At 35.8% G+C, this 61673-nt stretch overlaps 4 protein-coding genes across 4 annotated transcripts; 1 reads left to right on the top strand and 3 right to left on the bottom strand.

Moving 5' to 3' along the window:
- Window positions 1–28955: 28955 nt before the first annotated feature.
- On the bottom strand, window positions 28956–29420 carry LOC128554962 (uncharacterized). The gene has a single exon (XM_053536303.1). It carries the CDS (start codon window positions 29418–29420, stop codon window positions 28956–28958), a length of 465 nt encoding a protein of 154 aa, XP_053392278.1.
- A 2499-nt stretch (window positions 29421–31919) lies between these two features.
- LOC128554961 (transcription initiation factor TFIID subunit 1-like) lies at window positions 31920–33488 on the bottom strand. The gene is made up of 2 exons (XM_053536302.1): window positions 32809–33488; window positions 31920–32604 (listed from the first exon to the last, which is right to left on the bottom strand). The coding sequence occupies exons 1-2, from the start codon at window positions 33486–33488 to the stop codon at window positions 31920–31922; spliced, it is 1365 nt and encodes a 454-aa protein (XP_053392277.1).
- A 1784-nt stretch (window positions 33489–35272) lies between these two features.
- Window positions 35273–35944, bottom strand: LOC128554959 (serine/arginine repetitive matrix protein 1-like). Its single transcript, XM_053536300.1, has one exon. The coding sequence runs from the start codon at window positions 35942–35944 to the stop codon at window positions 35273–35275; it is 672 nt and encodes a 223-aa protein (XP_053392275.1).
- A 7336-nt stretch (window positions 35945–43280) lies between these two features.
- On the top strand, window positions 43281–53853 carry LOC128554960 (RING finger protein 145-like). The gene is made up of 2 exons (XM_053536301.1): window positions 43281–43620; window positions 51769–53853. Exons 1-2 carry the CDS (start codon window positions 43365–43367, stop codon window positions 53460–53462), a joined length of 1950 nt encoding a protein of 649 aa, XP_053392276.1. The 5' UTR covers window positions 43281–43364; the 3' UTR covers window positions 53463–53853.
- The last annotated feature ends 7820 nt before the right edge of the window (window positions 53854–61673 follow it).

Raw genomic sequence — 61673 nt, 5'->3', positions numbered from 1 at the left:
GATCTTGGACATTATGTAAAAGGTAAAGAAAAATCTAAGTTTAAAAAAAAAAAAAAAAAAAAAAATAACTCTGTCAACACTGAAATCAGAGTTGTGGGGATTGTTTCTCTTTGGGCAGATTTTGATAGTAGAAAAATATATGAAGTTCTAAGTCAAAAGCTTGATAGCAACAAAGATACTTGACTTTATAATATAAAAACTTAAAAAGGGGCATAAATCTTTCAAAATTCAAATCATAACTATGAGAATTGTCTCTCCTGGTGCAGACTGTAATAGATAATAATTATATAATTGTAAGTTCTAAGTCAATAGTTCTGATAGTAACAGAGATATTTATCAAAATAAATCTTTAACCAACGGCGAAGTGTGTGCTCGGGTGAAGTAGAAAATTATAAAAATAGCCAAGGACGACCTGTGCAAGCTGGAGGAAATCACACCTTCACGCATGTTTGGCTTTTATTGCATCTTGTATAAGATCGGAGGTATTGAAACCTGGTGACCGACTGCCGTGAATTTACTGATGTAGAAACAAATTTATGACACATAATTTAAGTACCAAGATATTCAGCATTTGACATCTATATCTATTAATAAATTGACCAACTGCATGATTTATCAAACACGAAATGCAAATTTCTGATATATAAAGTTACACTTGTTATTTGCGCTGCGCATTTGGTAAATCGCGCAGGTTAAATTTATCCTGCGCAACGATTGGTAAATCGTTGCGCATATAACCAACGTACAAATATTTGTTATATGCGCTGCGCGTTTGGTAAATAGCGCAGATTGGTTATTTGCGCTCAACAGAGATACCAAACATAACCTCCAATTGTGATCATTCGCTCGAAACCGACTTTGTGAATGTAAAAATTAAGCAATTAATATATAGATAAAATAAAAAAAAGAAATATAACAAGAAGTGTATTTAGTTTTGAAAAATAAAATTTGAAACGAAAAGAAAAATAACAAACATACTTGAAAAATCAAATCAAACCCCTGTTAGGATATGAATATACGCAGTTACAATGTACAACGTTTGCATGTATTGTGTAATACCGCGATGTGACTACCTAATTCCAAATGGTCCCTATCAAAGCATTTTGCTAAGTTATAAACACATACAAGGTAAGCTGTTTATAAAAGCTAGCCGTCAACCCGTTTATTATGCTAATGTTCAACATAACTGAGACTGAAAGATTTGAGACGTGCATAATAATACACCGCATTCAACCGTTACTTTCAAAAACCGGATCAGTAACGCATGATCTCGGAAAGTGCTTAGATTTTGAAAACAAATAGCAAGGAGTATTCCGCTATGTCAAGAGCACGTCTTGTTTTGTATCCCATCTTTGACAATAATTTCTCAATAACTGAAAAATACAATTGTCTTGCCCAGAATCATCAAAACCGCCCCATTTGATCCGAGTTCGTGCGTTACTGACCCGGTTTTTTAAAGTTACGTTTGGTTGCGGTGTAATACTGGTATAGCGTCGACAAGTTAGGCAGTTCGGCGGCAACCAGGAAGCAACTTCAATTTCGAAAGAGACTCTTTAGTTGATATATTTCAACAGCTGGTTCTCAGATTGTCAAACAGACAGCAAGGCGGTATATCCGTAATAGGTAACATGATTTTATCAAAAAACTGAAACTGCCTCATGGTGAATACTTTGAGGGTATAGTTTACACGTTATTTCCGACTATATAACTTAATATATAGTATTACAAACTGAATGTTTATTAAGATTTGAACGACATCTTAGGTGCAGCAGAACTGTTTGGTATGTATAAAATGATTGACAATTAATACCGACATATGTTATCGTAGATTAATATGCATTATAACATTACTTGATATATACAGTCGTACTTTTTCAATTTACTATGTTCACATGCACTGTTTTGAAAAAGAGGAAAGTCTGTTTTGGAAAATGTGGTCAAATCTATTCATTTACATTGACAACGAAACAAGATGTTCTAGCTTAGGGCGACCAAATGCAGGCCTTGGAAACTGATTTGCCACCTGGGTCCAATTCACTTAAAATTGTGTGTTCACTCTAAGTAACAAGTAAAGCAGTGATGTTAACTACAAAGTGCACCTGTTTATAAAGAAATAAAACATAAAAAATAAGAGTTTTTTAAAAAAAAAAAAAAAATATTTGAAAAGTATCAAAAATAAGATACATTTTTCTATCATGCAGTTAGATTAAACAGGTTTCACAGGAAAAAATAGAAAAAGTGGAAACTCCACAGGTCGCTCAACACAACACAAACCAAAAAAATTGCAGGTTCGATTTGATTGAGCCTGTTCATGGACGGTAGTGGAAATGCATGCTACCGTCCACGCCCTCTAGCCCCGGGTTGAGCAGAACTCAACATTTACACATACTAAAAGTACAAAAAACAATTTCGAGACATCCGCAGATGTGTTCATACGGCGGTGCACATGGAACCTTCAATGATACACTAGCGTGTAATTCCATGAAAAGCGGCATATGCCCCGTATGGTCCCTAGATGGGACAATGGGCAGAACTAAAGAAACTGGAATTTAGAAGGGGGATCTGATATTATGGAGCCTGCATATCACAGGAACTGTCAAAAGACAAAATTAAAAAGCAGACACCATATCCAAGGGGTGATTATACAATACCCAAGGCTATGAAAACGGGAGTATTGGAACCACCCAGGCCGAAACGGTCATGCTGAGAAACTAAACAGTACCAATAACACGACATAAAAGTCGTGCTGAACGATCTTAGAAGATCGAATATAACAGCCCTGACTGAATGTACGGGGAGACTTTTTACGGCCGCCACACGGCACAAACAACGCTGCTGTGATAATAAAACAGAAAAAGTGGAAACTCCACAGGTCGTTCATGTTGCAGGCTCTGTTTGACTGAGCCTGTTCATGGACGGTAGAGGAAATGCATGCTACCGTCCACGCCCTCTAGCCACGGGTTGAGCAGAACTCAACATTTACACATGCTAAAAGTACAAAAAGCAATTTAGAGACATCCGCAGATGTATTCATACGGCGGTGCACATGGAACCTTCAATATATGTGATCATATGTCACTATTATACCTTTATCACGGACACGGACATGGAAATGGAAATGTAAACGTTCTCTGTATCTTGGTCAAATTTGGAGGGGGGGGGGGGGGGGGGGGGCGGGTTCTCAAACATGTTTTAGGAATCATGGGAACTTGTTGTACTTAGTATATATTGAGAATATGTATTATTATAATTATAGCGCATTTTCTTTTAAATTGTGTAGAGGTAAAGTTTAACCCTGCAAAGTTGCATGCTGTATATGCTTACAAAAACACTGATCTTTGACGTAACTGAAATTGTTTGGGAAAGGGTGGGGTATTCTAAAACAATTACATGTAAAAGATACACAAGGAACTAAAAGAGAAGGGAATATGAATAGAAATTAAAACAATAACTGACGGTCGGTGTAGGAGTGTCATAGGGAGGTTTAAGAGTCTGGGTGTGTTTAGGAGAATACTAAAATATTAGAAGAACATAAAACTTATTTATTTGTTGTCTCATGTTTTGGTGGTCAGGGTGTAAGGGTCAGTGGGATTGAGAAAAATGGATACTTAGAAACAATATCAGTTATAACACGGCCTGTAAACACTGGATCTACATACTTTTGTTGGCTAGTAAGGTTAGTGGAGAAAAGAGCTAATGATACTTCCGAGGAGGCTCTAAGTAGTAAAAAAAGACTACTTTCTGTAACAATCTGGAACCATATTTCAATTAAACATGCAATATAGTTCTAATCATAAATGACTGTAACTTACATTTATGAAGATCGATTTTCAGAGATTTACTGTTTTACGTTAGCACTTTCGAGAGTAGTGATATAGAGCCTGTTCAAAGTTAAGTTTTGCAATATATTCCGCTCCGGTTTGTACAACAGTATTTCACAGAAATAGTACCTATTTATTAGAGACGTTTACTTTATTACAAAATAAATATTGTGGTTTACTGTTTGTTCTTACTTGTCCATTTACACTTTTGAGGTACGATGAAGCCATTACCACTTGTACAGGCGTAAAGAGGTGGAGCATATGAGATATTTATCCTTTAACAAGATCTATCCGTAAGAAATAATGCTTTTTTATAGGGACTGGCATTGAGAAGGTAGACATAAACATTTAACCAACACTAATACAAAATATGAGGTTTAATCATTATAGGAGAAGTCAATAGAGAAATTTAGGTGGCCAACTTTGACCCGAGAGCAAAGAGCAACACCGACACCGAAGTCGGTGTGAGTACAATATAGCCATCATTATTCGCTTAAATTGAGCTCAATTACTGCAAATAACAACGAACGAGATGTTACGACAAAACTGTGTTTATAGGTAGCTTTCCAAGATAGAAAGGCTTGGATGTATATGGGGTAGCTGCAGCTAATTTCAACTTGTTTGTTACTGAAAATAGAAACAAAAGTTTTCGGTCAATAACTAAAGTTTGGAATGACATATTGTCACCTAACTTGGGAAATAACATGGTTATAAAAAAACCAGCTTGCGATTGCATTACAGCTGTTTGGGTCAGAGTCGCTGTATCTAAATTAATAGATAATGTTCTGCCATAAACTATACTTATTTGAGTGAAGAGACCTATAGCTATGGGCTATTTGAGTTAAGGTCAGAATTGTTTTACCTATACAAAGAAACGGCTACCGTCCAATGAATTTAGTTCAGAATGTATTTTCTGCCACTGCAATGAAATTTGTTTTAATTGCGTTGCTTGCTGATAGACTGGCAAAATATTCTCATAAATTTACAGAAGTAAAAAAAAAGGTATTTTATCAAATGGCAGACAATAAATAAAATTACAGCTGTGTGACGTTTTATTAAACTGAACATGGTATTTTTTTATCAGCTGTATGCGTAGATATAAAGTGTTTGTCTGTGTTCTCATTAGAGACAAGATTTATTCGCAGCAGAGGATAACACTGCCAAGAATTATAAAGATATGTTTTGCCTTGATAATTAGGCGAAAACCTTTAAATTAATGTCTTGAAAATAAAACGAATCCCTGTGGTTACATGTTTCAATTTTTGTGGATTGAGAAATTCCCCAGACTTTGACCATATTACATAGTACGATTACATTGTCCATGTGCGTTATAAAGGTCTAATATCAATATTGGACTATAGATCAAACGTCTGACGCGGGAAAAGATATTATAGACAAATGAGTAAAAGTTCATATGCCTGTTTTAATGCAGTAGAGAACAGAGCACCGACTGGAGCTGTGGCTGGTGACATGGGGTGGGAACCACATTTAGTTAAATGATATAGAGCAATATATACCTTGCGGTATAGACTAAATAAAGTGGATATCTGTCGTATCAATAGGACTTTTCTTTGGACTAGAGATAATGCAAAGCCTAGTTATGAAATGAGTCTTTAAAAACCATTTTTATAGAGTAGAATTTGGAATGGACTGTATCAAAAGGAAAACTCTGTAATTAGGTTTCTAGGCCTAACTAAACTAAAGGAACCAGCGTGGGAGCCATCTGGTCTAGTCGCGTAATGGCTGCCAGGTATCTGAACACTAATTTTTCACTTGGCATGGCAACAGAGGTCTAAACTGAAGCTAGTTTCTGTTTAAATTTCATTGTGGATGTATTGTTGACATTTTGGTAGGAAAAATGGGAGAGCAGGTTGTATTTGGTGAAGTCAAGCTCAATTTTAGTATGAGTAGTACTTCCAGGTCACAGCAGTGTGATTTTGATGTCAGTTTACAGTAAGCAAATGTGACCAGAGAAATCTCTCTTAGAAGATACATGACACCCAACTCTTCTCTTCATTTTATATCAGTTTTATCACAACTCTTTAAAATGAGGTAAGGATTTGTTCTCTGAAATGGGTCTAGCTATGTTTGGTAGCTCTTTAAAAAAAGTCAGTTTTATATAGAATATATAGGGAAAACTATTTAGCTTATTGTAACCTTCTAGTACTATGTATGAAAAAAGAATTAACTAGAAAAATACCGTAACCAGAGCATAGGCTGTAAGAGGTAATAGTAGAAACATGCTTAGAACTTACTGTCTTTTTAAACCTGGGTATGAGTATTGTACTGAAGAATACAGTTATGTGGTTTTACCTTGACCTCTTAGATCGGATTTTGTCAAGTTTATATGTTGGGTAGCCCCACTTATGTTAGAAACTAGGAGGTACATGAATTTGTCAGTTGAAAACCGTGTTTGCCCTTTTAGTATTGGGTTTGTAGACATGTTTTATCTCAGTGTTGTTATATTTTCTGGTCCTTCGGGATCATTGATTTCAAGTCATTTAGATTTGAAAATTGAATACTGCTTAACGGTGCTAGTGGGCGTGGGCAGTATTGCATTTTCCATTACTGCTCATGAACAGACTCAATCAAACCGAGTCTGCATTTTTCACTGTTTGCCTTGTTCTCGATGCTTCCGCGGGATCTACTTTTCAGATTTGATTTTCTTATACATGTATTACCCTATGTATTATATTAGCTACTGTGTTCGCTAAGTACCGAAATATTGTTATATTGTTATGCAACAATATGTTAAGAAGGTGCTGTTGAAGTGTTCCAAAGCCAGCTATATATTGCAGTTAAGAAAAATCACATTTGTATAAATATTTCATCACACCACTTATTAGTTGTTTTCAAATGTAGGAATGTAGGAAAATCGAATGCCTTATCCTTCGATATTCTTATCCTTGTTCTTGTTGATATAAAACAAGGTCTAATGATATGTAAATTAATTAGGGGATCCAGGATTTAGATATTGCATTTTCTTTTTATACTCAAAACTAGGTTTTATTCATGGCATTCACTAAACATTCTAGCATGTGAAAAATGAGGTTGGCTTAAATTAAGGGATGATTAAGATTGAGTAGTAGTTGAGTTAGATATTCAATTTAAGTAATCTCAATACTTAAATCAGTGCTTTGCTTCTTTGACTTTATCTGCCTTTAGTAAACAAATAATATTAAATCCTTTTAAGTAATAGAATTTTGACCTCACTATGTATAACGTGTAATGCATTGCGTGTAATATTTATTACATGCTAAATCACTCTTGATGTTAATATATTTTCTGCTCCTTTGGGATTATGGAGTCCATTCAATAGTGTGCGGGTTTAACGTCTTTTTTCATCAATTTTTCAGTCATATAAACGACGGTGTCTACTTGTAGCAGTGAGCATAATGCTCAACTTTATAGTGCTGCCTCACTGGAATATCACGCCGTAGACACGTTACATGATACCCCACCTAGTCACATTATACCAATGGTACTAGTACCATTTTTTACGTCTTTGGTATGACGCGGCCGGGGATCGAACCCACGACCTCCCGCACTCGAAGCGGCCATTCAATAGATGTGTAATAGAATTCCGAGAGGTCGGGAGAGGTGTTGCACATTTTATTACCTCTCATGAGCAGACTCAATCAAACCGAGTCTGTTATTATTCTTTTTTGGTTGCATTATATGCTTCCAATGGATCTTTTTACAGATTTAATTGTTATGCAACTTCCCAGTACCTTCAAATTCTAAAAGATGTTGTCGTTATTATTTCAACTTCTTGTTTTTCTTTCTTTCTTTAAAGTAGCTTTAAACACTTTTTAACAAGAGTGAACAGTATTATATAATGTCTCTTATAACTCTACTAAAGAGTGGCAAAATACATGTATACAGAATATTATCATGTTTTAATATTGATTTGTGTACTTTGATGAGACATATGTTACCTTTGAATACAACAACTCGGAACAACCTTGAACATATTGATGACCAGATATAATTTATTTAGTTTTAAGTTTTGCAAATACACACACACGAAATCATGATAAACAATCAGATTTTACAACATGTCCATTTCATGACAAATAAAAAGCCGTCTTCTTTTCCAGACATAACCCAACACAGGCTAACTGTTTTTGGATTAATTTAAATCTTTGATGTAGATATTTTTTGCATGGTTACCTATGTATACAGTATCCCAGTGTGTTATATATAAGTATTTGTCATTATTTGTTTTTTTTTTCAACTTTACAGTCTTTCTGTCTATTAAAATATTGTTGTTGAAATTATCATTGCAGCACAACACTATAAAGCATTGATGCTGTAGAAAAGGGAGTTCTTTTTATTTCAGGACCACACGCAAAGATTATTTGAACATATTGAGAAACAAGCACTTCGAATCGTGAAAATTGTGATAACTATATGGATAATGCGTCACCCAGAAAGAAATATCTGTGTGAAATATTGGTTCCATTGTTTTTCATAATTCACCAATGGCTGCTTGTCAGTCCATACTCTAACTACTGGATTATTGAAATATTCCTGTTTATCGTTCGGTATGTTCGGTATGGAGGTGAGTGTAACTTGATATTGTACATCAAGGAGAAACTATATTCATTAGGCTACAATTAGCGGGGAATATAGGAAGGTTTAACAACAAAGGAGCGTATTAAAAACCATGGATTAGAGCATGAACAAGTTTAACCAACCAAATAGACATGTATATGTGATACTAATATTTCTCAACTATTAAGTTGTTACAGGGATTTCAGAATAAAACTGCGGGTAACGAAAACGGATTTCTGAAATAAGTATTCCTTTTGGGAATTAGCTATATGAATAAGTATTAAAACGTATTTTTGGTTTCGCTTTCAACTTCCGCTATTTTGTCTTTTTATATATTTTTTTCCATATTTCAACACAAGGTTAACTTTTAAAAAAGCTATAATGCTGATCGCTAGATTCTTTTTATAGATGAAAGCGACAGCCGATAAGGAATCATTTTCCCAGTCGGTCAAAGCCTTGCTTTTAAAGTTTTCAAAGTGAATACATTTAGCTGGGATTCCATGAGAACATTTTTTTTTTCGTTTAAAAAAAAAAAACAAGCCCAACAGCCCAACATTCAAAACACGTAACCACCTATTTCATCAATTCTCATGGAAATGTTTTCACTTGTAAGTAAATTTTGTACACATATATATAAAAGATAATGAATGGAATAATAAAAACAAATGTAACAAACATACCAAACCAGTACATGATATAGTCAATCTTAGGAATCCAACAGTTTCTTCGACAGCTTTAAAACAGTTATTACAGCTAAACGTGTATCTGAAACGTGTTTATACAATTATTGATGAATATATTGAAGCAATTTTGATAAATAACTTTAACAAAATCAACTGTTTTTCATGCGCTCAGTCAGCATTAACGGCACTCCACAGGAAATACCTAGAATTTACAGAACACGCAACAAATCTTTTACCCTGCCCATTCCTCTTAAGTTATTACCAAATTCCAAATATTCGTCCTTAGTGGCTTTGAGCAAATTTATGAAATTGTCGTATTCTAAGTCACAGATACGTTGTTAAAGGATCCATTCATACAAAGCCAAGTAGATCCTTTTGAAGCATACAACACAAGCGATTAAAACATTACATATTTGTTTTCAGGCAGTCTTTTAAAGAAAGGTAATGAAACGTGCATCTTTTTACCGTCCTGTGCTCAAAGGATAAGAAATATTTATGCACTGAAGCGAAGTACAAGGTAACGTCTAACGCACATGGGACTAAAACTGTTGTTATGAAAGTCGAAAACATGTTAATGAAGTAGCGTTACTAATAACATCAATGCGTGCATGTTGACTTATTGACTATTTTACAACTCAACGAATCATCTGATCGCGACAGTGTTTTTAGTTATTGTGTATAACGAATAACATATAAACGTCTATTAAAAGCTGATAATAAACTACCGATAGTATCTTTACTGTACTTTTTGAAATCAATCAAAATTTGATGTTGTTATAGGTTATAATTGACAAGAATACTTGTTTCTTTTACAGTTGATTTCCTTCTGTTTGGAACATGGGCGTTCAACATAGGTATCCTTCTACAAGTTTTCACAATTCTTATATTAGATTTGGCCATACCATGCCTAACAAGAATAAATTATTGGACCTCCCAGGACGAGGTGCATGGTATATGACATGAAAAGAATGTTCTAGTTCGGACTGATGTGACAGAACAGTGGAGAGTACCTTCTCTGTGTTCCAGCCTGTGTTCGTACACAGAGAAAAAGAGCATGTAACCTTCTGGATTTATATTGCATTGCTTGTCACACTGGTTCCTAACATGTTAAGAGTATCAAGTATATTTCCCTTAGTCATGTCAGAACTCTCATACTGGATAGAAAGTATATTGTTAATTATTGTGTTTGTATTTGAAGTTGTTTCCAATATGGATGTAGATATTAAAGTTGATAAAGAGCAATTTATGCTACTGACTGACAAACACACACTGGCAAATGAAGCAGACGAGATTAGAATAGAGAACTTGAATTCAAGATCTACGACAACGTATAGAAAAACGAAATCAGCGAGGTAACTTTGTTGAATGTTTCCCAGGCAAATGGTTCATGCGAGATACACTGCTTGCCTTTGGAGCTCTGTATTTTCTCTCGGCTCTTCTGATCGAAATAATCATTCTTGAAACACTAATGACCTCGATGTCCATACTCGATACATTTTGTGAGCTCTCAACTTTGTGGTGCACGAAACATTTCATTGGCATATCCAGGGGTTGTTGTTGCTTTCTTTTGTACTATTCGCGCACGGTATTTGTAACGATAACATATTTATTTTATTATTGAGAAAAGGGAAATCGGGTAGTGAAACCATTATCCGTGACAAAAAGGTACTACTTTTGAATCGTATTGACTATAAAGAAACCCTGAATTACCAGTAAAGTCATAATCGACTTTTCCGGTAACGGTTTCGTCATCGTTTTTTTATTTATAACATGTTTTGCTTATGATAGATAGTAGATAAAAGTTGCTCGGTATTACTTCAGTACAAATGAAATTATCATAACTGTTAGATCAGTGGACTGGACTTACTCATTATTGCCATGTGCTTACTTCAAAAATACTCAGTAAAAGGGGATTTTATGTGTGACATATATATATCAGCTTTTATTGCTTGTGAATGATTAACTAAAGATTAAATTTTAACACAACATATCTAGATCATGATTTGATTGTGAAGTAAGCAATTTGTTCAAAATGTTAAGATAACAATTGATTATTCTATCTTATTTTTGTACAATGAGTGCTTTATTCACTGGAGGTAATTTTTGATATTTGAGTTATTTAAGCATGAGTATAAGTTTAATAAAATTATATGAATATAAGAAAATGGATGTTTTATTAGTCATATACTAGGTCAAAATTCATTAGAAATGGAAAGTTGTAAAATTATCATTACATCATTTACCTATCTTGATTGCGCAACAGAAACAGTTTGAAAGAAAATGAACTGTCTTAAAACTTGCCAATTTGCTCAGATGTTTGAAATATCGGAGTATATATCGAATACAAATGTACAATTAGGAAATATGTTGCAATCAAAAGAAATAGTCCGCTTTTAAATACGTCCATACTTAAGGGAAGTACATGTACATGTACTTACAATTTCATAAAAATGATAAAACATATATTATTAATAGGGATCTAACTACATGTAGTGTTTTTATTTCTGTATGCAAATCTCCAATAGAATTTACGAAAACTGAAAACAGAAGTCTTACAATGTTGTTTAAACGTGAAAACATATTTAAGGAATGAGCGTATACTGGAATGCAATGAATAAAGTGTCTGTAAAATGAAAGATTTACCACGTGTTTGACATCATCAGTCAGGTGATTATAATAGCTTCTCCTTCATTTGTGTTCTATCTTTATTAAGGCAATTTAAGTATAAAGAATCTTTTAGTTGATTTAGTGAAATATAATCTTTTAATTGATTTAAGGAAATAATCAATTTATACGCGTTAATAATGAGGTCCCGCACTATTTCGTAGCGCCCTAATTTTGTAGTTAATGTAACAAAACGGCGTAGAAAAATAATCACATTCATTTAAACATGTTAAAATAAAACAAATAATGTTAAAATGAAACAAATGAAAGGACGCAATGACATCAACTGTACTGGCAAATCAAATAGTGGCACAAAACAGCATCCCTATCGCCATTTTGTTGTTTGCAGATTGAAAATGTCCGCCCTATAACGGGGTGCAATGCATTGCGATAGCATTTGGACAGAATTCGAAATCCCATCAAGCATATGATATAATATATATAAGCAAGTCCATCATGCACCAGTCCCACGGCTTGGCCTTAACAACGCTCCATTTGGTGTGCCAGCATTTTTTGTACAGCCACATCCTCACTTTAACTCGTCCGCAGTTTCTGTTTAATCATTCTATACTACTTTTGGCAGCGTACTAAATTCAACTTGTTGGTATATTGTTTTATAGTCTGTGGCGAATTGTAATCCTGTGATTTTTTCCCTGTATTTTGAAAAGTTATGTTTTTATGAATGCTTATGTGATACGTTTTAAGAATTCCATTGGTAACATTTTTTTCGGCCATCAGTCTGGTAGCCATCTTGAATTTCAAAATGGCTGCTATATTTCAGTTAGTATGCTCTTATATATTCAATCTAGCCTTCAAATAAACCTGCTTTTCTAATTAAGAAATGGAAATTTATATTTCTGAATAGTAAAGGATTGTATTTATAAGGTTTCTTTAAAGTTTTTATCAAGTATTGATTTTATATACATAAAAAACTTAATTTTCAAATTAAATTCTAGGTAGAAAATCGTCTTTTCTAAACATCTAATTTTTAAATGGTAAAATGTGGTAATTCTTTAATAGTATATTCATCCAAATACATGTTTAATACATTCATCTTAAACATAGTATCAATTATTTAAAGACATTGTATTTATAAATATTGACTGACAGGATTTAGAAAAAAAGTCCCTGCTGCAATGAATATGTATTATAGTGTAAGAAAACACAAATATGGATAATGGTGATGAAATTAGAGTTGATATCTGATTTTCTTTTCATTGTAACTAGAACACGCTTTACATGTAAGAGTACAGCTTTTCCAAAATCTAATACAGGAAGCCTGCTACAAATAAAATATGATAGTGTCATAAACTTGGATACTGTTGTAGAAGGCAACATAAATTAGCATTAGCAGTTTCGAACTACTTTAAGTATAATAGTAAGATATGACTTTAATAAACTTTCTGCAGCTTTACACAAACAAGCATTGTTAATAGCCAAATTCAGCATATGAACTTGTTGGTGTAACATGTGTGCATCTAAATTTGGATATTGAAGGTATCAGTCAAACTGAATAAATACATGCAGTTTAACTATAAAATTATATATTTTTCACACACAGAAACATTTTATATGTGTTCTTTCCGGATCTGATGAGTTCAGTCTTATTTCATCCAATATCTTCAGACAACTGAGTATTAAATTAACAGTTGAAAAAAGGGAACTTAAGTAAAACAATCACCCAATGAATGAGTCCTTAACAAGGTCTTTACATGTATTATAACATTTTTTTGAAGAACGATTGCATTTTTGAGCGCTACAATTTAATTAAGTACATGTAAACATTTGTTCAACAAAGCAAGCTTAATGGATTGCCAACCGTAGATATGGCAATAACATTGTTAGACCTTAGTAAGCTTGTAGGGGAATTAATCTTCAAATCTACTTCCTTTCTATATTGGTTTAACTATTACTTGAAATGTCGGCTATCTGATGAGACTAGAGTTGAATATATAAAAGAAAATGCCGCAGAACAAACCTGAAGTACCTTTACTTCCTTGACCACTTGTGATATTAAGAAATGGTAAGCAAGCACAACTGAAAGGTGTCTTTAGAATGGTATGAAATTCCTGCGATTAGGAAAAGTTATACTACACATGCTGATATGTATAAATATTGTCATTTCTAGTTAAAAATGACTCTGACTGAGCATCACCGATTCTTTATTTCTAAAGAATTAACTTCAAATACTTACGTGGCATGGTTGTAATTTTCACACATTTAAATGCATAACAACCGAACATTGCTTTAATTATTCATTGTTTAGAGAAAGGAGGCATGCCTACCTGATATTAAAAATTCTTATTAAGTTGTGTTTGAATTGATTGAGAACACCAAGAAGATGAAAACGAAAGTTATTGTGAAGGACGGACAGACAACGAATATTGTATGTTTCGCGTGTCCTCAACTCCTGGAGAATAAAATTGCCGCTGGCGGTAGTTTCTTTCAAATTCAACAATAAGGAGACGACCATTAGGAAATCAGAGGAGTTTGGACTGGCAATGTTTGCTCAGATTCTTTTCTCCTTTATTTATATACATTTTTACGTCGAAAATTTAGTACAGTCATCCATTTTTTGTGATCATATATTTAGTCCTTCTTTAAACAGGTATAAATGAATAAAACAACATATTGCGCAAAATAAGGACAAAGTACTCTATAAATGGCACAAACGTAAAAGTTCGACATGTTAATACATATGAGAACAGTTTTAGTAGCCAACATAATTATTGCACGAGAAGTATTACATGTGACAACTTCAGCCCTGATTTCCTAATGGCCATCGCTATTTGATATAGATATGAATAACTTACCTAGAAATATGGTTGTGACAAACATTTCACACCGGGCGACAGATTTGCGGAGTGGTTGAGCATATATATTCGATCATTGTAGATTATTTTACAGGTTTTAAATATTTCAATATTAAATATGGCGATAAGCAAGATCATTTTTGGATATTCAAACTCAGGTGTAAGGGTCTCCGTGGTCGAGTGGTTGAAATCACCTGCTCCTCATCGATGTGGGTTTGAGCCTCATTCGGGACGTTGAATTCTTCATGTGTGAAAGCCTACCAGCTGGCTTACAGAAGGTCGGTGGTTCTACCCAGGTTCCCACCCTCAATGAAATGATGCAAGGAGAGGCATTCCTCCACCATCAACCTATGATTGTGTCGTTGAGACGTTAAACCCAACAAAACCAAAACCAAAACAAACTCGGATGTGCCATGATTATGTGACTTTGTATAGTAGTATATTATCTAACATATGTTTGAGAAAACCCCTTACTTTTGACCGAAGTACATCATACGTGTTCGCAGTTGCATACATATACATTTACACCCAAAAGGTCAAATAGCACTTACTTAAATCTAGTAGATTTCTCGGAAAATGCAAAATGTAAAAATTGATAATAGAAGCAGATTGATGATAAACTATACAAAACGGTTTTGTTGTTTCCTATATTATATTTCGCGTCTCGCTTTAAGTTTGAGCGTATGAAAATAGGAATGCTATATGTTTTGTTATCATTTTTGTGTCTCCTCTTGAAATTATACCAAATTTATATAGCAGACTTTTCAAGACAATCACATTGAAACGCAGTAATGGATTGATAGTATCATTGGAAAGAAAAAAAGAGTTTTCTTTTCAACTACGGCTGTACTGAATCTGTAAACGATAAATTCTTTGTACCTATATTTATGAACAGTGTAATAAGTTCTTTATTACAACATTGGCATAATACTAACGAGAAAAGTACTGTATTGAATCTACATAACCACGTTAAAGATCTATTTGTATATGAGAGTTACATTGATATACTGCCAAGTAATCTAAGAATATTTTTTAATTAAAATTAGAGTATCATCAGATTCGTTACATGTTCCAAGTGGCAGACATGCTGTAAATAGAACTGTTAGAGGTACATACTGTACCTTAATGATGTTGAAGACGAATTTTATTTCAATTTGTCCCCGTTATACTTGTATAAGAAAAGATACATAAAACGATAGTTTTACATTAGACATAGTATGCATAAGTTTATTGAAATGTTAAAGACAGATAATAGAAATATGTTGATTAACCTATGCCTGTATATAAAAAAAACGCATTGTCACGCAAAATTTCTTTTATCACAATTAATACAGAATAATTCATCCTCTGTATTTGTTTAATATGAATATCCTACTTAACTTTTATCACTGTAATTTTATTCATTGCTGTTTTATTGTGATCAATGTATATTTGACGATGTAGACATATAGAAGTTTAAATAAATCATCTGTTCTGTTCTATTCTGTTCTATATTACCTTCCCGATGAAGACTATAAATTAATTACAGGTAAAACGATTGGTAAAACAGATGACACAGGTACTGTACTGTCAAAATCGACCGTATGGTTCGTTTTTATTGAATAAAATACAACCTGAATAAATGGTTGTGCAGAAAATGTATCCTACGACCGGTTGACCTTAACAGCACTAATTTCGCTTGGTCTTGCAAACAAGGCCGAGATTGCAAGACAGGATCGAGAAGGAAAACATATCTTTTTCAAAGAGTTGTTTCAGTTGCGAATAGTTGCCATTATAATTAGTTTGCTGTCTAATTATTTATATTCGCGAGAAACTAATTTTCGAAATTTAATCCCAGGGATCAAGTACAATTTCTCTTCATTATACATTCAAGCTGAAATACATGAATTCATGTCTCCACGAAATAGCAGTTTTGATCCAAACAATGAAAATTCGTTCCCATGTAATTAAATGATCAATTAAATTTTCAGGCGCATCCGTCTACATAAGCAATAACCTGAATAACCTCCCTGTAATACAAAAGTTACCAATTCTGCGTAATTTTAGGGTGTCGCTACCGTTTTCAGTTTATCAGGTGCCATTTATCTTGAAAGTGTCAAAACTTATGGAACATACCCTACGATATGATGTTTTTCATAGAAAAAAATTAGAACAAAGTATAAAATTGGTGAAAATTTGAGTTTTTGCTACAAAAAGTATACATGAAATGATGAAATAACATTTTAGACAAGTTGTGTATATTATATTTATGATACCTCTTGAAGAAATACTATCAGCCGTCAAGGTAATACAATTTCTGGACGTTCGGTGCTTATTTTGGCTGCGTTTTGTCTTTCGTTCAATGTCACTACCATGCTTGTTTATTTTCTTGGTTGAACAACTTATTTCAATATACTTGTTCAATTTTATTTATACTGTTGAATTCTAAAGCAATTTTCTATGAAGACATGCATGTTTGGTAGTGCATGGAGGTAGGAAATAAGTTAAACGGTAAAAGAATGATTAATATAATTATTGATAAAATATACATGCAGTCAATTATCAGAATGCATATCTAATTTCAAACATCTGGGTGAAATGAATTGAGTATGGCGTCTAATGTATCCTACATGTCCTTAGTGAGTTAAAATATTAGCTCTATCTCAAAACAAAGCTGATCTCTCAAAACAAAGCTGATCTCATCATCATAATTGTCAGAAATATGGCGTATCCGAATAAAAAGATTATCCTATTTCAGTTATTTCGATTGTTTCAGAAGAAGAAAGAAAAATGCCTCTCGGTCAGAATGAAGCAACTCAAGGGGCTTCTGACTGGTTGAAAATGTATTTAAATGTTAGATGTGCCCATAACACAAACATCACAACGTGGGCCTAAAGAAAATTTATTTAGTTTCCCCTGAATTAAAGGACACGAAAAATTACCTAATCAATTAGAATGACAATAAAGTCTAATCTGAGCTGTCACAATTTTACCCAGAATCTTTCTTTCAGCTCAAATAACTCTTTTTCAGAAACATACTTTTTTCTTTAAGTTTGTAAACTTTCATGAAGTTATCTACATATATATTTAAACTAATTAGTGGCTTCTTAAAATTAACAAAAAGTGTATACGAATTTTTATACTGGGTGGTTGTTGCCACGCTTCGAAGCATGTCTTTATTGCGAATATCCTAATAATACTAACTATTACATTACTGACCTGTTAAAACGACCTATAACTCTAAATATAGACATTTCTCAATATCGGGTATTTCCCACATACTGGGTGCGTTGCACTGTTTCAAATATTCCTTACTTCCGAAATAATCGAGCTTTTCGATGCGAAATCAGTAGCATAGGACAAGTGTCCTAAGAGTACATAACAAAATCAGAATTTATGAAAATGTTAGCACTCTTTTCAGTATACGCTATAATCGTCCAGTTACTTGATGTTCTCGAACAGAAAATACTTCATGCAGTTAAAAGTGGCGTGTCCCCGATGTGTATTCTAACTGCGTGTCGGGATACTGACGAGACTCCTCGTGACCGCCACAACCGCAATTATTACATACTCGTTTCTATTCCCCGTTAAGTTATACTTGTACCGGAAACGTCAATATTTTCCCATACACTGACGCCCGAATTTCATATCGGGTGCGTGACGTAATTCAGTGTGTGTTGTTGCACTATTTTTTCTATTTTGTTCATTATTGTCAATCCTATTCAGGCTATTGAACAAATTTATGATACTTACATTATCTTTATACGTGTAGATGCGTATGTAATAAAAAGGTTATTATCTTTGCATCGGAAAATATGCACTCGTTCTTCAGTGGAAGAATATTGCGCTCCTAAAGTCGCGCAATATTTCCGCTGAAGAACTCGTGCATATTTCCCGATACAAAGCTAATAACCTATAATTACTGTTTCGGAACATTTATACATAAATCCATGGTGTCTTTTTTGCATCTGGAAATTGTTCGCTAATACTCCGAACAGTCTTTAAGTTATTGGAATGTGCCTTTAGTATCTTTCACACGAAATGTACAAAAGGATTTAAAATTACCAAGACAACACATTCTTTACTAGTTCCGACCTTTATGTCTTCGTCAGAAATAACAACGTACAATACGAACGACGTCACGTCCGTTTGGACGCGAACGTCAACGTGACAAAAAGCGCAAATATAGAATATATTTGTATTAATGTACATATAGATACGGATCATAATGATACGGCGGGTATTTATCGAAAACATATTTCTTCAATAATAAGCAGAAAAAAAATACAACCCAACATATCTACATGACAAATTTTGAAGTATACATGTGAAACATAAGCGAGAATTAACGATAGATCTTCATCGATGTGGGTTCGAGCCTCACTCGGGGCGTTGAATTCTTCATGTGAGGAAGCCATCCAGCTGGCTTACGGAAGGTCGGTGGTTCTACCCAGGTGCCCGCTCGTGATGAAATAATGAACGGAGGGGCACCTGGGATCTTCATCCACCATTAAAGCTGGAAAGTCGCCATATGACCTATCATGTGTCGGTGCGACGTTAAATCCAAAAAAAAAAAAAAAAAAAAAAAAAAAAAAAATAACGATAGATCTACTTATAATTATATAAATAGTAAAATAACATTAATTTAAAAGCTAACCACACATATATAATTACAGAAACAATCAAAAAAATTAAAAACTTTCATTAAAATACGATTAAAGACAAAATGCAGTCAAACGGCGGAAAAGGGGACCTTGAAGCAGTAATAAGGGGAGGTAATAAAACGGCAATAAAATATCAAAATGCTGGAAAATAGAGCCGATATATTCTTAACTTCTACAAAAGTTATTAATATTATTTTAAAGTTAGAAAATATATTAAAAACAATACTATACAGTGAAAATATTTTTAAAGCTGTAGGGATATTATAAAAAAGTTAGTATATAAGACCCTATTACTGTTAGTCGGTAACTGTATTCACACAGTAAACAATACGCTGGTGTTCATGCCAGATGGGTGCACGGTATTTAACCGGTGAATCCAGGACGTTTCACGTAATAACCTATCTAAATCATTATCAACAATGTCAATTGGTGAAATCATCTAAATTGTGATGAGTACTGTTGAAATGCGCAGCCACACTACTAGCATATGCTGGATCGCTGAAATTGTTAATGTCAAATTTATGACTGTTCATACGTTTAGAAACCTGTTGTCGTGTTTGACCCACATATTGCATGTTGCACTTTTTACAAGTTATGACATAAATAGAGAATATTAGGTTACTGTCTTTCTTAACTTAAGTTTATCCACCGAGTTGGAGAAAGTTTTAGCCACCCGAGGCTTGCCGAGGGGGATAAATCTTTCGGAGACGAGGTGGATAAACTAAAGTTAAGAAAGACAGTAACCTAATATTCTATTTATCCTGCAGTCAATAAAATCTGTGTATAACATATATTTACTTTCAAAATGTTTTTTTTCTCTACAAAAATAATCCAGAATCTCACTCACTTGTGAACTTGTGAATTCCTACGCCCTTCAACCCCCTTGTCTGCTTGATCCAGTTACACACGATTCCTTACAATAAAACATTTTATCCTACCACTATGCATTTATCAGGCCGATATCTGCCTGCCGTGTACACTTGAGGTTTATTCAGTCAATGCAGGTTTATACCGTCAATGCAACTGACGGACTACTTTTTCAAGTATGTGTGCTATAGGCAATGTAAACTGGGCCAAGAGTTCGAAGCTCGAACATTTCATCATTTTATGAGGACAGCCACGGGAAAAAAATAAAAAATTGGTCCACTCTGTCCTTGTAAACCTCCATACGGAATGGTACGGTGACGGTTTTTAAAGTATGTGTGAATCGACCTTGACTTTGTTTATCTGGCGTTCACTCATTTTTAGGTAGAAATTTACACAAATAATCAGATTTAAGCAGTCGTTTATTGTAATTATTGGATCTAAACTATTCATGGTGGAAGGAATTTCATTATCTCACATCGTCTTGTACGGAAATGGAGTAAATTTAAGACCGCGGGCATTTGAATTCATCTCAAGCGTGGTTTTCGGCTGTATTTTATCCGAGTCAAAACCATTCTGCTGGTTTTGTACGCGAATACCCTGTTAGCACCGATGATTTATAATACACAGAACTTCAGAAGGTAAAGTATGAGGCATGAAATAATGTTTTATTGTAAGGAATCGTGTGTAACTGGATCAAGCAGACAAGGGGGTTGAAGGGCGTAGGAATTCATAAGTGAGTAAAATTCCGGATTATTTTTGTAGAGAAAAACATTTTGAAAGTAAATATATGTTATACACAGATTTTATTGACCGCAGGATAAATAGAATATTAGGTTACTGTCTTTCTTAACTTAAGTTTATCCACCTCGTCTCCGAAAGATTTATCCCCCTTGGCAAGCCTCGGGTGGATAAACCTTTCTCCAACTCGGTGGATAAACTTAAGTTAAGAAAGACAGTAACCTAATATTCTCTATATTTCATGCCTCATACTTTGCCTTCTGAAGTTCTGTGTATTATAAATCATCGGTGCTAACAGGGCATTCGCGTACAAAACAAGCAGAATGGTTTTGACTTGGATAAAATACAGCCGAAAACCACGCTTGAGATGAATTCAAATGCCCGCAGTCTTAAATTTACTCCATTTTCGTACAAGACAATGTGAGATAATGAAATTCCTTCCATCATGAATAGTTTATATCCAATAATTACAATAAACGACTGCTTAAAACTGATTATTTGTAAGTTTCTAGTTAAAAATGAGTGAACGCCAAATAAACAAAGTCAAGGACGATTCACACAGACTTTAAAAACCGTCACCGTTCCTTTCCGTATGGAGGTTTACTAGGTTAGAGTGAACCAATTTTTAAATTTTTTCCCGTGGCTGTCCTCATAAAATGATGAAATGTTTGAGCCTCGAAGTCTTAGCCCAGTTTACATTGCCTATAGCACATATACTTGAAAAAGTAGTTGCACTGACGGGTAATTTCTGGATTTGAAAAATTCACGTAGAGTGTCCAGAGATTTAGCAAATTGATTATCGTCAGATATAATACGACGATATCGCTTAGCCTGACTGTAGGGAATACCGTCTTTACAAGTCTTTGGATGATTAGAGGTGTAGAGAAGGTAATGATGGATGTTAGTATTTTTAACATGTACATTGGTGCATATGTTATTACTGGTATTTTTCGTAAGATCAACATCCAGGAATGACACATGTTTCGTTGAAATTTCATACGTGAATTTAATAGAGCTATGTAATTCATTAAGGGCTTTAACAAAGCTATTCAATTCGTCGAGTGAATGATCCCAGATCATGAAAACATCATCCAGAAACCGAAGCCACAATGTAGGTTTCAGCTGCTGGCTTTGTAAAAAGTCTTGCTCTAACTTACCCATGAACAATGATGCATATGAAGGGGCGAAAGGACTGCCCATGGCGTCCCCATTGTTTGAATGTTATTATCACCATTGAACTGAAAATGGTTATTCTTAAGTGTAAGTTCAATAAGTTTACATACACTTTCTACGGACAAACTAGTATCAGACAGACTCTTGTCCCTGTTTAAGAAAAATCTGCAGGCTTCAATACCCTCATCATGTGGAATGTTCGTATATAGAGAGGGTACATCCAAAGTCACCAAATAACTGTTGGATGATAAACTGCAGTTCTTAAGTTTTGAAAGGAAATCCGTAGTATCTTTGACATACGAAGTTAATGATTGCATATGTGGTTGCAATACATAGTCTAGATATTTAGATATGTTATCAGTAGGGGAATTGCATGCAGATACTATGGGCCTACCTGGATATCCTAATGGCAAAGAATTATCTTTACATTTATGTAGTTTGGGTAATATGTAAACATGGGGTATACGTATCTTTTCTGGAAAAGTGTCAAATTCCTCTTTCAAAAATTCTTCACATTCGGAAATTTCATCCATACATTCACATACATTACGTTTCACTGTTTCAGCAATATTGCTATCAAGTTTTTCGTAATACTTGTCATTGTTAAGATGTCTATGTACTTCCTGTTGATACTCATCAGTGTTCATTATCACAATATTTGCCGATTTGTCTGCCATTTTTATTACAATATCTCTGTCATTCGCTAGAGAATGTAAACTAGAGAGTTCTTCTTTTGTGATATTTGAATATCTCGACTGTTTTGATGACTGGAGTATTTCCTGGTGAATTGCCTCGATATAGAAAGCAAGATATTTATTGTAACATCATTGAATTAGGCCACAGTCAGATATACCTTATTGGCCCGGGGGAGGACGGGGACTTACCCACGGAGATGTAAATTAGTAAGAAGAGATTACATACGTATGTTCTCTGTGGTGACACTGTAAAGTCTGCTCTTCTAGCTGGAGAATCCCGCCCTCTATCGACTTCCGGAAGTAGGTATCACACGACTAATAATACCAACCTTAAGAAACACGGCCGCTAAATGTATCATCCGTCACAACACTCCCCCCAACTTTATAATGAAAGCCTCAGTCCAGTGTGGGAGAAATGTTGTGAATAATAAACCAGTGTTGATTAGAAACCATCACAGATTAATTAGCCTGTGGAGAACTAGAAGTCCTTTAACTGTACATGATTGGTAGTCATCGAACTGGACTGGAACTCTGTATATTGGACTAGAAGCCCAATAACTGTCATCTGGAACACCTTCTGTAGTTTGGATTAGAAATCCAATAGTTTGGCTTCTGGCACTCATGGACATCTGGTGTTGACGGACTATAAGTCCATCCTGTGCGGACGATGGTGCACCTTAGCCGACTAGAAGTCAGGTTAATGTGGACTTTACGTTACATTACTGGGACTGCCCTCTGTAGAGATACATTGCGTTGGCAAATGTGATCTCTAACACTCGCTCCACAGTCATCTGTCTCTGTGTGGCTACACTTTGGCTGCTGCGAAGATCCGACTTGGAGATGATACCTCAGAACCCATACTTGGAAAATATGGCGCGTTAGACTCCAGAAGAAAGCGGTTTTCGTCGATACTTTGAAGTGCTGCAATCTGTTCAGGATTGAACGACTCGGCCAAGTTGGTAAATCCGAAATAAGTTCGTGGGAATATCTCCAACCATCTCTGTATCACATACTGGTTTCCCGTGAAGCAGTGTAGATGAATTAGGTGATTTTGTCGTACCTTCTTTTGTAAGAAATGGAGAAGCAATAGGAAGGCTCCTGTACCACAATTCCCTTTCATCCCACGGCAATGAATAATCAACATGTGACGGTCTTCAAGCAATGGCAGTACTTTTTCCAGTAATTCCACCTGGTAGGACCAGTATTTCATTGGCTCGGAATGAACGAGACCAGCCTGGCCGAGCGCTTTTACACGAGGATTCTGTAAAAGCCTCGATAACTGCATCGTGTCCACAATCCACATCAATGCTACGAACGCTGTTCTTTGCATGTTTTGGATGAAACCCAATAGCAACTGTCATATCCTCTGGCAAGTCTAGAAGACATTGTTCAGACGGATAGCTTCTAGGATCGCAGTAGACGGCAACTGTTCCAACTAGTTTGACCTTTTTATCTGCGTCTACTGGAACACAATTGATAACGTCATCCAGGTTTCCGGCTGGATTGAGGTTAAGCTTACGTAGCGTTCTGTCCAGGTGAAAATGGCTGTCAAAGGCTGCTGGGAGGCTTAATTGTGCTTCAACCTGGTGCTGGATTTTTGCGTTCTCTGGCACTGGATAGTAATCTTGCCAATACTGTCTCTCATCTGCGTCCAGACTTGCAGCAATCAGCAGGACAGCTTTCCAGTGGATGAGACATCCTGGCGAATTTGCTGGCTCCAATACGAAATGATCAGGAACTGGCATGGCTTCTTCTTGTCTAGGCGTTACCTCGGTGTTATCAGCTGTACTGAGCATTGATTCAAAGCATTTCTCCTACCCCGCAGAACTTGTTCATCATCAGGTCTGAGCCTTTCGTCGAAAATCCCGGGCACATGGTACTTGAAAGCGTGTACCTTCATATAGCTGTTTGGTTCTGTACAGCCAGGTACCCAGCAAGGTCTGGAACGGCTTTTACCCGAGGATTTTCTTCTTTCCTCTACAGTTTCTCTGACCTGATGTAGAATATCATCAGTCTTCTGTTTCTTCAGAACTGTTGTAGATATAACCAAAGATTCTAGAGGGACTGCAGTCGCTGATCTCTTCTTCATGCCCACATTCGATTGCTGGTAGTCAACGGTCATACCTCTGCCAAATGTCACGTGGCGCTCAACATCCCTGTAGCCGGTTCGATCTGATGATCTTGGTGCCTTCTCATTCCCGTTCTTCCCTGAGCTAGAAGCCCCACTGGAGGTACTGGAATGTGGCCTCGATTTTGCTACGGAGTAAGCATCCCGTTCTTGGTGATGATGAGACGAACTAGAAGCCCGGTCATCCTGGTGAGACTTAGAACGGTCTGAATGCTTCTTTCTGTCTTCAGCCATACTTGATGTCCTAGAAGTATCTTCAGAGTGCCTTCGGGGTTCGTGTCTATGCTCTCTCGGATGTCCAGATGAGGAGCTAGAAGCCCTCTTCTGGTCTTCCTTGTCCGTAGATCTCTTGGAAGCTTTAGGAGACTTCGGCTTGGCGACTTCCTGAGGAGGTGCTTTCACCGGTGAAATCCTAGATTTCCCAGCCAGTCTGGGAGACTTCTTAGGACTGACTTTGGCAGTAGCTGATGGTGAATCTGCCTGCTGATCCACTTCCATGGGTTGTGTTGGATCCGCTGCAGTTTCTGTATTAGACTGGACTCTTGGTGACGCAAGAAGTTCGTCTTCGTTTAACTCCAAATCCAATACATCATCATCAACACTTTCGTCTCCTACTTCTTTTTCCAACGCTTTATCAGATTTTGAAGTTGGAAAGTATCGGATGTCCCTTTTCCCTTTTGTTGGGTCATATACTTGTTCAACAGGTTTAGGTAGATCCGGGAGCTTCCAAACATTGTTGCTGATCCAATCCCTGTTTGCTACTTGGAAGGTCAACATACTGTGTGCTGCCTCTTTTAGCCACTTTGTGAGCCTTCTTTTGTTTCTGGGTGACATCTTTGTTTTCTTTCACAAGGTTTACCATTTTCAACAGGGTGCTCAGCAGATGTTCAGCCTTTTCCCTCCCTGCCAATCTTGGGCAAAGTGAAAGGTTCTTGACAAAGTCATCGGCTGAAAAATAGACATGACCCCTTTCCAGGTGTTCTTCAACTGTGGTCAGAAAGTCCTTGACGTTACTTGATGGTACAGCCATATCTGAAAAATTCAAGCAAAATGACATACATGATTTACGCTCACCCTTATTATTATCTTTTGTCCTTACATGCCTTGCACTTACATTTAACAATGTCAAGAGCGTCTGTCGCGGTGATGTTGATACAAGAGCCGTGAAACCATTCATCACAGTAGTCACACTGTATCATAAATCTTCCGTTCCATGGTTTCCTGCAGATACAATACATATCGTTATCATCATCACTGTCATCTTGCTGTGAAAGATCTGTGTAATCAGGTGATTCCTTGTATTTCGTAATCCACACGGGTATCTTTCGATCCTTGCAAGGCATCATTCTGTCGTGGTTTGTTACGAAAACTGCATTCCGCAATTTCACCCGATACAAATATGATGTGATCTTTTTCACGATGATGGCTGGACCCTTCCAAGGCGAGCAGAGTTTGCGAGCTTTGCCTTTCTTGATGGCTGTATCTAGAAGATACACAATGTCACCTTCTGAATAAGGTCTTAATAAGATCTTTAAATCGTAGTCCCGCTTCATGCGCTTCAACGATGTCTTCAAAGTTTCTCTCGCAGCTTCGTGTGCTTTCTGGATGTTTTGCAACAAACTGGAGACATATTCAGCATATTCTTCAGACTTTTCCGCTTTGGCATTTGGAAACATTAGCTGAACTGGTGTATTCACCTCTCTTCTCAACATTAACATGTTTGATGTAAACCCCGAACTTCTGTTTACCGAAGCCCTTATAGCTGCCGCTATCTGTTGGATGTTTTGGTCCCATTTATCTTGCGATTTACCAATGAAACATTTAACAGCATCCATCACCGTACGGTTGAACCTTTCGACTTGTCCATTCGAAGACGGTCTGTACGGCTTTGTCCTGGCTTTATGAATGTGTAATGCTTTACACAATGTCTCAAACAATTTACCATCGAAATTGCGCCCTTGATCTGTATGGATCTGAAGTGGAAAGCCGAATCGACTGAAGAACTCATCGATGGCTGCCTTGGCTGTAACTTCAGCTCTCTGCGAAGGTAGCGGTACACATTCAATCCACTTGGTAAACTGGTCTACCATCATCAAACAATGTTCGTTTCCTTGTGTAGTCTTTGGTAGTGGTCCCATAAAGTCTATGTGCACACGTTCCATAGGTGCTCCCGCTTGGAATTCTGTTAAAGGAACTTTACCATAGCGTTTCGTTTTCTTGTTCCGATTGCAAACATTACAGGATAACACATATGCTTCGACATTCGAATTTTTCCTTTAACTTGGCTTTAGTTCTAGCTACCCCTTGATGCCCTGAAGAAGGTATATCATGATGCCAAATCAATGCCTGCTCTTTCAGACTTTCTGGCACTACTAACTGAAGATCTTCTGCATCTGGATTCTTCTTAAAAAGTACACCATCAATCAACAGGAATACTTCTTTATTAAGCCAATAGTATTTTGCTTCTGGACTGGATAGGAATAGAATTCCTTCATCCGGTTCTTTCTGTCTTTTCAACCAGTCGATAATGATACGCAGATTTTTGTCTTTTGCCTTTTCTGTTTGCAACTCTTTGAAAGTGAACCCCCAACAAGAAAGTTGAATTGTACTTGAATCTATCGCTGCCTTTACTGGGCATGCGCAAAGGTACCGCTTCTCACCGTCCCCTATTGTAACGATATCAAAATGTGATTCACTTCCGCCAAGACCCATGAGGTCTACTGTAAGAATACTGTCTAGAAAACTAGTTTCTTCACTGTTCTTAGTACTTTCTAAAAGACGTGTACTTTCCGTGTCAGATGTACCATCTGGAAGACCTGTACATCGTTCAGGATCCCAGGGCTGTTTAAACTCTGGTTTACTGTTGAACACTGCATTGTTATACTTCGAACGAACAGTATCTTTTACAGTTGCTACCTCTTCTGGCGTTGACTTGTTCATCTCTGCAGTTGCCCCTAAATGAACATTACTGTTCTTCCTTACAGTTGTCTGACCTTCCTGCATTGACAGTTTGACCGCATCATCTACTTGTTCTGTGAATCGGCCCCTCTGGTTGTGAGCTAGTTTGCAGTAATGACAGCCACCACATGGCAAATCTGCAGGCTTTATGCCAGCTATATATGATGAACACGGTACCAAGGTGTCCGGAATCCTTGAAAGTGCATCCGCATTTCCGTGTTTAACCCCAGGCCGATGTTTAACAACCATGTTGTATTGAGACAGTTCCTCAATCCATCGTGCCAGCTGACCCTGCGGTTCTTGGAACCTTAATAACCAAGTCAAGCTTGAATGATCTGTTCTCACTGTGAAGACTTTGCCTAGAAGGTAATGTCTATACTGTCTAGTAAACCTAACAATGCTCAAAAGTTCTTTTCTGGTGGTGCAGTAGTTTTTCTGTTCTGGAGTCAATGTGAAACTGCTATAAGCAATTACTTTTTCCACTCCATCTTGCACTTGAAGAAGTTCTGCACCTATAGCCTTGTCTGAGGCATCACAGTCAAGGATAAATGGATCCTTGTTGTTTGGTAAAGCCAGAACTGGTGGTTCAGTTAAAGCTTTCTTCAACGCCTCAGATGACGCTCTCTCCTTATCGCCCCACTTAAACTGATTTTTTCCTGTTAAGTTGTAGAGTGGTTGTGCTTGTTCCGCAAAGTTCTTTACAAAGGAACGATGATAGTTGACCAATCCTAAATACCTTTCTACGTCTTTCGATGATGTAGGTACTGGCCAATTAGCTACCGTTTCTGTGTCTTTTCTAGTCATAGCCAAATTATTTTTGCTACCGATTCTCCCCAGCAATTCGACTTCAGTCTGGAAGAAAATACATTTTCGTGGCTTCAACTTGAGACCATACATGCGGAACCGCTCAAGGGCGTCTGCTATATTCTTCAAGTGTTCCTCAAAACTTGTCCCCATCACCAGTATATCGTCCAAGAAGGCCAATACTGTTTTCCAGGTCAAACCTCTTAGTATCAAATTTACTACTCAGGAAAACGTTGCTGGTGCATTGGTGAGACCGAAACCCATTCTAACATGTTCAAAGGGTCCAAATTTGGTTAGAAATGCTGTTTTCTTTCGATCTTCTTCTTTAACTTTTACTTGCCAATATGCTGAATTAGCATCTACTTTAGAAAACCAGAAACTACCTGACAATGTATCTAGGCAATCTTCCACCTATGGTAAGGGGAATGTATCTTTAATCTTTATCGTGACGTCATTAAGGGATCTATAATCATTACACCATCTAACGGATCTGTCACGTTTCCGGATCAGAACAGGTGAGGATGCCCATTCTGAAATTGATTCTTGAATGACACCGGCATCTAACATCTTCTTCAAATGTGCTTCCTCCTCTCCAACAAAACAAGCGGGTATTCGTCTCATACGATGCTTTATTGGGAGGACATCTCCAGTGTCAATCTTATGTTCAATTGCGGTGAAGTTCCTTAAATCAAAATCTTCTTTTGCAAATACATCTGCGTAATCACATAGAAGTTTTGCTAATTTCTCACATTGCCCTTCATCTAATTGTTCTTTAGAAGCTTTAAATACTTCTTGTAAATGATCTGGGATCTGTGTTATTGCATCTTCTTTCTGTTTTGGTACTGGGTTCTTTACTGCTGCATTTATCTTGGACATAGGTTCTCTTTCGACTGTTTTAACAAAATAACTAGAAGTCACTTCTGTTCCCTCATGTACACCATACTTTCAAGTATCTGAGTGGCTAGAAGTCATCTCAGATTCTACATCTTCTGTTTCCAATATACCCTGTATCTCGAAGGAATTGGCAATTTCTTTACCTTTCTTGAATGTCTTGTAAGAGTTTGTGGCATTGACTATACAAACTATTGGTTCCGTTTTTGAAGATCTAACTGTTCTTGGCATCATTACACCCAACCGATCCAGCAACTCATTTGGCTCTATGAAGTAGTCGCTGAGCTGACCATCCATCTTGCATGACATCCGAACAGCTGAATTTGGTGGAACCACTGTTCTTTTAGCCACTGTTACTCTGGCAACAACTGGTTTACCTTCTTTGAACTTGGTATTCATTGGTTTGGTTTGGTTTGTTTTGGGTTTAACGCCGTTTTTCAACAGTATTTCAGTCATGTAACGGCGGGCAGTTAACCTAACCAGTGTTCCTGGATTCTGTACCAGTACAAACCTGTTCTCCGCAAGTAACTGCCAACTTCCCCACATGAATCAGAGGTGGAGGACTAATGATATCAGACACAATGTCGTTCATCAAATAGTCACGGAGAACATACGCCCCGCCCGAGGATCGAACTCGCGACCCCGAGATCCGTAGACCAACGCTCTTACCTATTGAGCTAAGCGGGCGGGCCTGGTATTCATTGGAATTCTTTCCCCATTTAGCACCAATGTGTCAGAGTGCATATCTAACATCACGCCTAAATGATGTAGGAAGTCGTGTCCCAGCAGCATTTCATCACTTATTGGTGCTACATAAACTCTTTCGTGAAATGATTGAGAACCTATTTGCATTCTTAAAGGTGTGGTTGTAAAACCTTTTAAGACGGCGTCCTTATCTGCCATTTGCATAACGACATCTTTAACCTTGCCTGGCTTTTTCGGTAGCTTCTAATACACTTGCAATGATAAAATGGTTATTTCTGCACCCGAATCTATTCTTGCCTTGACCTTGGTGTTGCCAACTGTTATATACACATAGGAAGACCCTGCGCGAACTTGGTGTACACTAACCACTTCATCTTCATTGGTTTCTTGTGTATGTCGTCCCTCTTCTACTGTTGTATGTGTACTAGTAGTATCACATACTTTACCGGTTTCCTGAATGCCGTGTAGACTAGAAGTCTTGCATTTTTGTGTTTTACATGCCATGCCTTTTTGTTTCCATTACGTGTGTTAGAGATTCACCTGGAGGGGATAACTTTTATTTACACTGTCCTGTGTCTTTGGAACATGGTGGGGGTAAGAGTGAGGTTGGGTGCCCACCATAAACCGGTTTAAGCTCCCCAGTGGTGTTTTTGCCACTGACCGTTCCAAGGCGGCGCCCCACTGTGTTCCTTTGTTTGTTCGTTTTGTCCTAATGTGTTGGCTTTGTGTGTATGCTCGTGTATGTGTATGTGTGTGTGTGTGTTTGTGGTGTACGCGTCTGCGTGCTTTTGGTTTCGTTTTGGGGAGGCTGCGGTTTTGGTACGTGGCATTCCCTGTTTGATTTTTGTCTTTGTTTTTTTTACAGTTGTTTGCATTCTTGCTAACAGAAAATTGGTTCTCTGGAATATTATCAGACTTGCTCAAGATATTGACCGTTTCGTCTGGGTGAGGACTAGAAGTCGCTGCAACATTTTCTGTATCTAGGCCACTTACTTCTTCGGGCTCGGATGGGAGGCCTGCACACCCGGCCCTTCCTTGTTTAAATCTCTGTTCATGCCTCTACCTCTACCTCTGCCTTTGCCTTGTGCTACCCATGCTTTGTATCTAAGGCAATCTTTCTTGGCATGGCCTATCTTTCTGCAGAAAAAACATTCGATGGAACTGTATCGTTTAGCTGGTTTTTCTGTACCAACATTCATCTTCTGCATTTTACCGGTCAATTTCTCTATTGCTTTTTCTATCATCTTCTCAACCCTTGCTTCAGATGGAGAATCGACAGCATTCACAGAAATATCTTCTTTACTTTTTCGCGGCTTATGTTTTCCGTCGACTGCCTGTGAGATATACTGGAAATGTCTTACTGAATTTAATGCGGTTTCCACGCTTCTTGGTCGTTCGAAACACGCATGTTTTCCAGCTTCTTTATCAATACACCCTTGACAGAATTTGGAAATGGCCTCTTGCATTCGGTGTTGCTCAGGAAGACCTCTAAATGCAGGTGTAGCTAGGGTTAGAACTCTGTCTGACCAATCTTCAAGTGACTCATCGGGACGCTGTGAAGCTTGTTGAAATTTGGCCTTGGATGTTTCCGCCAGTTCTCTTGCACCAAAACGACCTTCAAGTTTCTTCATAATCTGACTGAAGAAAAGTGATCTCCCATTCTAGTTGTTAACGTAAAGAAATCCAAAGCTTTTCCTTCAAGACTCCAATTCAGATAATCTCTGCTTTCATTTTCAGACCAGTTCAGGACCGACATGTAGCTCTTGAACTTCTTTTAAATTACAACCAACAGGACTTCCCATCATACCTTAAATTCTTAGGAAGTTTCTTTGTGTCGCCCCGCTTTTCTTGATACTTTGGCACATATTTATGGTAATCATAATCATCTTCCTCTGAACTACTGTAGTAATACTGTCGATTACCATATTTACTGCGTTGGGGTCGAAAGTGTTGTTGTCTATCTGTAGACGAAGATCTAGAAGACCTATGTCTTGAAAAAGTTTTTCTACTGTCATAATATGCAGATTCCTTAGCTCTGGAACTGTATTTATCACTATGTCTTGTCTCTTTACATTTTATGCAAGTACATCGTGACCTTGACCTTTTGTTGGAGTTTGCTTTACTATGATGGTTTCCTGAACTGTGTCTATCCCCAGATCTGCTACTCCTACTACTTGACCTTGATGACCTTTCAGATGACATTGATGATTCAGATGATCTTGAACTTTCAGATGACGATGACCTATCATAGGACCTTGACCTTTTGTTGTTCGAGTGTCTAGATGTCTGATGTCTTGAAGATCTTTCTTTATATTTAGTATCTTCTGACCTTGGTGTTCTTTTGCCAGATTTAGTGTCTTTTAACCTTTTTTCTTTACTACCGGATTTAGTGTCATCTGACCTTGCTGTTTTGTCCACCTTTTCACTGTGTGGATGTTGATGTTGTAATTTAGTATCATCTGACCTTGAATTGTATTTATCTTGCTTGTGATGTTTACTGGGAGATGCAGAACGTTGAGGCGAAGATTGATAGGGATATGATTTTTTATCTCTTGACCCTACATCACGTGACCTTGGTCTATGACCATTTGACCTTTGATTTGGAGACTGAGACCTATTTCTTGAAGAACCATGATGTGACTCATGTCGCGATTTAGATCAATCTGACCTATGTCTAGACGGAGATCTAGAAGATCTGTGTCTAGTAGATCTATGCCTTGAATCAGATCTTTGATGTTTGGGCGACCTTGGCCTGTGACGTGTGGAATGTTTATCAGTAACATTACAGTCGCTGGATTTGGTCGGTTCTTCGTGTACATGTCTGTCGCCTAAATTTTTGTCGCTTGATCCTGAATGGCTTTCGTGACTATATGATGACTTATCTGCTACTGGTTCTGGGTGCGAAATATTTTTGGTCAGAGATATTTTTGGTGTAACAATTTCTTTCTTGATAGGAGACCTTGACCTTGACCATGTACTAGAAGTACTAGGCCCTGTATGTAGTGATGCTGCTTGATTTGGGCGTTCATTAGACTGCGGTGTTTTTGGCAAGGCTGCTATCATTGAAGCAATGTCTGTTCTATTCATGCCTTGATTTAAAGCTAACAACTGTTCAAGACATTCTTCAATTTGTTGATTTAATATTTTGTGTGGGGAATGGGGAGATAATGGTCCCAAGGCGCCTGCCATGAGTGACGTCCCTTTCGGAGTCGTAAAACTATCTGTCGCAGTCGGTCGCACTAGCGGACTGCTTGTAACAGGTACAGCTGTTGTTGTTTTTACAGATAAAGTATCTGGATTAGGCGCAGGTTTTGGTGAACCACTAACTGCTACATTCCCCCGTTTCATTAATTTTATCTGGTGAAGTAAATGGAATTGTGAAATCAATATTTTCCAGTATGTCTGTTGTTAATTCACCAGGGAACACCATAGCCAAAGCTTCTTTTGTGACAAATCCATATGTCTGTCTAAATGATATTATTTTTTCCGCCTTCTTAGGTCCTATTGAAGGGATGTTCTGCAATTCCTCTTTGCCTGCCGTATTAATGTTGATGGACATTTTGTATGTAAAACATAAATGTCAGTTGTCGGACAAAGCGTAATCACAATTTTCAATATTATGGGTATAGAATACACCAAAATATTTTATACTTTTTGTTATAAATTTATTTAAGTATAGAATACTCAGACACAATTTATTTTTCTTGTTTATTTATTTACATTTATTTCCAGTATAGAATACTGAAGAAATAATTCAATTTTTATGGTCAAGTAGGTAGAACTGTTTTGTTTTGTGTATAGAATACAACGAAAACAATTTATCTCCAATGTTTATCTATTTAAATATATTTCCAGTATAGAATACTGAAGAAATAATTTAATATTAGAGATCTATATGGTAGAACTTATTTGTTTCGTGTATAGAATACGCCGAAAACAAAATACCTCAAATTTCAAGCTACAGACAGCCACTTGTGTATTAAACACACTTTTTACTCAAATATTTAAACCGGTCACCCAGACTCAAACAATAAATATTCAAATTTCTTATAGCAGTGTATTGGATACACTAAAATATTTTTCCATTGGTAGACACCACCATTTATATGGAAAAAAGAAACCAACTTTATTTCTGTCTGTATTTCTGTTGAAAATAGGTAGGTCTAGAAGACTGCTACTCTATAGTTTTATTCTGTAATCTGTTTGAACCTGTAAGAAGAGCAAAGTGAGTCTAGAAGACTTCACCGGAAGTGGACAGGTTTCGTGAAAAATTTTCAACTAATTTCCGGCAGAAGTTGAAAAATTACTTGGCTTGAAACCTGGAGACTTTACAATTAAATCTATTTTTCTTCTCCCAAGGCTACAAAAGCCTTTTTCCTGACCGAAACCTTATTGTTGATTATATGATAAATAAATCAAACTAGAAGTCTGGAATTTATTTACCAGCCTTCTCAACCCTTCAGACTGCGAAAATCTTCAAGTCACTGCCAAACCTTATGTAGTGTAATCAATTTCGCCCTTATGCCGTGCCGGCCTATGACAAAAATGTCAACTCGAAATTGATGCTGTCTACCTTTACGGCAAATGACTGTATCTGCCCGCTAAATTGTCATTTGAATCCTCGTCGCCATTATTGTAACATCATTGAATTAGGCCACAGTCAGATATACCTTATTGGCCAGGGGGAGGACGGGGACTTACCCACGGAGATGTAAATTAGTAAGAAGAGATTACATACGTCTGTTCTCTGTGGTGACACTGTAAAGTCTGCTCTTCTAGTTGGAGAATCCCGCCCTCTACCGACTTCCGGAAGTAGGTATCACACCACTAATAATACCAACCTTTAGGAACACGGCCGCTAAATGTATCATCCGTCAAAACATATTCATCACGACCTTGCTTCGAAATGAACGTTGACTGTTTTTTGTTGAAGAAAGTTTTTTCTTTATCATTTTGGTCGTTATTGTTATTATTATTGAAAAAATATTCTTTCAGTCTCAAACGTCGACAGAATCTAAATGTTTCCTCTGCTAATGTAACTTTGTCGTGGCTTTTAAGCTTTGGTACAAAAGAAAGTCCCTTACCTAACAGGATATAGTCAGCATCGGATAATTTTCTTTTTGATAGATTAATTACCGTCGCCTTGCCTCTTTGAATGGCCGTTTTCCTCTTCTTGATTCTCCTCCATGCGTTCTTATTTTTGGCCCTGACGAAACGTCGGTTTGCCTTTCGACAACTATTTTGAGCAGTTTCGTTAGGTTTTGTAGCGTTTGATTCAGCTGATTCTGGGCTATTGTCGCCCCGTTCCGTGTGGCCTCTGCATAAGTTGCTTTTGTGCCCGGGGCTCTTACGTTTTTTGAATTTCTATCTGTCGTAGGTTCTGGAGTTGCCGCTTCCGTAGTTTTTGGTGAAGATTTCTTCTCAGCTGAAGACGATTCTTCAGTATTTCTATCTGAGGGCGGCTTCGGATCATTTTTTCTTGAGTTACGTGGTGCTGGTTTTGGTTTCTTGTTATTACTCTTTCTACGACGTGCCCTGCCTGATTTGTTTGATTCTGATGATTCAGATTCATTACTTTGAAGTGGTTGTGAAAGCACCTCACTTTCCTTTAATAGGATTGACAGCTTCTTTTCATGTCTCTCTTTAACAGTTTTTTTCTCTCTTTCTGTTTTGTCTGATATTTCAGTTTCAACATCGAACAATTGATCGTCTGAAAGTTGATTTCTCGCAATTTTCCTTTGTTCTTCGATTGTATTTGATAGGTCCAAGGCGTGACGCTGTTGGTCCTCCACGATTCTCTTCATGATATCTAGCGAAACCTTCCTAAGAAGGTTATCAACAGAAGTTTAGAGATCTTTAGAACCTGAGCTTGTGTTGATCTTCATTTTCAGTCGGAGACCCTTTGGAATTACTTCATTGTTTATGCACTTCTGCAGAAATTGTTCATGAAGACGACATTTCATCTGTTTTAATGCGACTTTTTGTAGGTTGTTGCGTGGATCCGTCATATTGGATGCAAAATCTTGGTTATATTTAGTTAATAGATCAAAAGGATTTAAAATTACCAAGACAACACATTCCTTACTAGTTTCGACCTTTATGTCTTCGTCAGAAATAACAACGTACAATACAAACGACGTCACGTCCGTTTGGACGCGAACGTCAACGTGACAAAAAGCGCAAATATAGAATATATTTGTATTGATACGGATCATAATGATACGGCGGGTATTTATCGAAAACATATTTCTTCAATATGAAGCAGAGAAAAAATAAAACCCAACATATCTACATGACAAATTTTGAAGTATACATGTGAAGCATAAGCGAGAATTAACGATAGATCTACTTATAATTATATAAATAGTAAAATAACATTAATCTAAAAGCTAACCACACATATATAATTACAGAAACAATAAAAAAAATTAAAAACTTTCATTAAAATACGATTAAAGACAAAATGCAGTCAAACGGCGGAAAAGGGGACCTTGAAGCAGTAATAAGGGGAGGTAATAAAACGGCAATAAAATATCAAAATGCTGGAAAATAGAGCCGATATATTCTTAACTTCTACAAAAGTTATTAATATTATTTTAAAGTTAGAAAATATATTAAAAACAATACTATACAGTGAAAATATTTAAGCTGTAGGGATATTATGAAAAAGTTAGTATATAAGACCCTATTAATGTTAGTCGGTAACTGTATTCACACAGTAAACAATACGCTGGTGTTCATGCCAGATGGGTGCACGGTATTTAACCGGTGTTCACGTAAGAACCTATCTAAATCATTTTCAACAATGTCAATTGGTAAAAAACTGAAATCATCTAAATTGTGATGAGTACTGTTGAAATGGGCAGCCACACTACTAGCATATGCTGGATCGCTGAAATTGTTAATGTCAAATTTATGACTGTTCATACGTTTAGAAACCTGTTGTCGTGTTTGACCCACATATTGCATGTTGCACTTTTTACAAGTTATGACATAAATGACATTTGATGATGTGCAGTCTGTATTAAATCTAAGTTTATACATAGAAGAATTAGAAGAACTAACGAATTAATCAGTTTCTACTATCTTGCTACAATGTGTACATCTAGGTCGGTAGCATTTGCTGGAACGGGCGCTGATGGGGGTAGGGGGCATTGCAGAATATCTAGACTTTACAAGGAAGTCTTTAAGATTTTTACCACGTTTGTATGCTAACACGGGTCTAGAGGAATGCAACTGTTGGACTGAGACATTTGGCGATAGTTTAAATAAATCCCAGTATTTATGTATCATACTACCAATGTTAGGGAGGCAGGGATTATATTCAGTAACAAAAGGCACAATATCAACCTGATCAGAATTGTTATTGTATTTCAGAGCTTCGTCTTGTGTAACATTATGCATCTTGTTAAATGCAGCATCTATTACACTGCCTGGGTAATTTCAGGATTTGAAAATGTACACGAAATGTACCAAATACAAAAAACTAGAATTTTGTCAAAAATGTCAAGTCCGCTGTTTTCAAAGTATTTACGCTAACATGCATGTAAAATGTTAAATCCTACAACAAAGTTAATCCGTTACAACTTTCAGTTGAGTAAATACGGCAATTAAGTGTAAATGTGGCAATTTAGATATAGTGGCTATAAACATCGACCCAGTTCACATGTGGAGTACCATTCGATGCGTGAATTTGTTGCTCACAAGTAGAGGGTCGCCATGGGATTTGTTTTCACATATTGACCATGCATTCGGATATAACAATGTAGGGATAACGCATGTTTTTTCGTGTTATAACATCTGCAGAATCCCGAGGTATTGTTTGGTACCCGAGCACGTTAGGGCGAGGGTACCAACGATTCCCGAGGGATTCCTAAGATGTTATAACACGAAAAGAACATGCGCTAACGCTATTTTAGCATAAAACGCGTAAAAACAGGTAAATGAATATATTGTCCTTCAACGTCATTTAATTTTCATGAAATGCGCGGTAAAGTATACGTTGTTTTTTCAATTTGACGTCATTTCCTTTTTAATTATCCGTTTTGGGGCCGCAATACGTTTACGCTTTGTCACGGAATGTGCATATACAAAAAGGTGTTATAACAGCTCGTGAGTGCGAGAATCTCTCTGTTAACACACGTTTTCTCTCCTGTTAAAACACTCCCAAAAAGTGACAATAACAGCAGTTTTATGCTAGAATGTATGTTAACCTTTGTGACAAATATGATGTTTGTCATGTTTAAAAAGAACACTTTTTCATCCTTGGGCCTAGTAATATGTTATCCGCGGAGCGTGTTCCGTCGCCTCAATTAGGAAAAAATAATTTTAATGTCAGAGGTTATTTCTAAGGTCACGGAGTTTAATTGGTCAGCTTGTAATTAATTACAACAGCATTCTAGGTCAGCTGCCCAGTCAAGTGTGACTTACCAATTCAAAGTGTTCCTTCTCAAGAGATGGAACAATAAAATGTACAAGCCTTTACATTAAAGAAAAACACAAAAGGGATAGAGAATACAGCAGGTGAAAAAGTAATAACAAAGTACATGTATAATAAAAAAATATATGTTGTGGAAAATGTTATCATGCAATAAAATATAACATTAAATCATAATGCTTCATTGATATTTATTGTAAAACATGATTTGAAACATTAAATCGCAATTTTCAAGTTTTTCAAGTATTAAATTTTCGGAAACAAATTCCCAGTTAAGGTCTGAGGCATTATTTATCATTTTAAGCAGGGATTTGAAAATTTGAAGGCGCGAATTTGCTAGAAAACAACTACAACAACAACAAAAAAAACGACATCAACACAAAAAAACAAACAATACGAAAATCAAAACCAAAATTTTGTTTGTGTTTCTGAAAAAATACGAGCTGCAAATCCGATGAGCATCTTTTTAATTTGGTGACGCCTAAAGTTAGTGAAAGCTTTATCGTATTAAGGTATTGGACCACTAATATAATGGTAATGTTTAAAAAATGGCATTTGCTTGGTATATTCTTAAAGTTGACCATGTTTTGCACTGTGTTGCAAATTTTAAACAACTTTTACCGTGCCGTTTTTTTGAAAATTTTGTATAATTTATGGAATTTCCTCAAGCTCAAGTAGAGACAAATTTCAATGTGATGGCCACTATCTAAAACGTTTGCAGAGAATTCATTACAGCATAATTTTGATAAAAGAAACATCAAACTATTGTTAAACAATTATAAAACACAAAATAAAACTGTAAATATCATTTTTTTCTAGGGTGCCTCAAGTAAACATATTTAATGAGACAGAATTCATTTTTCAACATTGAAAAATAAAGGTCGAATCCTGTGGGTCTGTTTTGAATTTTGCTCATTTCATTCAAAAATAACCTTGGGGCAAAAGTAAAACCTATATATAGATACCTGCATTTCTTCCACAATATTTAATGTAAAGAATGAAGGCAAAACAGAGAACTTTTACCGCATGTAACTCAGTATTTTTAAAGATCTCTTCCCCTCCTGATTCAGAGGTAAATTCACTTTGAACAGCAAGAAATCTCTTATAAAATGAACATTTTCCACTTTTGTACAATACATCCATAATAAGTCTTGAAAGAAGTAAAAACTTAGTAGAAAATATGGAAAATACGGAGAAAAAATGTTTGGTCCCAGTGGGGCTTGAACCTACGCCGCCCCCCCCCCCCCGCCCCTTCCCCTGAAAATTGCAGTCAAAGCAACATTGAGCAAGATGAGTGTAAAAGTACTTGTAAAAGTTATGCAATCGATTGATAATACGTAATGACTGTTTTCTCGTTTATTTATTTGAAACACATTGTACTCTGAAGTCATGGCACCTACACTATTTTAGCTATATAAAGTTTATATGTGTGTTGGACTGAACTTCTAAGATTTCTGTGAGGGAATATGGCTTGTATCTATTTGAAATAAAACCTTCGAACAGGAGCTAAATGTAATATAAAGACATCAAGATTTGTCCGTATCATGTCAGGAAGTCTTTAAAGATAAATCAGCTTACATGTATCTATAGTCCTTTCAATGCCAGAAAGTAGTGTTCTGGATAATGTAATATACAGGAGTACGTCTGGAGAATATGTTAGTTTTACTGCTTCTCAAGGGCCGTACGTCCAGAAAGTTCAGTAAGCACGAGGTTTGCTGTAGAGTCAAAAAAGTTAAAACCCATCCAACTGCACATGGCATATACTGTGTTTTCCAAATGAGGAAGTTACAGAAGTATCTACACACTTTCTATCAGATATATTTCAAATCAGGAAGTTACAGCACGATCACTCATGATCAATCATATACAATCCAAATGAGGAAGTTACAGCACAATCTAAACCTGATCAGCAACATCAAAGGAGAGTCATTACTGTAACAGTACAGAAGACTTTGACATGCTTATATGGAAATACCTTTGGTCCACACCGTTTCTTACAAGTTCTTTGTACTGAATATACATGTATTAAATTAAATATAGCAACAAAATGTAAATAAACTGAACTTCACATTACTCATTATGGTTATAACACAACTTGTCTATAATTTCGGCTTTTATATAAGGTAAAGTAAGATAAGCTAAATAATAAGAAATACTAATGTTTCTCTGTCTGATACGAATACAATCTGGAAGGTAGATCCCTCGGAAGCACCGAGAAAAAGGCAAACAGTGAAAATTGCAAACTCGGTTTGATTGAGTCTGTTCATGAGCAGTAATGGAAAATGCAACACTGCCCACGTCCCCTAGCACCGGCTTAAGCAGTATTCAGTCTTCAAATCTAAGTGAGTTGAAATCAATGATCCCGAAGCCATTGTTCAATATGTTTTTAATATTAAAAAGTCAATTATTTTGCTCATAAATTAATCTCTGTTAAAGAAAAGAAAAGAGAAACAGAATGATATGATAACAAGATACCTAGCTCCTAGCGAAGAAATGAGAACTTAATACTATTAGAAACGAAGATACGAGGGATGTTCGAAATGAATTGCTTATTTCTATCTGGAGACTTCAAATTTCAAGTTAGCCCAGAAGGGCTCATTTCATGCCCTCGAAGTACTCCCCGTGGCTAGAAATGCAAAGTTTCAGCCGATGTATCCACTTCTTGAAGGCGTCGCGGTACGCTGATTTGGGCACAGTAATAAGGTACTGATGAATGGCAGATCCAAGTGCCTGTCGGGACTGGTATTTCCGCCCAGCAAGGAATGATTTCAATTTCGGAAACAAGAAGAAATCACATGGGGCAAGGTCTGGGGAATACGGGGGATGAGGCAAAACAGTTACTTTTTCTTTCTTCAAAAACGCTGTAACTATTGCGGAGGTATGAGCAGGGGCATTGTCTTGTAGAAGACGGACATGTTTAAAACCAGTGGCAGGGCGTCGTTTCTGATAATACTTTTTCAGTTTCTTCAGTACTACGTCTTTGTAGTACTTTCCGGTGATGCTTTTACCCTTTTTCACCGGCACTTTTATTGCGACTCCTTCACCAGAGAAGAAGATTGCATACAAAACCTTCTTTGCACTCAAAGAACGTTTGGCAATTATTGGGCGATTGCTGTGTTTAGTGGCCCAGATCTTATTGCTAACCTTTCTGACGGGCTCAAAATAATGGACCCAGGTTTCATCACCTGTGACGACATTGGCAAACTGCTTTTTGGCATCTCCTTCAATGATTTCCTTTATTTTGGAAACGATTTCTTTACGAGATGCAGATTTTGGCCTACCTGATTTCGGTGCATTTTTGATGGACTCTACACCAGACTCAATAATCTTTTTCCACCGCCGAACTGTGTCATAAGACACACAAGAAGGTCCATAAGCAGTAGAAAGTTCAGTCATCAGCTGCTTCAAAGAACAACCAAGTTTTGAGCGAGCTTTGATGTAAGCCCGTATTTCATCTTTCTTGTCGACGCTTCTAACAACCATTTTTACTACAGTGGTCAATGATTGCGTGTCTTCAAATGGCAAATTTTATGTCTTACACTTAGTCTAACATGTACATTTATACACCGTTGTGTAGGTATTGAATAACCCTATACAGGTAGGTATTGGTTTTTGTCGTGCCCCACGTGGATATCGAGCTAGAGGACAATAAGCAATTCATATCGAACACTCCTCGTACGAACGAAAAATAACAAAAAAATATGTTCCAGGTAGGAGAACGTGAAGATGAGAGCACAACAGGAAATGAAATGATTTTGTTTTATTCTAAATCATGGTCAGACTTTGCCTAAGGTTAGGGCTTGTCGTTTGTTAAAACTAACGAAATCAGGTTTCGTCAAGCAGACTTTTTTGCAGAATCTACTCCTAATATGTCATAAGGTCAAAGTTTGTCATAAGTAGGCTTTAAGTTTCTGGCGTGGATCATGCGCTGAGCAACTATTTTCTTCTGTGAGTTTATAGTTTATAAAATAATAAAGAGGCAGATAACCAATGTAGGAAACTGCGCAGTATAAACGCAGCAGTTCCAAATTTTGAACAATTTATAGAAATATTGTTTTGTCAGGTGCCTCTTTAAGAATTTGTGACTGGTCAGCCCGATGTCAATATAATGTAACATGTCACGTGTCTACGGCGGGATATTCCTATTATGCAGAACTTGAGTTCAACACTACAAGTAGATACCGTCGATTGTATGTCTACAAAATTGAAAATGGCGATAAACACACACACGCGCACACCTACACGCTCGAACACAAACACGCTAACTGTATAACAACCAATATCGGTAGTTTATCTAAAAATAGTGTATATGTGTTATCTTTAAAACTTTGGGTCGTTTATGTAGAAATAGTGTGTATGCGCTATTTATAAAGCTGGGTAGTTCGTAACTTTAAACAACTACCTATTATACAATATATTGGGTTTTCATCAATCTATTTCCAATCCTGACCTCGGTATTTTTCGGACAAATTATTATCTCCTGAAGTGCAAAAACAAATTATCGATTAAAATTTAAATTTAGTGATTGTATCTAATAAACGGACTAATATTGTACGCTTATTACACAAGAATGCATTTGAAATACAGATGACAGCATGTTGCACGCAAATCGAATGACGATATGTTAACTCATAGAATAACAAAATATGTATCGATGACATGTAGAGAAATACCAATATTGGATTGCACAACATGTCATTTTACGTTTATCGTGCGCTAAATATACGTATTTGTCAATATTTGGGTTTTCCTACTGAAAATTCTTTGAAAAGAATAACATTTAGATCATGGAGACCGTAGAAAAAGGAGCTCAATTTGTACCGAAGTATACACAAAGATTGTTTGAACATATTGAGAAACAAGCACTTCGAATTGGTGAAAAATATGATAATTATATGGATAATACTTCACCCAGAAAGAAATATCTGTGTGAAATATTGCTAAGGGTTCCGTTGATTTTCATTATTCACCAATGGCTACTTCTCAGTCCGTATTCTAATTACTGGATTATTGATATTTTCCTCTTCATCGTCCGATACGGAGGTGAGTGTCACTCATGATAAAACAATATGACTAGGAAAAGAACTTGAAAGTATTTTGTCAGTCAGTTCTACATAAAACAAACTCAGTACATTCAGTTTATAGGAAAAATTATATACTGATTTTAAAATGAAATTAGGCGTAACGAAAATTGATTTTGTTGATATTTATAGTAGTGATCTTTATTGATATATTTTATTGGTGTTTATCGTTATTTTCCGATGTCATTGTCAACTGTTCCTTTTTATAGTATAACTGCATTTTTATTTTATGTTTTCCAGTGAATTATAGAGTTTTCTCAGTGAAATAAAAGTGATAATCCACAGTTTTGAAACAGTAGATTATCATTTTTATTTTTCACTGTTTTTGCCGAACTAGTTCCGGTCCTCCGTCACGATTGAAGTAAAATTGTATACCGAGCGTTATGAATACCGGGGACCATAATGACGATGACGTCGTTAAAATGACGTCATTTGTATTATGCTTTCTGTTGATCTTTCCCGCGATTTTCGACATTTATAAATTACGCAACAAAAGTAGAGTTTTACACATGAAATAAAAAGAAAATTTGTTTGTGTCAGTGAAATATCAATTTTATTTCACAAGTGAGCATCAAAAACTGATATTTTCACGAGTGGCGCACTTTTTTGGTGCTCACGGAATTTCACTGAAACAAACAAATATCCTCTATATATTAAATTAATACACTTCGTTTGAAAACAAGGACTTCGGACACTTTCTATATGAAATTGCCTACTCCAAGAGTGAAAAATAAACCACTCAGAAATAAATATTTAATTACAAATACCATCAAAATACATACTTTAGATTATTTCTTAAAGTAAAACTTTCAGTATTTTTTCATAAAACGGTGATTTTTTGCTCTAAATAGAATTACGTACCCTGTTATATACATATAAAAACTATCTTTCTTTATACAACATTGTTCCCCCCGTGCATCAAAACCATATTTGACCAGCATATGTAGATATTAATTATACACATTTTCTCTAACTTTTGTGTTGATGCAAGTGTGTGTGTTTGGGGGGGGGGGGGGGGGGGGGGGGGGGGACATACAAATGTTTGCAAAGCGTGCACAAAGGTTATACATGTATAGTAGGGAGAGATGCAAATATTCTGTTATTGATTATCATTCGTTGGGTTAAATTTTCATTGAATTTGACTTATCCTGGTTGTTTGTTGCAGTATACTGGCAAATGTTTGTTGTAAAATACTAGCAACACTCCAGACAATCTACTGCATGCCCTCCTCGCGACGCGCACGCCACTAGCGATGAGAAGTTATTTGTTTTCCAGTTTTGTTTTTGTTTTTTTTTTCTTTTATATTTTTATGCCCCCGAAGGGAGGCATATTAGTTTTCAACTGTCTGTCCATCCGTTTGTTCGTTAGTTAGTTCGTTCGTTCGTTCGTCACAACGTTAACTTTTTGCATGAAGGCACTTTACTCGCGGACCACTGCACCCAAGACCTTCAAACTTCACATGCTGATAGTACTTATTGAGTATACGACCCCTACTGACTTTGGGGTCATCAGGTCAAAGGTCAAGGTCACAGGGGCCAATGTTATCTTTTTGCATGAAGTCACTTTACTCGCGAAGCACTGCACCTAGGACCTTCAAGCTTCACTGCTGATAATACCTATTGAGTACACGACCCGTACTGAATTTGGGATCACCAGGTCAAAGGTCAAGGTCACAGGGGCCAATGCTAACTTTTTGCATGAAGGCACTTTACTCGCGAACCACTGCACCCAGGACCTTCAAACTTCACATGCTGATAGTACTTATTAAGTACACGACCCGTACTGACTTTGGGGTCACCAGGTCAAAGGTCAAGGTCACAGGGGCCAATGTTAACTTTTTGCAAGAAGGCACTGTACTCGCGAACCACTGCACCCAGGACCTTCAAGCTTCACATGCTGATAGTACTTATTGAGTACACGACCCCTATTGACTTTGGGATCACCGGGTCAAAGGTCAAGGTCACCAGGTCAAAGGTCAAGGTGCTGCGGGGGCATTTGTCACCATTAGTGACAGCTCTTGTTTTTATATATGTTTCACTTCTTTATTTCTTCATCTTTTCCTGTGTATTTATATTTATTTCTTTTAGACACATACTAAATGTCACACGCATTCATTACTTCGTGTTTTCCTTTTGTGAAAACTGAATTGAGGATTGTTCTTTGTGGCGTACTAGGCCTGAACACCACAACAAGAGGCAATATGTACACATCAGTTAATCTGATCCTGACTATAGTCTATCAAACAGAAATAACGCTTGGCATTGATGTGTATGTGATGCATAGGTCAAGAACAGTAGCTTCTTGGCAGGTCATATCAGTGACGGTTTCACATTCAGTATGATGGCAAGAAAGTGATGTCAAGTCGCTTTCCAGGCAGATGGCATAATAGGGTTATTATAACAGTAGTCCGATCCGGGATGCTGTTTCCGGCTCGAGTGGATTTTGCGAGATCAGTCTCACGAGGCGCGCAAGCGCTGAGTGTGATCCGTCTTTGCAAAATCCACGAGAGCCGAATACAAGATCCCAGATCTAGCTACTGTTACAATGACCTTTTTATTATATACCTCTACCTTTTTGTTTGTTGTTTTGTCATTGAAAGAAATCTTCAATGTTTATCGATACTATAATGGAACTAAGTGAAGATTTTATGTGCGCTATTTGTCAGGTCATGCATATTAATGCAAGTAGTTCGATAGCACATAATACGGAAGGTACAATAGGGAATTTAAAAGGTACATAACGGAACTATTTTCTGGCTCTTCATATTTATTTGTGAAATACAAGCCGACATTTTACAGAATTTATATAGGTATATAATAAATGCAAATACGGCTAGACTCCAAAACGAAGTAAAAGGTCCAGCCGAGCTCCAGGTGGAATTTTTATACAGCGACCTGCTTCTACTTTAGCCCTACAAATGACACATCACGGACTGCGGACTTACACTCTTCCCCTGCGCCGCAAAAGGTTCGCCTATTTTAGCTCAGGCGGCCCCTATGCGTAGGGGATCACAGCAACATATGTTACAAGTTATTACTTATTATAATAATTGAATATTTGGTATCCAAGAATGTTTATAGTGTTTTATGGAAACATGGTGTTTCGTATTATTGCACTCGCGACGCTGAACTGCTACTGTACGACGCACAATTTTGAATATGCACGATACGATGCGTGACATTTTAACGCACCGCAGTAAAAAGATGGCGCACGTGCTATATATATTATTAACCATTTCTAACCCTACAAATTCAGTTTTATACGGTACTGAATTCATTCAGTTTTCCCGGCCACCCTACCGTGATATACATGATGGCTACATTATGAGTTTTAAACCAATATAGACCTTGAGTTTTCATGAGTTTAAATCGTTGTTCAAGTTCCCTGAAGCAGAGTATCTACACATACTATATATATATGCATATGTTCGAAAAGGTACTCGACTAAAAAGGCTTTGTCAATAATGATAAAAGGCTAGTCTCGACTACTAAGCTGGTTGTATCAGATGACCACACAGTACTGGTCAGATGGTGCCATTGGGGTTGACTAAGTCAAAATTTGATTTTGTTGACAATTCTATGCATGTACTGGCCATAAAACATTTTGGAATATGATCGAAACTTTGACCTTGGACGCGTCCCAGGCCCTTTGTTCACAAAACAATTTTCAGTCTCAGCTGGGTTTTATATTGAAATTTTTACAGCAAGTTTTAACGGTACTTAAGGATTAAATTCCAGCTGAGACATGACAATCCATACCGAATAGTTACTTGAAAATAGTCATGAATTTAAAACTTAAATTAACATGTACTTTTAATATCAATGAAAGTGTTCCATTATCGAAAGTATGACTCAAAAGTCAAAATGAAAATGTCTTTGCGTGACCTCAGTCATCAAGACCGAGCCTGTCTTGATCATGTTAATACGAAGTGGCTATACCTTTTTATTATTTTCAAACATGTTGATACATAATTGATTCAGGATGTTGTCGCTAAATTATGGTAATGTTTCAGATATGCAGTTCTTTTTTTATTTTCAAACATGCTGATACATAACTAATTCAGGATGTTGTCGCTAAATTATGGTAATGTATCAGATCTCGTTTCGACGGGGATGAAAGATACATGTATGAGAACTTCCTGTATGTGTAGACAAAATGTTGAACGAAATCATTCAAGATATTTCATTAAAACTTCTATCTTATGGAACATTCTACAATTATCAAAGTAATGAAAGACGATGACTTTTTCCATACAGAAGTCTACCAGAACATTGTATTTATACTATGCAACAAAAATTAAACGGACTATCATTTTATTCAGAATGTTTAATTATATTTTTTCACAATAATATTTGTACTGCTTTTTTTCTTATCTTGTTGCTAGGAAAACAAGTCTAGGAATCGTATGGACGAACATTAATGCATGAACATATTATTTAAAGTGAAGTATTATCGTAGTACCGTGGGTTCGAACTTCACATATCGTGTAGTTCGAGTCGCACGAAATATAGGTAACGCCAGAAATGTTTCGATATCAAAACAAAATGTTGAAGCATACGGATATTTGAAGAACATGCTAAAGGCAAGTAAAATGCGACTGAGTATTTAGATGACATCTGAAATTTGCGATTACGTGTGTTAAATGTAGCCTGTTCACTATTCATATATTTTCAAACGTATGTATTGTATAATTATATAACAATATACTAATTTCTACAATGAAGGCAAAAGTTACTACACATATAGGTAAAAGAAACATATATATCATAAGTATGTTTTCTTTCTTGCGAACCTTTAAATATTTTGAGAAAACCCTTATTGTAAGTACGCAGTCCGCTGTCCACAGTCCGCGTCGAAGTAAGTTGAAAATCTCTACTTATACATTTATATCTGTAGCATTCCTATTCACACATGTAATGCATTAATAACTTTACATTATAATGAACAGTGTATAGATATGAAAGTAAAGTAAGTTTAAATTAAGTACAGGCTGTTTGCAAAAATATCGTTCTCTTTTTCATTTATTCATAGGATTTTAATCTTAAAATATTTTCCTTTAAAAAACAGATTTTGTCACTTTTTTTCAAATGAAATTCATATACTTGAAACTTCCGTAAAGTGATGACATTATATTTTTACGGAAATTTAACTTTTATTTTTTCAAAAAAAATATACCCTGGCCTAGATTAAATAAAAAATACCATCTTGATAAGAACAAATACAAACCAGTTTCTGCTGTAATTTGTTAACTAACACATTGGTTTATATGTGATTCGAAACGATTTGGGTATTGTTTAAATACTTACTGAGAATTTTGCATTAAAAATGTAAGCTAGAAGCATATGGTACTGTCCGAAGTCCTTACCCGGCTTGTGAACTTAAATATTCTTAAGCTACTGATTTTGGTGTAACTATTTTTCGAAAATTATAACGTTCAACTTAAGAAGGAAAATAAGTTCAATACAAAAAAAAAAATAATAATAAAAAAAACAACAACAAAGATATAACAACTTGTCATCCTGCCATTTAATCGGTACTTTACACCAGTGTATTTTCACATAAATTGATTACTGTTTTCTCGTGTAGTGTATTTTAGGAGAACTTGCTAATAAATTTCAATTGTTAAGGGATTTAGAACCATCAAATAGATATTTTGGAACATATATACATCTTTTATCATTGGCATTTATCAACAAATCAAGGATGGGGGTTTAAGCTTCACGTTTCAATGTTTGTTAACTTATTAACTTAATAAAAAACATTTTATACTAGTCTCGCCTCAGTGATAAATAAATAAACAGAACATAATGCATAATTTTACTTTACGTCATTGATATAACCACAAATGGTCATTTCACTCTGTGAACTTTACATACTTTTGGAAAACAACCTAGAAGTGCTATTTATTTCAAAATATAAATTGTAGTTGTATTCATTCAATATATGAACATAACACAAATTGTATTTAAACAACAAATCAAATCTTATTTTGAGTCTCAGAACATTGATAAATAAAGACTAAACAACGTAAGATGGATTATATTTACACATGTGTCATTTTATCATTGAACGTTTTTCTAAGAGTATACTTTTCCCTTCGCGGGTTAGATTGCCAATTACGATGGATTTTTAAAAAGTTCCGAACTGTTATCAAACTTATCCGTGAATGTTTTATATAGCTTGATACGGAATAGATAAATCGTTCGCAAGTTATAGCTTATATGTTTTAGGTGACGAAAAGGTCATAATTATAAAGTAATGTTGTCAGTGCTTAGTTTATGATATAATTGTAATTTTATTGCATATCACAGACAGATACATTTTGTTCATTTGTGGAAGTTTCACCATAACACAAAAAGTTATCTTCACTTACTGAACCGTACAACTGTGCTACACAATATTTTCTAATTATCATAACGTGCTGTTATGGCGGAATTTTCTCATCACAGGTCACGATTATGTAGTTAAATAAGGGTCTATGCAGAGTACGAGGGATGATCAATATATAACGGGAAAATGCTCATAACTTTTTTATAATCAAATCAATCTTTCTCAAACTTAGGCCAGAAGTAGGTACATATATAAGCAATGTATCGCTAAATTTTCAGGTTTATACTCGTATAATGCTAAAATCTGCAGTTGCTAAGGTAACGCTCAATATGCATAGGCGGGACATTTTGAATACTTTACAACATTTTCACGTAAGTTCAAACCGTTACAGTTTAAATTCTAGCAACGGTACATTGGTGAAAATTAGCAATTACGGTCACTTAAGACTAACCCGTCGGATGATGACGTCATGCACGAGTTGTGACGTCATATGTTGCGTCATGCACGTGTTACTGTTCCGTGGTAGTAAAATGGCGGAAGATCAAAGGTTTGCTCTAATTATTTTTTAGTTTTGAACAGAAAAAGTAAAACTGAAGTTGTGCAAGAAATAAGGTACCTTTAGTAATCGTTCAATGTCGAAAACAAGAATTTATGTATGGTATGACTGATTTAACAACATATGATTTACCACAAAGTGGCTGGAAAGTAACGTCGACACACGGTAAGAACGTTACAAAGGTGTAAGATCTCATAAACAGTGATAGGAGGTTAACTGTCAGAGTACTGTGTAATAAACTGAACTTGTCATATGAAATTGTCCATACAGTCTTGGAGAAAAAGTTAAATATGAGAAAAATGCAACACGTTGGATTCGGAAACGCCCGGGAAAGTTGGACCATTTCATCCTGCATCATGACAATGCGCCACCCCACACCTCGAAAGCGACCACAAGTCACATAGAATACCTAGTAATTAATCTGCAAGATTATCCTCCTTATTCACCGGATTTGTCGCCAAATGACTTTTACCTGTTTCCGACACTGACACGTGAATTGCGGGGTGTAAAGATGAATTATTCATGTTCAGAACTTCGTAAGAAAGTGTTGAATGTGCTGAACGCAATTCCCAAAGATGATTATCGTAATTTACTTCTACCCTGGGTAACCCGTTGGCAAAATGTATTAATGTAAAACGAGAGTATTTCGAGAAGTTTTAAAAAATGTGTGACATTTACTACAGTAAAGTTAAGTTAAAAACGTTGAACTCAATTGTACGTCAATTAGCGCGTAAATGACGTTGCCCCGCCAATGGGTTTCATAGGTTGGTAAACTTGTTGTCAATTGTTAATTTTTCAATATGTTTTCACACTATTTCGTGTGATTTTTTCTAATATATTTATTTACCCCAGTATAAAATATCTCTGGAAAATGATAAGTACAAACAAATTTATAAGCATTTTCCCGTTATATATTGATCATCCCTCGTACATGCAGAGCTCTATGACATGGCAGAGAATATTATAAAGATGTATTTTTAAGACACTATGTAACTATTGAGTAAGCTTTGCATTTCTAAATACGTAGCTGTGACATTAAGTTACGGACATTACACCATTTTGACTGCACCGGCAAAGTTATATACCTATTTAGTCCATCATTAGAGTGTTACATTTATTATATTTAATAACTAAACTTTATACTAAATTTACAAAGGATATACTTGACTTTGTATCAGACCTTTTTGTAAACTTTGATGCTAATTGATTATTTGTATTTTATAGTTGTATTTCCCCTGGTTGGAACATGGGCATTCAACAGCGGAGTCCTTCTGCAAGTATACACTGTCCTTACAATAGATGTAGCCGTCACATGGTTGAAACGAATTGATTATTGGACACATCAAGACGAAGAATATGGTATTTGCCATGAGAAGAATGTCCTTGTTTGGACTAATATAACAGAACAATCAAGGGTACCAGAGATATGTTCCATTTCAATGCAGATTGTCTACCTTTGTTGCAGACCTGGAGCGTTCGCGCACAGAGGGAAAGTGCATATATCCGCCTCGATATACATTGGATTGTTTGCGACCCTTGTTCCCAATATTCTAAGCGTTTTAAGTATATTTCCTTCTTTTCTGTCGGAAGTTTCATATTGGATAGAAAGTACATTATTGATAACAGTGTGTATATTTGAAGTAGGTTCAAATATGGATGCAGATATTAAAGTTGATGAAAATAAATTAATGCTACTGACTGCCAAGCACACACTGACAATTGATGAGCAGACGAGACTAGAATACAGAACTAGAATTCAAGACTTACAACGACGTATAGAAAAACGAAATCAGGGTGGTAACTATGCGGATCGGTTTCCAGGCAAATGGTTCATGCGAGATACAATGCTTGCCTTTGGAGCTTTGTATTTTCTCTTTACTCTTCTGATCGAAATTACCATCTATCAAACACAACTCACGTCTTTGTCGTCATCCGATACACTTTTTAAAGTATTAACTGTTTGGTGCACGACACATGTCATTGTTGTTTTCATTTCGTATGGACTTGGACTTCTGTCTAATCTGTGCGTTGCTCTGTGTCACATATTCCTAACTACTGAAATAATCATAATAGAGGCTTTCGATGCGAACATTGGTGGCATTGTACAAGTATCTGCGCTCATAGCATTTACTGAAGCAAACATTTTGTCTTTAGAGTACACTGAAAAATTAGAAGCCATGAAAATGGTAGTATTCCTTTCAGTATATGCTATAATCTTCCAAACACTCGATGTTCTGGAACAGAAAATACTTAATGCAGTTAACAGCGGCATGTCCCCAGGTGTGTTATTCTTCATGAGGGTCGGGATTCTGACAGGACTTCTTGCGACTGTCCCAACCTTTTTCACAATTATTGTATCGGAACATTTAGACATAAATCCATGGCTTCTCTTTATTGCATCTGGAAATTGTATGCTAATACTTCGAACTGTGTTTATGTTTTTGGAATGTACCTTCGTGTCTTTCACATGGAACACTACACAGCATCTAGGTAGATTAGAAGACCTGATACATTACACGCAAGTATCAAAGTGTCTGTGTCTGGTTGTACTAAATACTTTGCAAAGTTATTATAAATATATTTGTCCGTTTTTTAAAGGTTGGTGGTTATTAAGACTTTTCGTAGCTGTATTCAGCTGTTTGGTTGTGGTATGTGGTTTTGGGATGATGGAATTAAAAAGATACAATAGCCGAAACCGTTTGAGATCACTCCTTAACAATCTGCCAGATGTAACGTTCAAATCTACTAACACCACAAACGAAAATAGTGCAGAGGAAACCCAAGAGTGTGCGATTTGTTATTCTTTTTTGTCAGAAGGGAAGACTTTACCTTGCAAACATGCCTTCCACAAGGACTGCTTAAGAAGATGGTTTCAAGTTAAGGCAGTTTGTCCTTTCTGTAACACTGAAATCAAATAAGTAATTCTACACCTTTTGAAACTGAAAAGTTAGAACCTAGAAATAAAAAGTAAAAAGTAAGAAATTTGAAGTAAGATGGTAGAAATAAACAGTATGTAATTTGAAATAAGAAGTAAGAAATTAAATGTCTCTTTTGGGCTTGCGTGCTATATAGAGAAGGATATGAAACTAGCCTCTACAGATTAATAAAATGTTAAAATACGGCTGGGGTGTACCTTCTGGCTATTATGAAACTCTTGTAGTGAGCCATTATGACCAAAAGCCATACCACAACAATTTATGACATTTTTATCATATACCGAAGCTTTCATATTCATGTTTCATATATTGTCAACATATTCTAATAGGTATCAAATAAATTGTTTTTTTCCTCTTTCTTGTCACCTAAGTCTAAAAATCTATCACGATCGCTCCACCAGAAATATTAATATTGCTATATGACGTGGCAGATTGCGGTGACGTTTCGGTTACTCTTGGTATTCATTATGATGAGGCCTAAAAGTGTTTGTTTCCGGTACCCCGACCTACCCTAAATTTTGACCCGACCCTAAATGTTTTTTATGGCCTTAGACTTTTGCACTTTTTATTCTTCAAAAATGGTCAGTGATGTTAGAAATTAACTTACCGATGCTCTAAAAGTATTATTCCTTATTTGTATTCATTTTTTTGACCGAAAGATACCACTTAATACAAAAATCCCCCAAAAAATTACCAACCGCCCTATCCTAATTTTTTAGCATGTTACTGGAAACAAACAATCTTTTTAGGCCTTATTGCGTGTAAAGCACACTGCTCCATCATTATCGGTTGTAATTATCGTTTCATTTGATTTTTGATGGTACATAATACGTATTAATTTAATAGTACGCCAAGGATTTATAATTCGGCAGATTTTTCATCTAAAATTTTCATTGAACATATTTCTTAATATCAGCTTGTTATGTTTTTACTTTGTTGACATGTCATTCAGTTAATTATATGAGTATACATGTACATGTGTAAAATAGTCTGCATCATTTCTACAACTGGAATAAAGTCCAACATAACGGAATTTTCCGACTGTCACCGAACCAATTACTATTGAGACAGAAGCGTTTGCAGAATATCTCTCTTACGTACGATCAATGAATCGTAATCAATACATACCCTAAACAAATACACTTTTTTGTGTACAAATACACTTTTTTGTGTGTATTTTCTATAAGAAAATCAAGTGACAACACAGAAGTTAGAAGTAAGATGAAAGAAATTAGAAGTTCCTCCCGACTTTTGTATTAAATAGTGTAATTGGCAACGGTGCAAATGCTTATGCCACAAACAAGTCCCTTTACAAAGATTACTGACCGTGTGAAAGCAGATTCCCGATTTTCAACTTGTTTTTTTTCCCCTAGCCGTTTCTTTTGTTTTGTCTGTTGTCTTGCATGTATCGCCTTCTTCTTTTGTGTTTTACAATATTTCTATTATGATAAAGTATGTATTGTGGATTGCTATTTGAAGCACACCGTCTACTTTCTGTGTCCAGGGTCGAATTTTGGGTAGCGGAATTCGATTATATTTCTCTGGTTGTATTTGCGAGGCTCAGTGTTTTAGTGATTCTATGAAGCAGACGCATATTTTAGCCCTGACCGGGATTCAGACCCGGCACCTCTCATACCTAAGGTGAACACATCACACAACGTCACTATAAAAGTTAGCTCAGTAGCAAGCTAGTATACGTGCACACTTGTACTCTATCCGATTAAGCACATTGCAATAGACTGAAAATATTTCAGCATCTATCTGAATTTAAACATGGGACCTCTTAAATTACTTTTGTTGATAAATTAAAATGTCTTTATACTTTTACTTATATAGAAAAAGTATAGAGAATATCTCTTGCATATTCAGTTGTCTGCGCCATCTGTTTACCCAGTTCTTTTCTCTATTTCACTTAATGACATGTATTTACATTGATTATGTACATTGCTTGTATTAACTGAGTTTACAAATTTGTATGTATATAAAACCTAGTGAAAGAAATTAACGGTTGAATCATGTTTTGCTGCTGAGTGCAAGAATTATTTCATCATAAAGAACCATATATGTGCTGCAGATAAGGGGTCCGAACAATGTACCTTGATCACACAATTATCAGAATCTTTGTTAAAACAATCTTCTAATGACTTCCGTGTTCTCCACATTAGAGAGTATGGCAGTCAATGTTTATGCTATCAAATGCAACATTTATAACTCCCAGTAACCTCGTTAGAAAGACTACTACGTTCGTTGAACAATAGGTAGAAATATGGCTTAGTTAATACGTGGATTGTTCCGATGTTGCTTTAAACAAACAAATTCTCTGGACAATTTTTGGTATAAGTCAGTCGAAAAAGACTGAAATTCCAAAAAGCGGAGGTACCAAACAAGTAACAAAACCTTGATATTAATTATTCAAATTTAACTAATTAAATAAGTTATTTTAGATCATTTAGGCACACAGTTTATGTTGTAACTATACTGACCCTCTGATAAATGAAACAAGTTAAAATGAATCTTTTAAATGATGCAGGGTTCTTACAAACAGGATTGATAATTTATCATATTTCGGTCTTTTCGCTGTAACAGTAAATTACTACTTGGGATATGTTTTCAAATACGGTTGTAATTTGATTGCCGGAGAATAGCATGATTGTATATTTATGTATAAATGAGTAAATTGGCAGACGGACATCTTATTTTTTTTTTCAATATGATGATGTTCCGAATTTTAATTAAGGCATTTTCTTTTGATTTCAACCTTATGCATGCAATTGCAAGTGTTATCCACACTGCTATCTTCGCAGTATTACTTAAATTCATTTCTTGTTTAATCAACAGTACAACCTGTTATTTGCAAGAAAACTTGTATGATATGGTAATGTGTAAAAGACTTTAACTAAATGATGATATTGGAATAAAATATATTCGGCGTGTCAACTTGTAGTTCTACATGCATCGACTATTGTTTTACACATTAATAAATAAAAAAAAAATTGGAAAAAATGTTTTAAACGGACACACAATACATTCTCATCTCTGGTGTTTTAAAGATCCTTGGCAGTGAAAAGATACACAAACGATAGCGGAAAATAATCTTTGTATTCCGTTTAATGTGTTAAAGACGCGGACAAATTCTTTGAAGACATAGTTAAAGGTAAATGTTTATTGTTGAGCGTAGGTAGTTGACGAAAGTCCCACCCTGGAATGGACGGAACAATTTATTTCTTGTCGAGCCCACGGCAATTGTCATATTTATCTCCCCAGCATCCACTAATTTTAGATATCATCCAGCACTGAACACTAGTCGAGATATCAGCCGCGACCGGGAATCAAACCCGGATTGCTTGAATGGCAGTTTAGTTTGTTAACCACTGCGCCACTGATTCCGTTATATAAACATCTTCCTAGCTTTAAGTTTTCTCAAATGAATAAGAGAATTACCTATAAATGTGTTTCAAAAGGTTGAAGCTCGAGTGATCACAGACGGCCGCGGATATATGCATTTCCGAACTAAAGTTCATTGAAAGAGAGGTGATTAGATTTTACCAATCATGTCGATCTTCTTGGGTTTGGACTGCACATGACGGTGAAAGCGTCTTTCTGATTTCTGTTTATATGTCTCTATCTGTACGTACGGTGTTATAACATAATATTTTCAATGAAATCTGTGAGCACGCGACTTTCTTCCAATTTCTTTTAGAATAAACGATCGACTGAGCCTTCAAGCAAAATGGTTTAGAATTTTAACTAGTGACATAATATATAATCAGCGGACAGCTTTGCCTGGTATTTTCATTAAAAACATATTTTTTGGGGGCAATGCCCCCAGATTTAACAAACCGTCTTTCAATTTTCTTGTCGAGCTTATGACCAAACTGACAACACACAGAAAACAAGTTCCAAAGTATTTACCAAACATAACTTTCATATTGCATTTAGCAATTATATTTTCGATCCAGATATGATTAAATAGATCTACACATTTTATATCAACAACAGTATTTGAAGAAAACTAAACTGCGTTATAAATACAAATTATAATAGATCTTCTTAAGCGTAAGAATAATAAAGACCTTTGATTTAATCACGTGATCGATTCTGAAACCGACACTTGTTTTGATCATGTGACCTATTCTGAAATCCAATAACTAGTTTCATTACGCTAAAAAAAATGTGTTCATGATTCTGCGTGAAAATAGCAACTACTAAGGAATTGCAACGCCACTGATAAGCCGATAGATTATTAATTTTTTTTCATCACCGTGCCTCGACACTGTTGTGTATGTGTATTATGGAGAAACTTTATCAGTTTGCGGCGATCAGTACCGTTTATCAGTAGGCGAATCTATAAATATGCGGCAACATCCTATAGATCCCGATTCGCAATCTGTTAAAATATCTTTTCTGTGCAGGTGTTATTTCTAAAATATTATTTCAGAAAATAGAGTGCTGAAATGAAATACTTTTCACATGTCTAAGAAAATATTTTCAAGAGATGTTATTTATAAAAATTAATACTATATAAAAGATAATAATAATAAAAATAAAATAAAAAAACAATGGTTTACTTGAAATAGAATAGGTAGAAAAAATTCATTACTTATTCGTCAGTTTGAATTTATGACTTATTTGGTTCGAGGGTGGTGGTGGGGGGGGGGGGGGGGGGGATTATTTTGATAGTTTGATTTTTTGTAATTATTATCTAATCTAATAATCGTCAGTAGATTTTTTCTCTCATTGTTCGAATTCGTAAAATCATCTATGAACAGATTACTTCTGTTTTACACCAACTATTAAGAACATTTTAAAGCTTACATATTTATGTACTTGGTCGGACCGTGATTTTTTGTAATTATTATCTAATCTAATAATCGTCAGTAGATTTTTTCTCTCATTGTTCGAATTCGTAAAATCATCTATGAACAGATTACTTCTGTTTTACACCAACTATTAAGGACATTTTAAAGCTTACATATTTATGTACTTGGTCGGACCGTCCTTATTCGTGATTGTTTATTATGTATAATTATATATTTTGATCTCGAAATCAGCTGTAAATCGTTAATCAAAATGTCTTGTCCACAGAAGCTGCATAAAAATGAATTGAATTTCGAATAGTTACTAAAACTTAATACACAATTGCACGGTGCATATCCATATTGGCGGACTCTTTGCGAAATATGCTTTGCAGTTATAAAAAGTCAGATAAACACACCTAATTAATTAAGCTATAATGTTTCCAGATAGTCATTAGCCTAGAGCCTCTCTGTGCGTAATGCAGAGAGCCTGCCTGTGCATCAAAAAAAAAAAATCTGGTATACGGAGAGACCGCCGGTGCCACGACAAAACCGAAAGTAAGTGGTTTTGAAAAATTCCATTTACATTTCGGCCTATTTATCTTTATTATTTGGAAGAATATTGATAAAGGAATACAAATAGTGCGCTTGATATGTATGATATCAAAGCAAAAACTGGTTAAAGACTGTGGAATAAGTCGGGCTAGTGTTCCACAACAAATTTCATCGAGTTGCGAGCAAAATCGCTGATAATTAAAAAGTAAACACTATAAAATATAGAAAAGACAATCTTATGTTCCGTGCTCTACCTATTTTGAGCAACATACGTATGATCATGGATGGCAGCTGGATTTTTCGCCTCCCATACCAACCTGGGCACTGTTTATAGCAAAAAATATCCAGTGCCGACGCAAAGAAACCGCCGATATAGCAGATTTCGCAAAGAGTGCGTCGATATGGATATGTACTGTGAATTGGAGAGAACATCCTGAATAAACATGTCATCCAGGGAAGGTTTGAATCCATGGGTCAAAAGTTATGGTATCAGAATCTTGCGGGCATGCAGTAATTTCAATTGGAACCACCACGCCATCGCAAATCAGGAGAGATATTTTTTTTTTACTTTTTCCTGAAATCCGACCTCATAATAGGGCAAATAGAAACGCGCTTATTCTGGAAAAGTACAACATTTCCCAAACTGAACATGTGCCCGATTCTTTAGTCTAAAGATCAGAACAGTCATTATGTATATGACGTGTTTAACATAATTATAATGTTCGGGAAGTCCTTGAAAAAGGACGGAAGAAAAAATTAATTCCCAGATTTTTATTTTAAAAAAAGAAACGCCATATACTCTGATCAAACTGATATTTATCTGCAGAAAAATTATCGTTTAACGTAAAAAGTGCGCTAAATACTGTTATAATTGCGCGTACATATACGTATTTCATCATTTCTCAGACCGAGTAATTTTTGCTATGAGAGGTAATCCACCATTCCGCGATGATAACTTGCCACAGGTTGGCCTCATTTTCTTGGTAATCATCCCTGCAGTTGTACATTTATGTTACCAGTTTAATGTATTTCATCTATCTGAGGGTGCAAATGGTTTCTGATGGTGATATTCGAAGGCAGAACCACCAGAAATCTTGTTCTTTTTCCACGGGCGTTTCGTATCCTAATTTACTCGAACTGTATACGCCAGTTCGGTAGGTTCATTGATATGTAGAATCACGGTTTTCATAGTGTTTAATGTATTTCTTATATTATGATATTGATAGTTTGAAATACAGGTGTATATTAAATAACCTAAAATTGAAACAGACAATGTTATTTTGATCAACAAACATAACAAACAATATGAATAATAATATCATCATAAATCATGTATATTTTTAAGAAAACAGTTACTGAACTTTAGCAATAGTTGGAATGGAAAAAAGGTAGATCTATAAAAATATTTTTTGCAGGTGTTTGTGTGTTAACTAATGACGACCCCTTATTAAAATGATGCTTATTTGTAACAAAAAAAAAAACATTCCTGACTTTTTTTAATTGATAAGTATTGTACACATTAGAAAACATAGCTTAGATTTTTTTAATGTCAGTTCAAGGAAATCCTGTTCCTTTAAACTTTCACATACTGGAATATTTTGACTTTCTTTCAAAACTTTCATAAAGTGTTACAAAGTTTGCCTGTTTCTGTTAGACTCTCAAGAACACATGATGTCAGGCCACACACAAGTGCATTACATAATGCCTGCATGTACTTCCCTGACATGAATGGGTTACATCAAGTCTTGAAACTGCAATGCATTGCCCCCATCAGTCCTCTCAGTACTTTGATTATTTAACTGGTCATGCATATCCAATGTTTGTCGGTTTTACACTCTCTTAAAACACATTGGTGCCAGATATGCTGGATTTTATATATCACTCGAGGTCAACACTTAATCAATCATCACTTTCCTTTTAAAAGAGACTTGTTGCTTATCATTTAAGCAGAAGTGTCACTAATGTTAAAATACCAACAACATGTAGAGAATGATAGGAATCACTCCACAATTTCATACGTTTCTTTGGGAGAAAGAGTCGAGCTAAAATTAGGAATTATTTTATTTATGTTTCTCTGGAGCAACTTAAACTGATTGGAAATGCATATTATATTACTGTTTATGAATTTAGATAGATCTAACTCTATGTGATGGACCTTTTTGCTTCTAAACAAATCCCTAACAGAATATATGAAAACTGAAAAATGTCATAGAATGTTGCTCAAATGTGATTGACCACCTTTAAGGTCTGAAGCACTAGTTATTATTTTCAGCAGGAATTTGAAAATGAATGTGAAGGCGCGAATTTGCCAGAAGACAACAACAACAACAAAACACATCCTAACAAAAAAGCAAACAAAATCAAAACAGAATTTTGTTTGTGTTTCGGAAAAAATACGAGCTGCAAATCTGATGAGCAACTTTTTAATTTGGTGAGGCCTAAAAGTAAATGAGAGCTTGATCGTGTTACAGTTTTTATTGATGAATCAGATCAAGATGACTGTATATGTACAAACATATTATAATAATTATGCAGTCGTTTGATAATACGCAATAAATATTTTGTCGTTTTATTCATTTGAAATAATTTGTACTTTGAAGTAATGTCACCTATATTATTTTAGCTATAGCAAGTTCCTATGTGTGTTGGACTGCACTTCTAAGATTTCTGTGAGGCCGTTATCTATTTTAAACAAAACTTTCGAACAGGAGCCAAGTGTAATATAAAGACACCAAGATTTCTCCGTATCATGTTAGAAAGTCTTTATAGATATTTTAACTTACATGTAGTCTTTTCAATGCCAGTGTGCTTGATAATATGATATATACATCAGTACATCTGA

The sequence above is a fragment of the Mercenaria mercenaria genome, unplaced genomic scaffold (assembly GCF_021730395.1).
Source record: "Mercenaria mercenaria strain notata unplaced genomic scaffold, MADL_Memer_1 contig_902, whole genome shotgun sequence".
NCBI classification, from domain to species: domain Eukaryota; kingdom Metazoa; phylum Mollusca; class Bivalvia; order Venerida; family Veneridae; genus Mercenaria; species Mercenaria mercenaria.
This window is presented reverse-complemented; position numbering and strand designations above follow the sequence as displayed.

Excerpts from the sequence above, each read along its gene's own strand:
- LOC128554962 (XM_053536303.1), bottom strand. The coding sequence starts at position 29,420 with ATGTCCAAGATAAATGCAGCAGTAAAGAACCCAGTACCAAAACAGAAA.
- LOC128554961 (XM_053536302.1), bottom strand. The coding sequence starts at position 33,488 with ATGAAACGGGGGAATGTAGCAGTTAGTGGTTCACCAAAACCTGCGCCT. Across the intron at positions 32,605-32,808 it reads AGATCTCCGTCTAGACATAG|GTCAGATGATACTAAATTAC; the intron begins GTCAGATTGATC and ends ATACAATTCAAG.
- LOC128554959 (XM_053536300.1), bottom strand. The coding sequence starts at position 35,944 with ATGAAGAGAATCGTGGAGGACCAACAGCGTCACGCCTTGGACCTATCA.
- LOC128554960 (XM_053536301.1), top strand. The coding sequence starts at position 43,365 with ATGGAGACCGTAGAAAAAGGAGCTCAATTTGTACCGAAGTATACACAA. Across the intron at positions 43,621-51,768 it reads CTTCATCGTCCGATACGGAG|TTGTATTTCCCCTGGTTGGA; the intron begins GTGAGTGTCACT and ends TGTATTTTATAG.